At 47.7% G+C, this 60,948-nt stretch overlaps 1 protein-coding gene across 1 annotated transcript; it reads right to left on the bottom strand.

Moving 5' to 3' along the window:
• Positions 1-421: 421 nt before the first annotated feature.
• Positions 422-16,502, bottom strand: LOC136455489 (probable methyltransferase At1g29790). The gene is made up of 2 exons (XM_066455493.1): positions 16,403-16,502; positions 422-1,732 (listed from the first exon to the last, which is right to left on the bottom strand). Exons 1-2 carry the CDS (start codon positions 16,500-16,502, stop codon positions 471-473), a joined length of 1,362 nt encoding a protein of 453 aa, XP_066311590.1. The 3' UTR covers positions 422-470.
• Positions 16,503-60,948: the final 44,446 nt, after the last annotated feature.

Raw genomic sequence — 60,948 nt, 5'->3', positions numbered from 1 at the left:
GGCCTGAGCGCCAACATGTCAATGTAAACCAGCTTGGATTGCCATGTCAACAAAACCAGAAGTCAAAACCCCTAGGAGTTAGATAGGGTTTGAGAAAATTTAATGTGTTGAATACACAGTTTTATAGTTCGGGGGTAAAGAGGATAAAGGTCAGGGGTTATGTAGACTTTTTTTTCAAGAAATTACTACTAAGTAAATAAGGATTAAGTTCACTTTTGGTCCATCAACTATTGTGTTCGTCTAATTTTGATCCTTAACTATAAAACCGTCTAATGCTAGTACCCCAACTGTCAAAACCGTTCATTTTTAACACTGAACGCGGATAGGCTGTTTTGTCCGAGCGATTTTGGCATCAAATCACAGTTAAACATCAAAACACAGTTTCACATCAAATCACATCTACCATTATTACTTCTTCCCGTTAACACTATCATCACCGCACTGCTCCGTCTCCGGATCTCTTGGCACTCTCACATCATGGGCCTCTCGAGCAGAGCCGAGATGTACCACTCGTCGGCGTTGGGCTCCTTGTCCAGCTTCTTGCCGGTGTTCCACCGGAGCTTCCGGAACCCCACACCCTCGATGATAGGCACGTACACCTCGGTCAGCTCCTTCCCGGTGCAGAAGAAGTGGTCCAGCCAGAATATCCCGCCCGGCCGGAGCACGCGGTAGATGTCGTACAGCTCGGCCTCCAGCACCGCGCCGGGGACCCAGTTGCCGAGCACGTGCATCGAGTGCACGATGTCCAGGGTAACGTCGAAGAACGGGAGCCGCCCGGCGACGGCGCCGAGGTGGAGCGGGATGAGCCCGCGGGACGCCACGAACGAACTGAACGGCGCGCCGAGGTCCAGTGTCGTGGTCACCACGGTGACCCCGCGCTCCGCCATGCGCGCCGCGAACGTGCCCGTGCCCCCGCCGATGTCGAGGCCGATCCGGATCGTGCCCCGCGGCTTGGACGCTAGCACGGTGTCGATGTCGTAGTCGAGGTCCCCGCCCTGCCCGACCCACCGCCGCTGCTCCTTGCCGGCGAGGTCGAAGCACGCCTTGCAGTCGAGGTCGTTGCTCCCCGGGCGGCGGGCGCGGTCCACGAGGCACGAGTAGTTCTTGCACGCGTAGGGCGCCCACGAGACGGACTTGTCCGGCGGGATCACCCACAGGCTCTCCGGGAACGGCGTCGGGTCCGGGAACCCGGATGGCCCGCGCGCGCGGCACCGGCGCCTCGGCAGCGGCTCGCATCCCTTCAGCATCAGCCGCTCCGCGAACGCCGCGTCGGACCGGCAGTCGCCGCTCACGTTGTACCGCATGTATTTTTTGAGCTCGTCGCGGTGGTGGTGGCACGCGGCGCCTACCGCCGGGTACAGCTTGTCGGAGTCGAGGTTCGGGTTGTAGCCGAACGGGAGAGTGTGCGGACCGAGCGCGACCGTGAGCTCCTCGTCCGGCGTCAGCTTTGGCGGCGGCGCGTCCCGTTTCATCTTGCCGGAATTGGAGATGAGCCGCTTGATGATCGCGTCCGTGGCCTCGATGCGGTTGTGGAGGTCGACGGCGAGGCTCTGGCTGGAAGAGAGAACGCTGAACGCGAAGTCGAGCGCGGAGTCGCCCCCGCCGTCGCCGCCGCTCCCAAGGCCGGTGACGTGCGAGAAGGAGACGGACAGGAGGATGGAGATGGAGTTGGTGACGACGAATAGGAGGATGATCTTGGTGCGGCCAGAGTGGTGCCTTCCATGATGCCCATCTGCAGTTCATGCAATGCAAGAGTGCGTGTTGGTTGTCATTTTCATCTATATATATCGCACTAAAAGTTCTTCCGGTTTCTTTCTGTTTTACAGGCATTTGGGACTAGAAAACTCAGTATTCAACCATGTCATGTTAGTGTTGCGTAAACAGAAGTGATATGTGAACAGCGTTGGAGCATTATTATTGTTGCTACATTTGGATATAAAATTGCCTGTTAGTATCAACGATCCGGATGGCAGTGGATGGTTTGTGTTTGAGAGTTGAAATGAGTGGAGAAAGGATGGACAACCCTGCACTCATGCAGGAGAGTCTTGGGGTGTCCTTTGCGTATCTCCTCAGCCATATGCGTGGACTTCGCGGTTGCCATAGCATTTTATCTCCCAATTTGCAGTTTACTATTGTCCCTCTTGAGCTATTGTCCGGTAAAACACAGATTACCGTAGCATTTTATCCTTCAACCAGCTCCATTTTTTTCCGAGCTGCTGCTTTTGTGTGAGTTAACATAACCTCAAGGCCTTGTTTTGTTTGGTAAACTGGTGAAGACGATTCACTAGAGAATGGACTCAATACGGGATCTCCGACTCCACTAATTAGCGATACTATGTTAAAAACCAGCAAACCATCACACTTTTGAATTTTTTTTTTGCAACTTTCTATTTAGAAAGTTACAATGTTATAATTTTTGTGCATAATATTTTTCAGGATAGAACTTATCACCATAACTTTTTATCATAACCTTTTCAATATAGTTTTTTTACATAAATTTGTAGAAAAGTTTTCTACATGACCTTTGCAACCCTATTTTTGTCCATAGCTGTTTGAATGTGCAAAGAACGAGAACCAAAAAAATGAACGAAGTGCGAGTTTTCATTGATCACTACTCCACTTTCTCTACTAGGATCAGATCTGTGTCATAGTGTTTCTAACCCGCATTATGCACAAACTTTTAGCTCCATATTCTAAACATTTGTATGACATCACAATAATGTTGTTTATATACAATAATCTGATCATTTTCCACTTTGATTTTCTTTTTTTGCCCATGTTGATTATTCGTAGAGATTAGGCTAAAGGAGAAGAATATAAAACCGTAGAAGGGCCCAAGACTACTTGGGCTGACTAGCTTAAAGGTTTTAGTAGGCTCGTCCAAGATCCATCTTGGGCTTGTAGTGTCAAAATTAATGAGACTTGAAGTGGGATTGCTTATAGAACCCAAACTGGAGAAGGAGGATCTCACCGCTTTTATATGCCAAATAGAAACGCCGGACACAAGAGTTTGGTTAGCAGAGATGATGGCGACGCTCAAGCATGAAGAGGTCACACGGGTGGTTGTCCGTCTTTGGGCCATCTGGTACGCGTGACGTCAGACACTTTTCGAGAACAACTTTCAGAGTCCGTTCTCGATGAATAGTTTTGTGGAGCGGTTCATTAGCGAATTGGAGATGATCAAGCCAAGCACCAAGCAGTAGTGAGTAGTGGACGATCCAGCACCGCAATAGATCAAGCCACCAAGGGGTTTTGCGAAGGTTAATGTGAATGCAGCTATCGAAAATAGATGCTCGGTAGTCCACCGAGGGATATCCCACAATGGTAGATTTGTCGTAGAGGTGAGCGAGATCAGAAGCGAGATGGTAATACAAGCACCAAGACACAAGATTTAGACATGTTCGGCCGTCAGTATGACGTAATACCTACATCCTGTGTTCTGATGTATTGCATTGAGATGTATGGATCGTTGAAAGGATCAAGATGCCCAAGAGGGGGGTGAATTGGGCTAATTCTAAATTTCTTTGCAATAATTAAATCCTATTGTTTGCCCAATTAACCCCTTGTGCCTAGAAAGTGTTTCTAAAGTTCTATCACACAAAAAGCCTTGCAACCTAAGTTCCAATCCTACTCTAGCATGATAATTCTATGAATATAAAGACAAGTATTGAATTGCTCAAAGTAAATGCTCAAAGTAACGAGAGAAGGAGGAACGCGGTGATGTTTTGCTGAGGTATCAGAGAGTCGCCACTCTCCACTAGTCCTCGTTGGAGCACCCGTGCAAGGGCGTAGCTCCCCCTTGATCCTTGCAAGGATCAAGTGCTCTTTACGGGTTGATTCTTCGACACTCCGTCGCGGTGAATCACCCACAACCGCTCACAACTTGAGTTGGGTCATCCACAAGCTCCGCCGGATGATCATCAAGCTCCCAATCACCACCAAGCCATCTAGGTGATGGCGATTACCAAGAGTAATAAGCACGAACTCTCACTTGACTACGACAAGCCTAATGAGAAGGGTGGATGCACACTTTGCTACTCTTGATCTCACTAATGAGGGCTCTCTTTGGGATTCTCAAATCTCAATCACCTCACTAGGACTTGCTCTTCTTGACACTCTCAAAGGTGTTTCTCAGCTGATGAAATGAGCACAAGTACCCCCACAACGAATGGAGGAAGTATTTATAACATGGGCTGAAAAACGAACCGTTATGTGCCTCTACGGGGTGACCGGATGCTCCGGTCATGTTGATCGGACGCGCCGGTCAGTTCACCCCGAACTCCAGTGTTTAAAGTGTGACCAGACGCTGGCCAGCGTCCGGTCAGCATTGACTGTACGCATCTGGTTGAGATTTTCCCTCTCTGGAACCTTACTAGAGTCAACCAGACGCTGGTCCTCAGCGTCCGATCACTTGACCTCTCAGCGTCCGGTCACTTCCAGACGACTTCACTTTGATCAAATGAACTGACCGGACTCCGCGCCAGCATCCGGTCACACCGAAGCCAGCGTCCGGTCAGTATTTGACCCTCTATTCACTTCCAACTTTCGAACGTACGTGAATGAAGTTTGCTTCAATGGATCTAAGAGCTTTTTAGGAGCTGCCTAGTGCTAGGTTTAGCAAGTGTGCACCACACCTAACCCACTAGACTCACCTAGGTCAAGCTACCCGTCTATACCCCCCTTAATAGTACGACCAAAGGAAAAACAAAGTCCTAAACTACTCTAAGTGTCTCTTCAACACCAAACGACACTTAGAACTAGTCCATCCTTAACCTTGTAGTCCATCCTTTGAAAACCAAAATGATTTCTATCGTAGGAGCATGACCACCATGATAGCCCAATCGATCTCTATTACCATGACCTAACTTAATTGCCTCTGCAAAACACACGTTAGTCATAGTAATCATGTATTGTCATTAATCACCGAAACCCAACTAGGGGCCTAGATGCTTTCAATCTCCCCTTTTTTGGTGATTGATGATAATACCACCTCGAGTATGTGAAAGAGTTGAGGTTTTTAACATGCTTGGTTCATATAAGCTTTTGACAGTAAGAACAAAAGAGTTAGGCAAGCTTATATGACCCAAGCCAACATGATGTACTCAAAAGATATGAAATAAGCATGAGTACAAGTAATAAAGCTCATTTGCATTGGAGTGAAACGCGGAAGCAAAGCAAATGAGCATAGCACAAGTGATATGACATATAAATAATTCAAAGTAGAGAGCACACATGTCATATAGCATGATTACGTAGATATCACTATCACATAGATATAGTTTGATGCATAAAAGTAAACACACGAATGCATAATAGTGTATCACACATAAAAACCAAATATAATAGATAGTCTAATAGGCAAACTAAGCTCCCCCTAGATATGTCGCTCCCCATAAGACTAACATACTTGATCCCTCTCCCCCTTTGGCATCAAACATCAAAACCTAAGGGTCGGTCGGCGGGGCTACAGCGGACGAGTCGGGCGCTGAAGTACGAGGAGCAAGCTGGAACTGAGTGGCATCATCATCTGACCCAGAGCTCTGAGCTGTCTGACCCTCTATAGCTAGAAGCGATGCTGAAGTGATTTGGGTCAGATCAACAACTAGAGCTACTATAGACTGTGCAGGTATGACTGGAGCAGCCGGCTCTGATGTTGCCATTGAGGAAGGGAGCGTCTATGTAGTTTCGATAATAGGTGCAACTATAGAAGGACCTAGGACATGCAAATATGGCAGAGTAGGCTGCCCTATCAACTCACTGAAGGTTGCTCCAAGACTCCTAGAGACTGAAGTATCTGGCACTAGTAGCGAGGAAGTCTGAGCCAGTGTGAAACTTGTCTGGAGAGGTGTAAACTGCGGGGCTAACACGAGCGAAGCAAACCACTAGGACACTTGCTCTATAGGTGAAGCAAACTATACTGGTGGCTGTCCCAGACTCTGAAGGCCACTAGGCTGTAATGCTAGAGTCATAGAAGTGGTGGCAAGCTGACCAAGCTGGGGTGAAGGCTGTGGCGGTGGAACCCCAATAGCTGTCACTACATGCTGCATAAATCCAAGGAGCTACTGCTGCATGAGAAGCTGCTGTTGATGCATGGCCTGCTGCTGCTGCTGTATGGCCTGCTGCTATCACTGAAACTCATCCTGCCGAGTCTGAAACTATGCAAATGTAGCGGAGGTCTTTTGAGCCTGGCGAGCCTGATCCTGCCTCATCCGCCCAAGTATGGCAAGTAGAGCGGGGTCTGTCTGCGGTGTAGGTGGAGCTGAACTGGAGCTACCGGCCTCATGGTCATATCGACATGGAAGCATCTAAGGAATATCCTAGTAGTCCTCATCTGAGTTGTCACTGGGGTCGCTCTCGACCATTCCCTCCTTTTGAGTGTCAAGCTACTCCTCCTCTATAGCTGCTATGCCCCTAATAGTATCATCTTGCTGAGCTGTAGTCTCTAGCACCTTTGGACAATGACACGACTAGCTAGGTGCATTCAATGTACTATGGCAGATCATCTAAGCCAGGTTATATGCAGGAAACTCTGTAGTAGCACCACTGTACTCAGCTAGCATCTTAGGCGGCCTCACTATAACTGCCTTGTGAATAAGAAATGTGATCTAGTGAGCATAGGGCAACTGATGATGACCCCTGAACCCCTCTATAATAGTATCCTCCATCTCTGATGGAAGGAGATCCTAAATATCAAACACTGTCTACTACATCAGACAGTTCAGTAACCACAACTGTATGCGAGTCAAGCCCTCGCGATAACCCATTCTCAGAAGCAGTGTCCTCCTCATAATGGCATCAAGCACTCTAGCAGTGGGAGTGAGATCACGGGGTGTCCTGCTAGACCCCTCGCCGAATGGCTCTATGAAGCAGTGGCGGACTAGATCTGTAGGGGGCACCATACCACCATGAGGGCATCTAGGGGGCACTGTCTGTTCATAGCAAACCTCATGTAGCCAGACGGGCTGCTCCTGAAGCATGAGTATCTCTTTAACCCTAGTGCTCGTCAGCCTATAATCTCTGCCACTGAATGCAAAATATATGAATCTGTGCTGCGGGTCAATCCAGAGAGAAGCATAGAACTGACGGACCCAAGATGGAACATATAAGCTTGTTCATCCAAGTAAATCTATCAGCCCTGGCAAATAAGATAGGTAGGGGCGAATGTGCTCTCCAGCTGCTGCAACAATAGTCTCAATATTGCACACCCTTTGAGATCTGAATATAGCCCCACTGTTAAGATATGCATTATAGAAATCTTCCTGCAGAGGTGTGTAGAAACCCTCTGAAGCACGCTCATCACGCCTCAGTGGAAACCACTACTCAAAGTCCATGAATCTGAGCTGCTGAACCTACTTGGCCGTGGCGGCCCTCAAATCCAAGTGGGTCACTAGGGGAGGACCCTGTGGTCTAGGCGGTGGATGTGAACCCCTCCGCTGAGTCTCAGACCTTGGAGTGACTGGCACATGGGTACGTCCAGAGCGGCGAAGCTGTGGCTAAGATGCCTGCTCTGTCTCCATGGCCTGCTCTCCCTCCTGAGTCTGCGCTACTGGCTGTGGCTCCTGCTATGACCCCCCTAAGGCTGACTCTCATCCAAGACAACTCGCCGTCCTGCAACCATGATAGTCCCAGCTGGACCACCATGACGGCGCTCAACCTGCTCTAGTGCAGCTCTAGTAGAAGGAGAGAGCTGATCTACGATCTGGACTCCACTCCTAGCACCTCCTGCCTCTACACGCTCTGCTGCTACTGCAACTGTGGCTGCTCTAGTTGTGTTTGTATCTAGATACTTCTGCTTCTTTGTTGAAAGTTTCTTCGTTGCCTTGCCTTTTGGATATGCAGGCAAGCGATGCGGGTGTCTCGGATCCTCATCACTGGGACCACCTCCAACATTCTTAACCTAAACCATCCGATGGATCTAAAAAGAACACCTATCGCTGACGAAGATCAACTGCCACTTTTGAGGCTTGGCCTCGATAATCTTAATTATTCATCTAGGGATATGAAACCCTAGGAAGCAAGCAATTAGGTATGAAATTGGAAATGAGGGATTGCTACCTGATGAACCGGCGAAACGACGAGAAGAGAAGCAAATCAGGGAACCACCGGGTCAGCAACTGGAGATTAGGGTTCGTAATGCATAGTGAATCAATGGCTAGGGTGGAAGCTCGGCGGCGTGAAGCAAGACGGTGGCATAGCTAGGGCAAGCGTGATGGCGCACATGGTGACGCGGGCAGCGGCAGTGCGCGACACGGAGGCGTGGAGTAGCGCACGGCGGTGCGGTCGTGGCGCAGGGAGCAGCAGCACGGACGCAGCGGCGGTAGCGGCGATGCGGGCGTGGCACTGGGAGTAGCGCGCGCAGGCTCGGAGCTGTGAGCGGTGGCGTGGAGGACGAGCGTGGCATGACGCGGGCGCGTGAAGGCGCGGTGCGGTGGCGGTGGCAGGAGCGGCGACACGGGTAGAGCAGCGACGCAGGGAAGCAGCGGTGGCGCTGGTTAGGGCACGGGCTTGGCACGGCGCTGTGTTATATGGGGTCCCCCATGAAATAGAAAAGGAAATGAGATAAGAGTTTGAATTCTACATGTTTTCTTCTGACCAGATGCTCCGATGGCAACGACCGGACGTTGCCACCCAGCGTTCGGTCGATTCCAGAGAGGTCTAAATCCCCTAGAATCGTGACCAGACGTGTCCGGTGAACACCGACCGGACGCAGCCAGAGTCCGATGCAAGCTGCCTTCATCGTCTTCAATCGACCGGACGCTGGATCACCATCTGAGCGGACGCTGGGAGAACACTGTTTTAGCGTCCGGTCACTCCTTCGTAGCAGGTTCACCTCCTATGAACTGACCGGACGCTGGACATCAGAGTCCGATCACTCTTTTTTGCAGCAAATCTTCAAAGTCGTTCGTGATGCCTGTTCCCAATCAAGTCCCAACTCCAATAAGATTAAATAAACACCAATTGGGACTGATGTGAGTGACCTCTCTCAAACCCTCAAAATTTTCAAAATATTTTGCCTTAGGCTATAAATCTTTTTAAGAAAATAGGCAATTAGAGGGCAATTGAAGATAAACGATAAAGCAACATTCATGCATATGCAATGCAATACTTGAAGATAAATCTAGTTGCTTGTCAAGTTTGATCTAAGGTTAAGCTTCTTCACACTCTTTACGGCTGTTATCTTAACCATGTTAGATAAGCCCTATATGCATTACCAAAAAATTAAACATATATATTACAATGCAATGCAAGGGACAACACAAGCTCATTTTTTAGTGAAGTTACTAAAATCAAGAACATTGAGCTCATTACACAATCGACCAAAAGTCGCCTCATCTAGCGGTTTAGTGAAGATATCCACCAATTGATCCTCGGTCCTTACACCTTTTAATGATATATCATTTTTAGCAACATGATCTCTAAGAAAGTGATGGCAGATATCTATGTGCTTGGTGCGAGAGTATTGAACCGGATTATTTGCAAGTTTTATGGCGCTTTTATTGTCGCACAAAAGAGGTACTTTTTCTAGAACTACACCATAGTCTAGCAAAGTTTGCTTCATGTAAAGTATTTGTGCACAACAAGCACCTGCGGCAATATATTCCGCTTCGGCGGTGGACAAGGCCACACTATTTTGTTTCTTGGAGGACCAAGACACAAGTGATCTACCAAGCAAATGACACCCTTCGGATGTGCTTTTTCTATCAACTTTGCAACCGGCATAATCCGAATCAGAATAGCCAACTAGTTTAAATATAGCTCCTTTGGGATACCAAAGGCCAACGCTTGGTGTGTGCTTAAGATACCTAAGGATTCTTTTAACGGTAATCAAATGAGTTTCCTTAGGATTAGCTTGAAATCTTGCATACATGCACACACTAAACATGATGTTGAGCCTAGATGCGGTTAAATATAACAAGCTACCAATCATAGAGTGGTAGAGAGTTTGATCAACCGTGTTACCTCCCTTATCTAGATCAAGATGTCCATTAGTTGGCATTGGTGTCTTAATTGGCTTACATTCATCCATCTTGAATCTCTTGAGAAGATCATTTGTGTATTTCTTTTGAGAGATGAAAATCCCTTCTCTCATTTGCTTGACTTGAAAACCAAGAAAGAATGTAAGCTCTCCAATCATTGACATCTCGAACTCCTTTGACATCAATTCACCAAACTCTTTGCAAGAATCTTCATTTGATGATCCAAAGATGATATCATCAACATACACTTGACAAATGAAGATGTGCTCATCAAGCTTCTTGGTGAATAGTGTGGTGTCGACCTTCCCGATGGTGAAGCCCTTCTCAATGAGAAAGTCCCGAAGGCGCTCATACCAAGCTCTTGGGGGCTTGCTTAAGCCCATATAATGCCTTGGACAACCTATAAACATGATTAGGATGTCTAGGGTCTTCAAACCCGAGAGGTTGATCAACATAGACTAGTTCATTAATAAAGCCATTTAAGAATGCACTTTTCACATCCATTTGATATAGTTTCATTTCATGATGTGATGCATATGCAAGGAGGATATGAATGGCTTCTAGTCTTGCAACTAGTGTAAAGGTCTCTCCAAAATCCAATCCTTCAACTTGAGAGAACCCCTTTACAACTAGTCTTGCCTTGTTCCTCACAACTATGCCTTGATCATCTTGCTTGTTGCGGAATACCCACTTTGTTCCAATAACTTTTGCACCTTTTGGTCGCTCTTCAAGAGTCCAAACTTCATTGTGGATGAAGTTGTTCAACTCTTCATGCATGGCATTTATCCAATCCAGATCTTGAAGAGCTTCTTCTACCTTGGTAGGCTCATAGCAAGAGACAAAAGAGTGATGAGCAATAAATGAAGCAAGTTTTTGTGAGCGAGTCATTACACCATTTGATGGACTCCCTATGATGAGATCTTATGGATGATTTTGTAGTAGAGGTGTATTTCTTCTATTGACCACTTGAGGAGGAGGTTGTGGAGCATCAACATCTTGTGCTTGTACCACCATTTGATCATGGGAGATATGGGTATCTTTATTTTCTACTCTTCCATCTTTATCATCATCTTGTGGCACACTTGATGAAGAAGGTGGATCAATCACTTATACATCATCTTTATCATCTTTAGGCTTGATGTCTCCAATCGGAATGTTCTTCATAGCCTCCCTCAATGGTTCATCACCTACATCATTAAGATTCTCATGTGCTCCTTGGGAGCCGTTAGATTTATCAAATTCCACATCATATGTTTCTTCAACCAAACCAGTGGCATGATTAAATACTCTATATGCTTTGGACTTTGATGAGTAACCAATAAGAAAACCAATATCACAATGTCTTTAAAACTTCCCTAGGTGTTGTCGCTTCTTATAGATGTAGCATTTGCAACCAAACACCCTAAAGAAAGAGACGTCCGACTTTTTCTCATTGAGCAACTCATAAGGTGTCTTGCCAATGAACTTTTGAAGGAATAGGCGGTTGGATGCATAGCATGCGGTGTTGATAGCTTCCGCCCATAGAGCTTCGGGGGTGTTGTATTCATCTAGCATTGTTCTTGCAAGAGTGATCAATGTCCGGTTCTTTCTCTCAACTACACCATTTTGTTGAGGAGTATATGTTGCAGAGACCTCATGCTTGATCCCAACTTCATCATAATAGGCTTCTATGTTTGTGTTGTCAAATTCCTTCCCATTGTCACTTCTAATCTTCTTGAGCTTTACTTCAAATTTATTTTGTGCTCTCTTGGCAAACTTCTTGAAGCAAGATGCAACTTTGGATTTGTCATGAAGGAAGAATACCCATGTATATCTTAAATAGTCATCAACAATCATAAGACAATAAAGATTTCCTTCCAAACTCTTGTATGTTGTTGGTCCAAATAAATCCATATGAAGTAGTTCTAGCACTCTTGTGGTTGACATGAAAGCATTGGTTGAATAAGTATTTGCAACTTGCTTGCCAGCTTGACATGCACTACAAAAGTTTGTCCTTCTCAAACTTCACATCCTTCAACCCTCTCACCAAATCATTCTTCATTAGCTTCTTGAGTGAGCTCATCCCAACATGAGCAAGTCTTTTATGCCATAGCCACCCAAGTGTTGTTTTGGTGAATAGGCAAGTCTTCAAATTTGCATCTTCGGAGGTGAAATCCACTAGATATAGGTTGTTGTATCTAAATCCTTTCAATATCATCTGATCATCATTCTTCTTAGATACAACAACTTCATTCTCGATGAACAAGCATTGGAAGCCAAGATCACACAATTGTCCAACGGATAACAAGTTGAAGCTCAATGAAGCAACATATAGCACATTTGAGATAGAATGATCATTTGATATTGCCACTTTGCCCAATCCTTTAACCTTGCCCTTTGAATTATCTCCAAATGTGATTCTTTCTTGTCCATCTACTTCTTCATCTAGTGAGGTGAACATACAAGGATCACCGGTCATATGTTGTGTGCAACCACTATCAATAACCCAATGACTTTCACCGGTCTTGTAGTTCACCTACACATAAGAGATCAAGCTTTAGGAACCCAAACTTGTTGAGGGCCCTTCATCTTCTCAACAAGTGACTTTGCAACCCAAATTTTCTTAGGCCTATTCTTGTTGGGAGGTCCTAAGAACATGACTTTCATCTTTCCACTAGAATCCTTTCTAAGCATGTAGTGAGCATTGAAGGCAAAAGGTCTAGCATGCTTGGGCAAAGGTTGTGGTGGTGGAGTTTGGCACTCATGGGCAAAGTGACCTGTCTACACTCGAAGCATCTCTTTGGCTTTGGCTTTGACTTGTGTTGTTGTTTAGCTTGAGCCTTCTTTTCTTGGTTTGCCAAATACCCAATGCCACTTCTATCCATCTTCATGACGGTGTTCATAAGTAGCTCACTTTGTAGATACTTGCCTCTTGTGAACTTGCTCAATCCAATCTTGAGATGCTCTTTCTCCAATTTGAGCTTTTTGTTTTCTTCCTTGAGAGCATCATTGTTTTTCTCTTCCTTGAGCTTCTTGTTCTCTTCTTTGAGCTTTTCATTCTCAAGGATCAAACCATCATCATGAACAAGAGTTTCTAGCACTATAGACTTGGTGGTTTTGAGTTCTTTAAGATCTTTCTTGAGCTTTTCATTGTCATTCTTGAGCTTGACAAACTCATCATAATCATTGGCCTCCACCACTTGCTTGCCCTTGCTACTAGAACTTTGCTCAATGCTCTCAATGATAAAATCATCACATGATGTAGCTATATCAATCTTAACAACATTGTTAGTAGCATCATGTGGCTCATTGGATAAGAATTCTTGAGCAATAACAATATTATTATGATTGATCTTTAGAGTTGTATATTCTTCTTTTAGCTTGTTATGGCTAGTGATGAGCTCATTGTGTATCCTCTCAAGTTTATCATGTTTATCTCTAAGCTCTTTCTTAGAAGATTTGAGCTCCTTGAGTTTGGATGATATAGCATCATTTGCTTCTCTAAGCTCAATACTAGCCTTTTCGGCCATATCATATTTTGCTAAAAGTGAATCATTCTTAGCTTCTAGCTTTTCATTCTCAGCTCTAGTCTTTATAATGATCTTAGTGTATTGTTTTAGCAATCTAGCAAGATCATCATAAGAAGGTGATTCATATTCATCATCATCACTATCACTATTATCATTACTAGCATGTTCATCACCACTACTATCATCATCATTTGATACCTTGCGTTCACCCTTGGCCATGAGGCATAGGTGTGTAAAGGATGATGGCGGTGGTGGCGGTAAAGATGATGAAGAGTCAATAACAATTGCGGCCACCTTCTCATTGTCACTATCATCATCGGATGAGCCACTAGAAGAATCAATGTCCATGAGCCAATCACCGACGATGTATGCCTTTCCACTCTTCTTCTTCTTGTGGAAGTCTTTCTTCTTGCCATCTCTCTTCTTGTATGGCTTGTTTTTCTTCTTCTCATCTTCTTCTTCATTACTTGAGTCATCTTTCTTGCCCTTATACTTGTTCTTAAACTTATCTTTCTTAGGCTTGGTGCATTGGTGTGCTAGATGACCAAGTTCTCTACAATTGTAGCAATCCATCTCGAAGATTGGCTTTCTTCTAGAGCTAGTGAAGAACTTCTTCTTGCCATCGAACTTGATGCCACTCTTGTTGAGCTTCTTTAGCATCTTGGCAGTTTTTCTCACCATGAGAGCAAGACTTGCATCATCAACTTCATCATCACTTGAGCTCTCATACTTAAGTCTTGCTTTGCCCTTCTCTTGGCTAGCTTTGAATGCTAAGTCCTTTTCTTTCTTCTTTATAGAGGATGAGCCATCTTGAGGTGTGATGTGCATGTACATCTCATGAGCATTGATCTTTCCTAAGATTTGTGTTGGTGTAGCGGTGGAAAGATCACCTTGATGAAGCATGGTCACAATATGCCCATATTTGTCAATGGGGAGGACACTCAAGATCTTTCTTACAACATCGAATGGTTGTATTTGAGTGAGTCCAAGCCCATTGACTTCCTCTACAAGAACATTCAAGCGTGAATACATTTTATTAGCACATTCTTTAGAAAGCATCTCAAAAGAGTTAAGCTTTTTTATGACAAGATGATAGCGTTCCTCACGCTCACTCTTTGTTCCCTCATAGAGCGCACAAACGTCCGACCATAGTGCATGGGCGTCTTTGTGGTTCCTCACCCGGTTAAACACATCTTTGCAAAGGCCTCTAAAGATGGTGTTTTGAGCCTTTGCATTCCATTTCTCATAATTTACCTCATCACCTTATAGGTTAGTAGCATCCTGAGGTTATGGGAAGCCTTGTGAGGTGGCTCTAAGTATTCCAACATCTAGAGCTTCTAAGTACGCCTCCATGTGAATTTTCTAATATGGAAAATCACCCCCCTCAAAGATAAGAGGATGTCCATCCCCGTGACACATCTTTCTCTAGGCGGTTAACCCTAAATACGTGAGCACGATGCTCCGATACCAATTGAAAGGATCAAGATGCCCAAGAGGGGGGTTGAATTGGGCTAATTCTAAATTTCTTTGCAATAATTAAATCCTATTGTTTGCCCAATTAACCCCTTGTGCCTATAAAGTGTTTCTAAAGTTCTATCACACAAAAAGTCTTGCAACCTAAGTTCCAATCCTACTCTAGCATGACAATTCTATTAATGTAAAGACAAGTATTGAATTACTCAAAGTAAATGCTCAAAGTAACAAGAGAAGGAGGAACGCGATGATATTTTGCCGAGGTATCGAAGAGTCGCCACTCCCCACTAGTCCTTGTTGGAGCACCCACGTAAGGGTGTAGCTCCCCCTTGATCCTCGTAAGGATCAAGTGCTCTCAATGGGTTGATTCTTCGACACTTCGTCGCGGTGAATCACCTATAACTTCTCACAACTTCAGTTGGGTCATCCACAAGCTCCGCCGGATGATCACCAAGCTCCCAATCACCACCAAGCCGTCTAGGTGATGGTGATCACCAAGAGTAACAAGCATGAACTCTCACTTGACCACGACAAGCCTAATGAGAAGGATGGATGCACACTTTGCTACTCTTGATCTCACTAATGAGGGCTCTCTTTGGGATTCTCAAATCTCAATCACCTCACTAGGACCTTGCTCTTCTGTAACACCTCGGGCATTTTAAACCCTAAAATATGCCATGTCATCATATGCATTGCACATCATTTTGTGTTAGTGAAAATTTTGATATGCATTCACTAAAACAAGTTTATTTTTATGATGATATGTGTTGACTTGTATGGATGAATCAATTTCAAAACATTTGTGTCGAATTGGATTTCCGAAAACCCTAAATTTCAGCATTTAAATTCTACCCTGGAAACCTAATTCAAAATCTAAGCACATTTTGGGGTTGAGCCTAAAAGAGAAAGTGTAGAGTTTGTCAATGTGTACAAAGTTGGTTTTTAGAGTTTTCAAAGTTGTTATATAAAATTTGAAGTAATTTGAAAAGGGGTAAAATCTTTAAGTACCTTTTTGAATTTAAACTTGCATTTTAAAATGTAGACCGAATTAGAGTGTGGTTATTAAAGAAAAGTTGTAGAACTTTGAATTTGGAACAACTTTTATTTTTGGAGAATTTTGAGTTACCATACAAATTTGGGAGTAATTTGAGAAATTAGACGAGTGGCAATTTGGTAAATATTGGGAACAGTGCCAGCAGATCGACACCTCACCGTTGGTGATCTTCCACCGCGTTCCAGTCATGCCCGTGGCTATCTCTGGCTTTGTGCTGGCGTGGGAAGGCTGCTGTGTGGCTTCTCCTTGCTTCCTGGCCACGCTATAAAGCCTACGCCGTCGCCGTTCTTCTCCGTTTCTTCTCCTCTGCTTTTCCCGTCGTCACCGCCAGCTCCGACGAGCTCACGCCGTCGCCGTAGCGTCCACCCAGTCATAGCAAAGCCAGTCACAGCTCCGCCTGCTCCTTGCGAACCCAGCTGACCAGTCCTTGAAGCCAGATTCCACCGGGAAACGCTGCGCGTTGCCTTTCTTCCGCGCGGCCGGCAGCATCGCCGTCGAGTGCACGTCACCATGGCCAGCACTCTACGGTGCGTCTTTGCTCTTGCTCAGCGTAGTTCTAGCTTTGCCATGTTGCCGTGATGCTTTGTGCCTTGCTAATTGATCCTTTCATCCACCGCAGCCACCAGAACACCACCGTTGACACTAGCTGAGCCGCCGTACCTGCCTTGATCGACAACGAGCTCCTCTGTTGCTCCTCCAGTTCCTCTTCTAGCTTGGGCGTGTTTGGGGTGAGCTACTGAGTCCTCTCAAGAGCTTTATTTAACCACTACCAGCCTCACTTCGCTAGCGTAGCACAGTCGCACCGCCGTGTCTGCCATGGCCGGCGTCAAGCTCGAGTTGTGCAGCGATTGGTGCAATTAGTGCCACCACTAGGTGCGCCTTGTCGTAGGGATCACGCTAGTACCTTTGCCGTCACCGGAGACCTCGCCGTCAGCGAGAAATCACTGGTCAGCAAGCCTCACTGCCGTGGTCAGCGTGGGAATACTGTGCCAACATGTGGGGTCACTCTGTCAGTGACAGTTAGTTTGAAAATGAATTTTCTATTTTCAGAATTATTAAATAGTGCTATGTTTTGTTTATTTTGTGTAGAATTAAATAGAGCTCCAAAAATTATGAAAATTTTTGTGTGACCTCTCTGAGATGTAAAATATTTAGGAAAAATATTAAATATTATTTTCAGTACATTTTGAATATGATAAAAATTTCTCAAATTAATTAATAAATGTGTTTCCATAATTTTTCTAGGCTTCAATAATTATCTAAAAATTATGAAAATTGTTTTACCACTTAGTTATCATATGATGAGTCTTCACAAAAATTTTGAGCTCATTTGAAAGAAGTTGATTTCTTTCATAATTTTGAATTAAATAATTAATTCATAAAAGCAAATAGTAAACCTTAATGACTTAGGTTTTGTTTGAATTTTGGATTGAGTGATGACCTTGGGTCATTAGTATAAAATAATTCTTGGTACTTAAAGTAAGTGTTTGAGTCTATGAAAAGGTTTAGTTAGTTGTTGGTTTGCAACTGTACCGCGAATGAAAGTTGTATTCAAGTTATTAATTTTTGCATCCATTGTCAAGCATCATGTTTTATATCTCGCATCATATTAAACATAGCATTGTTACCTCGTGTAGTGAACGAAAGTGAGAACGTGGTAGTCAATCAAGTTGTTGAGGAAGTTAATCCGCCTGTTGAGGTCGGGTGTTATATCTGTGGAACATCTCCGGAACCTAACTTTTTCGACAATCAAGGCAAGCCCCAGATGCATTTAAACCTACCTTATGTTTTATAAATTTATATCGTTTTTGCTTTTCTATACTACATTAAGTGATTAGGAGTTGAGTGGAAACCTAATTGATGCATCACCAACCTTGTTTTTCCATATCAACCTTGTTACCAGTTCTAATTCGAGAAGGTCTAGTTATGCTTAGCCATGCTTAGACAGATAAAGGTCGGGTGATTACCTATCACCTACAAGGTATAAATGAATTTTTGGATACGACTGGTTATTTATGTTATCATGAGATATGAGCATGTGGAGTAATAAATCTAGACCGAGCGGACTCAGCGTATGAGAGCCACAAGACATGGAGGTCTTATGAGCGGGTTCTTTCCGCCTATGTCGATTAAGAATAGTTTGTTGTTGAATTGCATGAGGTGAGACTTTGTAGTACTAGCCACATACTCTGGTAAGCCTTAACTCAGCTATTCTATTACGAGAATGGCTACTCACGCACCGGGAGTGGAGAGATGGCGAGAGTAGCGTGTACCCACGTGGCAATGGGCTGGATTGGTGGAGTACTGTGTTCTTGGGTGGCGCGGACCCATTCTTGTTTTAGAGGATCTGAGGGTGGGTTGGTATATGTAGGTCAGGGACCTTCATATCTCGTGTGGTTGGGAATCCCCAACTGGGTTATAATCAGTTTGAATCGTCGTTGCTCCTCAGTTATGGAGACTCAACTCACTGTTCATCATCGTAGTTAATAAATAAAACTTGAGGAAGTTTTGAGAAAGGGTTTGATGTGGAGGTCATGATCTCATTACGGATCATGATAGGTTCATATATGATCTTGGTAAGGGTTATATGTTGAAAGAAAGAATCTTTTTAAAGAGCTTTTACGCAAAAGAACCTTGTTTATTGCTAAAGCCTTACCTTGAATCCCTGAGCCTGCATTCCGAAGTCTTATTAGTTTTTATTCCGGTTAAGTCTTGTTGAGTACTTTTGTACTCAGGGTTCGTTAACCCTTGTTGCAGGTGAGCCTCATGGGCAGGTCTGTCTTGGACCGTGCTACATGACGGTTGTTCAAATCGATGATGCTGAGTAAATGTGTGGCCCTTGGGCAGGGCACTTTCTTTGTGTGTTGTGTTTATGTTACTAATGCCACTCCACTACTATGGTTTGTAATAATAATCATACTTAGTTTGTGAAACAACTGTTTTGTAACTAAGTTATTGTAAGACTTCCGCTATTTCGCTCTGATGTATATTAATGAATAAACTATTGTAATACTACAATGACTCTGTAATGGGATCCTGCTCGGAAAATCGTGGATGATTCGGGGTTCCCCGAGGACACCCGACAGTCTTCTTAAGTTATTGGGAACATATGAATAGTCGCCAAAGATCATTGGACAGTGACAGGTGCATGTAGGCCCTATAATTTAGGCGGTTCTGCCACAGAATGGTATCAGAGCCACCATTACAAGGTTTTTGTAGTATTGTTTTACAAAACTTCAAAACGAATTGGGACAAATAAATTTAACCTGTTAATTTGGTCCAAATTGCTTCCGACTTATCTTAATTCATTCTCACCATTCCTTATTTGATTAAAAAGGCTTTGTATGGTGGAGTAGTAATCCTATTATGCCCTATATAACAAGAACTATTGTTTATGTACTATAGGAGCTTTGATGTTTAAGTTTCCTACGGACGATTCATGCATCATAATTAATTCACTTGTTACTTACTTCTCTCTTAGTCTGGGTTGAATAGTGTAATCCATCCTTGCTGCTCTTTAGACTTTTATTAGATCATCTTACTATTTTGAAATCTTGCTTTCTAGAGTATGGCTCGTACCAAGATAACGCCCCATAAGTCCGTTGGACCCAAAGGAGTTCCTCGTCACCAGCTTGCCCCTAGAAGTGACGGTGCTAGCAGTAGCAGCTTTAGGCCTGATCCCCAGGCTGAGATACTGAGGCTTTTAGCAGAATTAGCATAGGCTACTAGAGATAGGACCTTGGATGCCATCCAGGTGGGCAAGTTATAGGATCAATTGAGGTGTCGCACCACCGCTCATAAGAACTATGAGCGTATGTTAGTTCGTATGGTGGAAGGAAGAAATGAAGCTTGACATAGAGAAGATGTAGCTAGAGCCCGAGCTCATGAGTTAGAGTTCTATGTAGAAGACTTAGAAGAATATTATACCAATCTACATGAAGAAGTCCATAGGCTGAACAATCTCCTGAATCCAAATCAAGAGCCTCAGGCAGATGCAATGGACCCAGGTGTCATCATAGCAGATGATGATGAACCAAAAGAGGAAGAAGAAGATCCCAAAGAAGTAGTGATGGTTAATGAAAGTGATGAGGAAGATGGAAATGTTTCTAGAATGGATACCGATCATGAGATTTGAGGTGATCGAGGAGAAGAGTAGAGTTGTAATATAGTGAGTTCTAGTTTAGTTGGGTAGTCTAGCTTAAGTGAAGACTTGTGTATAAATAAGTGAGCCCAGTGTAATGTGTTTATAGCAAGCTCTTTAATAGTTCAATAAATGTTTGTGAATAAAATTTGGTTTGTCATGAACAGATAAGTCATACATGGGGTTTGACTATTCTAGGTTCTTCACAAGACGAGGATGGTATTCCTGATCCCCCACCAGTTCCACCAAATTTGGCTAATGCTATCGCGGCGCTGGTCAATGTAACAGTAGATAATGCTCAGTTGCTTTATGAGTTAGCTCAAAGCAATCAAAATTTGATGCAAGGGAACCTGGTCGTAATTATCAAAGGCAAGAAGCTACATATGTTGACTTCATGGATACACGACCACCAGTATTTACTAAGGCTGACGAACCACTTGAAGCTAATGATTAGCTTCGTACCATGGAGCAGAAGTTTGACCTCATTCCATGCACTGAGTTTCAGAAGCCTATTTTTGCTGCCCAACAGCTTAGAGGTGCAGCAGGTGCTTGGTGGGTGAACCTTGTGGCTATGCAACCAGCTGGTATTCAGTTAACCTAGGCTGAGTTTTGTACTGCTTTCCATGCCCATTATATTCCGGAGGGAGTTATGGCTATAAAGCTTGATGAGTTTCTTGCTTTAAAGCAAGGTGATCAAACAGTCATGCAGTATGTGGGCAAGTTCAATCACCTTTCGCAGTACGCACCTGAGCATGTTAACACCGATGCCAAGAAGAAGAAGTGGTTCATGCGTGGCCTTAATACCAAACTTCAGACAATGATGACTACCTACACCAATGTCATGTATCATGAGGCGGTTAATATTGCTATTGCTTTAGAGGAGAAATATTGGCAGCATAAGGAAATAAAGAAGAAGAAGAGTGTGTCATCTGGGTCTTTCAGTGGCAATCAAAAGAGACAGAAGATAATCTATCATCCAATGAATCACTATCGTCCTCCTTATCGCCCGCCGCAGTTCCAAGCCGGTCAACAACCAAATGTCCGTCCTGTCGTGACTTATCCAAACTCACAACAGTCAAATGTTCCTGGTGTTCATGCTCCAACACCCCAAGGCCACAATTACCCATGTTTCAATTGTGGAAGGTCAGGTTATTTCTCGAGGGAATGTCCATATCCTAAGCAGTATAATCCAAATTTCTAGAAGGCTCCTGGAAATCAACAATGGGGTCAAGCTCAGGACAAGAACAACAACCAAAATGCTCAGAAGGGCAAAAATGAAAAGAAGACGGGGCGGGTTTTCTATATTCAAGCTAGGGAGATTCCAGAAGGGGAACCCATGATGCTGGGTATGTTTCCTATTGCCGATCATCCTGTAGTTATGCCTTTTGATTCTGGTGCATCTCATACATTCATCAATAGAACCTTTGTCATAAAGCATGAAATTCCAATTGGGGAAACAAAGGAAAATTTCTATATACAGTCGCCTAGGGGACGTCTGTGTACTAAGGAAATGGTGTACCAGGTACCCATAAACCTGGGTGGACACATTTTTCCCACCACCATGATTATTCTAAAGGATGAGGATATAGATGTGATCTTGGGAATGAACTGAATGTATTAGCATAAAGCTATTGTAGATACTTTGAATAGGACAATAAGGGTGAGTTTGCCGGATAGTAATTCTCAGCTTCTTATCCAACTTCCAATCTTAAAGAGATCAGTAGAAAAAGTTTGTGCAACTTCTGTCAAGGAGATTAGAGATATCCCTGTAATTTGTGAATTCCTAGATGTTTTTCCTGAAGATTTACCTGGTCTACCACCTGATAGGGATATTTAGTTTAACATAGATCTAAAACCTGGAACAACTCCGATCTCTAGGAGAGCTTATAAGATGCCTCCGAAGGAATTAGCCGAGTTCAAGACTCGGTTGCAAGAGTTGATTAATAAAGGGTTTATCCTAGTTCATCACCTTGGGGATGTCCTGCAATTTTTGTGAAAAAGAAAGATAAGACCCTGAGATTGTGTGTTGACTATCGTCCATTGAATGAAGTGACAATTAAAAATAAATATCCCTTACCTTAGATAGATTTACTTTTTGATCAACTGGCTGGAGCCAAGGTTTTCTCTAAGATTGATTTGAGGTCAGGTTACCATCAAATCAAAATTAAGCCTGAAGATATTCCTAAAATGGCATTTACCACCAGATATGGATTATATGAATACCTGGTAATGTCTTTTGGTTTGACGAATCCCCTAGCTCATTTCATGTATCTGATGAATTCAGTATTCATGCCTGAGCTAGACAAGTTTGTTGTGGTATTTATTGATGACATCTTAGTATATTCCAAGAACAAGAAAGAACATGTGGAACATCTCAGAGTTGTTCTAACTCGCCTAAGAGAACATCAGTTATATGCCAAGTTCAGTAAGTGTGACTTTTGGTTAAAGGAAGTACAATTTTTAGGACATGTCTTGCCAGCTAAAGGAGTTGTAGTAGATCCAAGCAAAGCTAAAGATGTACTAGATTGGAAACCACCAACCACTATTCATCAGGTTAGGAGTTTTCTAGGAATGGTGGGTTATTACCGTCGTTTTATTCCAGTTTTCTCTAGAATATCCAAGTCCATCACGGGATTGTTGAAGAACCAAGTCAAGTTTGTCTGATCACCTGAATGTGAAGAAGCTTTCTAGATGTTGAAGAGATTATTAACCACTGCACCAGTGTTAGCACAGCCAGATATCGAAAAGCCGTTTGACGTTTATTGTGATGCTTCGGGTATTGGTATTGGGTGTGTACTGATGCAAGAAGGCCGAGTCATTGCCTATGCTTCTAGACAACTTAAGCAACATGAAGAACATTATCCAACTCACGATCTGGAGTTAGCAGCAGTTGTCCATGCTTTGAAGATTTGGCGGCATTACCCGCTTGGTAATACTTGCCATATTTATATAGATCACAAGAGTTTAAAGTATATCTTTACTCAATCAGAATTGAATATGTGGCAAAGAAGGTGGTTAGAATTGATTAAAGATTATGACTTGGAGGTGCATTACCATCCTGGTAAGGCAAATGTGGTTGCAGATGCACTCAGTCGTAAGAGTCATTGTAATTGCCTGGCAGTAAAAACAATAGATCTGACTTTATGTCAAGAGATGGAGAAGTTGAAAATAGAGATAATTCAACAAGGTAGTTTGACCAATATAATTATTGAATCAAAATATAATTGTTGAATCAACTATTCGAGATCAAATTATTGCCGCTCAGAAAGAAAACAAGGGTATAGCCCATATCAAAGAAAGAGTCATTAAGGGAAAAGCATCATGCTTCAGAATCGATGATGCAGGTGTGCTATGGTTCAAGAATCGTTTAGTGGTACCAAAGGTTCCTGAGTTGCGACAGTCAATTCTTGAAGAGGCACATACAACCAGGTTATCTATTCATCCGGGAAGTAATAAGATGTACCATGACTTGAAACAGAGATTTTGGTGGACCAAAATGAAGATAGAGATTGCTCGGTATATAGCCAAGTGTGATACTTGTCAAAGAGTAAAAGCTATACATTTGAGGTCCACTGGAGAGTTACAGCCATTGCCTATTCTAGCTTGGAAGTGGGAGGATATTAGTATGGACTTTATCGTCGGTTTACCCAAGACATCTAAAGGTTTTGACTCAATATGGGTTATTATAGATCGACTAACTAAGTCAACACATTTTCTTCCAGTCAAGAGTATATATCCTACTATCCAATATGCCAAGATGTATTTAGCGAGAATCATGAGCTTACATGGTATACCAAAGGCCATTGTGTCGGATAGAGGTACACAGTTTGTCTCTAACTTTTGGAAACAATTGCATGCTTCATTGGGTACCAAACTTCTGTATAGTATAGCTTATCATCCACAGACTGATGGTCAGACTAAAAGAGTAAATCAAGTACTTGAAGATTTGTTAAGGTGTTGTGTCCTTAACTATTCCAATAAGTGGGATGAATGTTTGCCTTTGGTTGAGTTCTCATACAACAATAGTTATCAAGAGAGCATTAAGATGGCTCTGTTTGAAGCACTCTATGGTCGTAGATGCAAAACGTCACTAAATTGGTCTGAACCCTGGGAAAGATGGTTCTTTGGAGTTCACCTTGTGAAAGAAACAGAAGAGAAGGTTAGACAGATACAAAGTAATTTGAAGATAGCTCAGTCCCGGCAAAAGAGTTATGGGGATAAACGACATAGACCATTGTTGTTTAACAAGGGAGATTATGTATATCTGAAGGTATCACCAATGAAGGGAGTTACCCATTTCGGTGTTAAAGGCAAGTTGGCACCTCGTTATATTAGACCATTTCAAATTCTGGAGAGGTGTGGGAAGGTGGCATATCACTTGAAGTTACCAGAACATCTCTCAGCTATACACAATGTGTTCCATGTTTCTCAATTAAAGAAATGTCTTCGAGTGCCTGATCAGAATGTTGAGGTTAAAGGAGTTGAACTTGAACCTGATTTGACATATTCCGAATATCCTATCCGAGTTCTGGATCAAAAAGATCGTGTCACTTGAAGGAGGACAATCAAGTTTTACAAGATACAGTGGAATCAATATTCCGAAGAAGAAGCTACTTGGGAATCTGAAGATTCCTTGCTAGAACAGTTTCTGGAGTTTCTTACGTCAATATAGAATAATGTTAGTTGTGTTTGTCCTTATGAACCATGTTTTGTAAAGGGACCTTAGCTATTTTATGGATAAGTTTTGAATGTTTTTGCTTGACATATTTCCTTTTCCAGTACTTACCCTTGGACTTTAAATCTCGGGACGAGATTTCTTTTAGGGGGAAGGATTGTAACACCTTGGGTGTTTTAAACCCTAAAATATGCCATGTCATCATATGCATTGCACATCATTTTTGTGTTAGTGAAAATTTTGATATGCATTCACTAAAACAAGTTTATTTTTATGATGATATGTGTTGACTTGTATGGATGAATCAATTTCAAAACATTTGTGTCGAATTGGATTTCCGAAAACCCTAAATTTTAGCATTTAAATTCTACCCTGGAAACCTAATTCAAAATCTAAGCACATTTTGGGGTTGAGCCTAAAAGAGAAAGTGTAGAGTTTGTCAATGTGTACAAAGTTGGTTTTTAGAGTTTTCAAAGTTGTTATATAAAAATTGAAGTAATTTGATGAAGCAGTAAAATCTTTAAGTGTACCTTTTTGAATTTAAACTTGCATTTTAAAATGTAGACTGAATTAGAGTGTGGTTATTAAAGCAAAGTTGTAGAACTTTGAATTTGGAACAACTTTTATTTTTGGAGAATTTTGAGTTACCATACAAATTTGAGAGTAATTTGAGAAATTAGACTAGTGGCAATTCATTAAATATTGGGAACAGTGCCAGCAGACCGACACCTCACCGTCGATGATCTTCCACCGTGTTCTAGTTGCACCTGTGGCCATCTCCGGCTTTGCGCTGGCGTGGGAAGGCTGCTGTGTGGCTTCTCCTTGCTTCCTAGCCACGCTATAAAGCCTACGCCGTCGCCGTTCTTCTCCGTTTCTTCTCCTCTGCTTTTTCCATCGTCACCGCCAGCTCCGATGAGCTCACGCCATCGCCGTAGCGTCCGCCCAGTCACAGCAAAGCCAGTCACAGCTCCGCCTGCTCCTTGCAAACCTAGCTAACCATTCCTTGAATCTAGATTCTGCTGGGAAATGCTGCGCATTGCCTTTCTTCCTCGCGGCCGGCAGCATTGCCGTCGAGTGCACATCACCGTGGCCAGCACTCTACGGTGTGTCTTTGCTCTTGCTCAGCGTAGTTCTAGCTTTGCCATGTTGTCATGATGCTTTGTGCCTTACTAATTGATCCTTTCATCCACTGCAGCCACCAGAACACCGCCATCGACACCAGCTGAGCCGCCGTACCTGCCTTGATCGACAACGAGCTCCTCTATTGCTCCTCCGGTTCCTCTTCTAGCTCGGGCGTGTTTGGGGTGAGCTACTGAGTCCTCCCAAGTGCTTTATTTAACCGCCACCGGCCTCACTTCCCTGGCGTAGTGCAGCCACACCGCCGTGTCCGCTATGGCCGGCGTCAAGCTCGAGTTGTGCAGCGATTGGTGCAATTAGTGCCACCACTAGGTGCGCCTTGTCGTAGGGATCATGCTGGTACCTTCGCCGTTGCCGGAGACCTCGCCGTCAGCGAGAAATCACTGGTCAGCAAGCCTCACCACCGTGGTCAGCGTGGGAATACTGTGCCAACATGTGGGGTCACTCTGCCAGTGACAGTTAGTTTGAAAATGAATTTTCTATTTTCAGAATTGTTAAATAGTGATGTGTTTTGTTTATTTTGTGTAGAATTAAATAAAGCTCCAAAAATTATGAAAATTTTTGTGTGACCTCTCTGAGATGTAAACTATTTAGGAAAAATATTAAATGTTATTTTTCAGAACATTTTGAATATGATAAAAATTGCTCAAATTAATTAATAAATGTGTTTCCATGATTTTTCTAGGCTTCAATAATTATCTAAAAATTATGAAAATTGTTTTGCCACTTAGTTATCGTATGATGAGTCTTCACAAAAATTTTGAGCTCATTTGAAAGAAGTTGATTTCTTTCATAATTTTGAATTAAATAATTAATTCATAAAAGCAAATAGTAAACCTTAATGACTTAGGTTTTGTTTGAATTTTGGATTGAGTGATGACCTTGGGTCATTAGTATAAAATAATTCTTGGTACTTAAAGTAAGTGTTTGAGTCTATGAAAATGTTTAGTTAGTTGTTGGTTTGCAACTATACCACGAATGAAAGTTGTATTCAAGTTATTAATTTTTACATCCATTATCAAGCATCATGTTTTATATCTCGCATCATATTAAACATAGCATTGTTACCTCGTGTAGTGAACGAAAGCGAGAACGTGGTAGTCAATCAAGTTGTTGAGGAAGTTAATCCGCCTATTGAGGTCGGGTTTGATATCTGTGGAACATCTCCGGAACCTGACTTTTCTGACAATCAAGGCAAGCCCCAGATGCATTTAAACCTACCTTGTGTTTTACAAATTTATATCGCTTTTGCTTTTCTATACTGCATTAAGTGATTAGGAGTTGAGTGGAAACCTAATTGATGCATCACCAACCTTGTTTTTCCATATCAACCTTGTTACCAGTTCTAATTCAAGAAGGTCTAGTTATGCTTAGCCATGCTTAGACAGATAAAGGTCGGGTGATTACCTGTCACCTGCGAGGTATAATTGAATTTTTGGATATGACTGGTTATTTATGTTATCATGAGATATGAGCATGTGGAGTAATAAATCTAGACCGGGCGGACTCGGCGTATGAGAGCCACAAGACATGGAGGTCTTATGAGCGGGTTCTTTCCGCCTGTGTCGATTAAGAATCATCCGTTGTTGAATTGCATGAGGTGAGACTTTGTAGTACTAGCCACATACTCTGGTATGCCTTAACTCGGCTATTCTATTACGAGAATGGCTACTCGCGCACTAGGAGTGGAGAGATGGCGAGAGTAGCGTGTAACCACGTGGCAATGGGCTGGATTGGTGGAGTACTGTATTCTCGGGTGGCGTGGACCCATTCTTGTTTTAGAGGATCTGAGGGTGGGTTGGTATATGTAGGTCAGGGACCTGCATATGTTGTGTGGTTGGGAATCCCCAGCTGGGTTATAATCGGTTTGAATCATCGTTGCTCCTCGGTTATAGAGACTCAACTCACTGTTCATCATCGTAGTTAATAAATGAAACTTGAGGAAGTTTTGAGAAAGGGTTTGATATGAAGGTCATGATCTCATTACGGATCATGACAGGTTCATATATGATCTTAGTAAGGGTTATATGTTGAAAGAAAGAATCTTTTTAAAGAGCTTTTACGCAAAAGAACCTTGTTTATTGCTAAAGCCTTACCTTGAATCCCTGAGCCCGCATTCCTGAGTCTTATTAGTTTTTATTCTGGTTAAATCTTGTTGAGTACTTTTGTACTCAGGGTTCGTTAACCCTTGTTGCAGGTGAGCCTCATGGGTAGGTCTGTCTTGGACCGTGCTGCATGACAGTTGTTCAAATCGATGATGCTGAGTAAATGTGTGGCCCTTGGGCAGGGCACTTTCTTTGTGTGTTATGTTTATGTTACTAATGCCACTCCACTACTATGGTTTGTAATAATAATCATACTTAGTTTGTGAAACAACTGTTTTGTAACTAAGTTATTGTAAGACTTCCGCTATTTTGCTCTGATGTATATTAATGAATAAACTGTTGTAATACTGCAATGACTCTGTAATGGGATCCTGCTCGGAAAATCATGGATGATTCGGGGTTCCCCGAGGACACCTGATAGTCTTCTTAAGTTACCGGAAACATATGCATAGTCGTCAAAGGTCATTGGACAGTGACAGGTGCATGTGGGCCCTATAATTTAGGAGGTTCTACCACATCTTCTTGGCACTCTTAAAGGTGTTTATCAGCTGATGAAATTAGAAAAAGTACCCCTACACATGAATGGAGGAAGTATTTATAACATGGGCTGAAAAAAAAACCGTTATGTGCCTCTGCGGGGTGAAAGGACGCTCCGGTCATGTTGACCGGACGCACCGGTCTGGTCACCCCAAACTCCAATGTTTAAAGTGTGACTGGACACTGGCCAGCGTCTGGTCAGCACTGACCGTACGTGTCTGATCAAGATTTTTCCTCTCTGGAACCTTACTGGAGTCAACCGGACGCTGGCCCTCAGCGTCTGGTCACTTGACCTTTTAGCGTCCGGTCACTTCCAGACGACTTCACTTTGATCAAATGAACTAACCAGACTCTGCGCCAGCGTCTGGTCACACCGAAGCCAGCATTCAGTCAGTATTTGACCCTCCATTCACTTCCAACTTTTGAACATATGTGAATGAAGTTTGCTCCAATGGATCTAAGAGCTTTTTAGGAGCTACCTAGTGCTAGGTTTAGCAAGTGTGCACCACACCTAACCCACTAGACTCACCTAGGTCAAGCTACCCATCCATACCCCCCTTAATAGTATGGCCAAAGGAAAAACAAAGTCCTAAACTACTCTAAGTGTGTCTTCAACATCAAACGACACTTAGAACTAGTCCATCCTTAACCTTGTAGTCCATCCTTTGAAAACCAAAACGATTTCCATCGTAGGGGCATGACCACCATGATAGCCCACTCGATCTCCATTACCATGACCTAACTTAATTGCCTCTGCAAAACACACGTTAGTCATAGTAATCATGTATTGTCATTAATCACCGAAACCCAACTAGGGGCCTAGATACTTTCAATCATGTCCACTAGGGGACCCCTACCTCTCCTTATATACTCTAGAGGGGTAGGGTTACAAGGAAAGTAGCCTATTTGGTACTATACAATATCTTGCGGTGCACACCGAGCAGCGTCGTGCATGCCTTGATCTTGTGGGCTAAGGCACCTCTGATGGTGCGGCCCATGTCTTGTCTTGTGGATACCGAGGGCCATACCCCCACAGCTAGTCCCCAAGCCTGACAGTAGGTGACATAGTCACATGGTGCTAGGGTTAGAAAGTAGAAGACCAGCCAAGCAGACAGCTGGTCCTCGGGTGTCGAGGACCTAATACCGGGGTACCCAATGAGGTGGGACTAATAACCATCGAATGTTGACACTTCCAGTCAGATAAAGAGCACTGCTATGCTTCTTGCCCGAACGACAAAAGACTAGTTTCGCCTCGCCCGATGGCTTAGGGCTAGCTCCGCCTCGCTCGATGTTTGAGGGTAGGCTCCGCCCTGCTTGACCCCTAAGGACTGGCCTCTGCCTCACCTAATGACTAAGGGCTAGCTCTGTCTTGTCCAACATCCGAGGGTGGGCTCTGCCTCGCCCGACCCCCGAGGGCTAGCCTCCGCCTCACTCAATGACTAAGGGCCGGCTTCGCCTCGCCCAATGTCTGAGGGCAGGCTCCGCCCTGCCTGACCCCCGAGGGCTGGCCTTTGCCTCGCCCAACGGCTAAGGGCTTGCTCCACCTTGCCTGATGTTCAAGGGTAGGCTCCGCCCCGCCCAACCCCTGAGGGCTAGCCTTCGCCTCGCCCAATGGCTAAGGGCTAGCTCTGTCTCACTCGACGTCCAAGGGTGGGCTCCGCCACGCCCGACGACCGAGGGCGGGCTCTGCCTCACCCAACGATTGCACCCTGCTCCTTCATGATGACAAGCACAGGGTATGACTGGGCATTCAAGTCAAACATAGTACCGAGGACCATGCCCTGCATGCCTGCAGGAAGGTACCATCAGGATACGATGGGACGGGCACTTTAGGTCCTTTCCAACGTAACAGTGCCCGAATAGTGTTGTAGGCGCCGACTTTTGTCCCACAGTGTAGTAGGCGCCGCCTTTAGTCCTCGGGCGCGGATACTAACACATGCATATGATAGCCATTGTGGTCCAAGATAGAAATCACATCATCTACAGTGACGGACATATGGTCACTTCCCCTGTTACTCCCTGAGGGGTCACAGCTTTGCTCTCCAGCGTGCCGCACCATCCGCTGGCGTAGGATGGGATGCGCCCACTTGGTAAAAGAGGCCGGGGCATGGCCTACGAGGATCAACGAACACGCCACCTCTAACATGGTCTGCCGTGTTAAGCAGGACAGGCATAGGGAAAAAGGAAGACCTGACTCCCTCAAAGGACCTTCTATACCTTTGGCATTTTCCTTCTTCTCCGATCTATAACCCCCTACTCCCCCCTTGGTCTATACAAGGGAGGGCTAGGCCCCCCACCAAAGGGACTGACTTTTGATGGATCTGTTCAACATACACAACACATCACGTATACAGCCAAGCAGCGATCGAGCTCTTGGCATCCCTTTCGACCATTCCATCAGAGACCTAGGACCTCTCCCTCTCTCGATCATTTGTACCCCCTACTACGAACCTTTTTTCGGCACAAATAACACGAGCAGCTACAGACTAGACGTAGGGACATTTAGCCTGAACCAGTATAAATCTTGTGTCCTTTAGAGCACCATCCGGGCCTAATGCGCAACAATCATAAATTCACTAGCCGGTGTTTGTTCAAAACACCGACAGTTGGCGCGTCAGGTAGGGGCCTTTGCGTGTTCCAAATCAGGCCTCGGATGGCTAACCACGCAATCAACTGGGTCATAGGCGCACACATGCATTTTAGTGACCTGGACTTCATCGTCACACTGGGAGGAGAGTTGGCGCTGGGGCATGTCGCCGCCTAGTCTCTCCCCTCTGTCAACTTCAACTACGGGAGGCTTGAGCGCCAGCCCGGTGTCTCTTTTGGACCACAACCGTCTAGGGAGGACCTACGCCACCTCACCCTCTCTCTAGAACACTCCGCACGGAGCGCCCCGATGGTGTTTCTATTTGGTCTCCGCAATGCCATGACAACCGTTAGCCACCTGGTGGCACAGCGCACGATCTTGTCCCCCTCAAACAAAGAGTTCATAGGGATGATCGAAAGCATTATGGAATCCCTCCATGGCCTCCTCGTGGAGGGGCCAGGGTCAAACTCTGGCTCTGACTCCGGCAGGGGGAGCCATCATCCCTCCCGAGAATGTTTCATGGCAGAAACCTCCAAGGGACACATCGAAAGCATCTCCGTGAAGGAGACTACCCTGGTGGCAACCTTGGCGGCGCAACCGAGAGGGGGATAGTGGACCCACCTCATGTAGGGGTGGAGCAGCTGAGAGCCCAAAAGCGAGAAATAGATGAAGCCAGACAATAGCTTGTTCGGGAGTACATGGAGGTCGATGAGGAGATTAGGCGCCATGAAGATGGTGGGCACGCATGCATCATGGCCCGTGACGTAAACCAAAGGATCATCGTCGTTGATGAAACCCTTCCCCACTTCGCTCGGGTGAGCCAGAACATCGTCGCCGTAACGGCCTTGCTCCATGGCCATCCAGAGGCCGCAACGCCCGAGGATTGCTAGGCCCACCGTGAAATCCGCACGCTACTTGAGTGTGCGGCAGCACAGCAGGCGAAGAGCTCGTTGTCTCAGCAATGCAAGCCCAACACCAGCCAGCGTACACCCTCGGTACGTCCCACCAGGGACGCATCGGTCCACCAAGCACCTCAAGGTGATGGGCAGTGCACTGCAATCCTGGTACATCAATGTCTCAGCCACAACCATGACGCATGCAGCACCCTCGATGTCCGCAGATGTGCCTACAGTGACCCAAGGGAAGGAGCTCGCCATGGCTATCATCCTCAACGCGGCGGATGCTACGACAGCGGCAAGGACCAGAGCCTGAGCCTTGGCCTCCTAGGGCTTCAGGACTTTAGCCGGCACATCCTCAACGCTACATTCCCGCCAAGGTATCGACCACCTACTAATATCCCTAAGTACTTCAGGGAGACAAACCCTGGGCTTTGGCTTAAAGACTATTGGCTTGCCTATCAAGCCAGTGGTGTGGATAACGATGACTTCATTATCCACAACCTTCCACTGTTCTTGGCTGATTCGGCTCAGGCATGGTTGGAACACCTGCCGTCCAACGCAATCCAAAGTTGGATGGATCTAAAGCAGATCTTTGTGGAAAACTTCTACGGCATGTACAAACACCCTAGGAACCCATGGGACCTCAAGAACTGCCGCCAGAAGGCCAATGAGACCTTCTGTGGGTACATCCAGCACTTCTCCTGGCACTGTAATGAGCTCCCTAACATCGTTGATGCTAACGTGATAGGAGCCTTCCTGTCCAGGATGACCTACGAGTCCTTGGTTCATAAGCTGGGACGCAAGGGCTCATAGACCACCAAGGAGCTCCTGGACATCACCACCAGTCATGCCTCGGGAGAAGAGGCGGTTGGAGCGATCTTTGATCACCTCGAGGGCAAGGCAAGGCGGGATGAGGGTGCCAGCGAAGGCACCTCCAATCGTCTTGCCAAAAGAAAAAAATAAGAAGCAACGGTGCGAGGACCCACTCGTGGCTGCTGCAGACCGCAAGGGTGGTTGGAAGCCCATGGAGGGCACTCCGAACCAATTCAAGAAAATGCTCGAGGGGCCATGCCCGAACCATGCCTTCCCCGTAAAGCATCCACTCAAGGACTGCAGCCTCATGCGGAAGTTCTTGTCCGGAGGCTCCAACAAAAGGGAGCAGGGGAAGGAACCTACCCTCGCTAAGGATGGCGTCGAGGAGAAGGACGATGGCTTTCCAACGCTAGATGGCTACCTCATGATATTTGGGGGATCAACGGCCTATGACTCCAAACATCATCAGAAGGTCGCACATCGCCAAGTCTACTCAGCCCAACCAGCCTCACCTCCCTTTCTCCGGTGGTCAGAGTCCACCATAACCTTCGATTGGACCGACCATCTAGATGTCATCCCATATCTAGGAAGGTATCCGCTTATGGTCAACCCGATTGTCGGCCCAAAATGCCTCACTAAAGTTCTGATGGACGGAGGTAGTGGCCTCAACATCATGTACGCAAAGACACTCGATGAGATGGGCATCGACCGAATGCACCTCCGCCTAATCCGAGCGCCTTTCCATGGTGTCATGCCTAGGAAGCAGGCCATGCCACTCGGATAGATCGATCTGCCCATTACCTTTGGGGATCAGTTCAATTACAGGACTGAGACCCTCACCTTCGAGGTGGTTGGGTTCCCCAGAACCTTCCACGCCATCCTGGGTCGTCCATGCTACGTGAAGTTCATGGCCATCCCCAACTACATGTACCTCCAGCTGAAGATGCTAGGCCCCTGCGGGGTCATCACTGTCGACACCTCCTTCCAGCGCGCCTATGAGTTCGAGGTCAAGTGCTGTGGCCACGCCACAACAATCATCGCCTCTAGGGAGCTCACCACCCTCAAGGAGGAGGTCACCGAAGGAGCGCCCGACGCAAAAAATTCGGCTAGGTCGTTCGAATCAGCCGAGGGCTCCAAAGAGGTCCTCATAGATCCCAGCAGCACCAAGGGTAAAATGGTATGCATTGGTACCACGCTCTCTGCCGAATAGGAAAGCACACTCATCGACTTCCTTCACGACAACAAAGACATATTTGTGTGGAAACCCTCGGATATGCTAGGCATTCTGAGGGAGGTCACCGAGCATACCTTGAAAATCCATCTAGGCTCCAAGCCGGTGAAGCAACGCCCATGCCGCTTCGACGAGGAAAAGCGCAGGGCCATCGGTGAGGAGATAGCAAAACTATAGGCCATCGGATTCATCAGGGAAGTACATTACCCAGAGTGGTTAGCCAATCCCATCCTTATACAAAAGAAAAGCGGGAAATGGAGAATGTGTGTTGACTATACGGGCCTCAACAACGCGTGCCCAAAGGATCTGTTTCCTTTACCATGCATAGACCAAATAGTCAACTCTACCTTAGGGTGCGAAACCCTCTGCTTCCTTGATGCGTACTCCGGCTACCATCAAATCGCGATGAAAGAGTCCGACCAACTCGTGACGTCTTTCATCACCCCCTTTGGATCGTTCTACTACATTTTGATGTCGTTCGGTCTAAAGAACGCTGGGGCAATATACCAGTGATGTATGCTCAGATGCTTCGGGGACCTCATTGGGCAGACTGTTGAGGCCTACGTTGATGACATCGTAGTTAAGTCCAAATGGGCTGACCACCACATTGCCGATCTTGAGCAAACCTTTGCGAAACTCTGGGCAAATGGCATCAAACTCAATCCCGAGAAATGTGTTTTCGGGGTCCCGAGGGGTATGCTACTCGACTTCATCATCTCCGAGCATGGCATCGAAGCCAACCCAGAGAAAATCTCGGCCATCACAAAGATGGGCCTGATTTAGAGGATAAAGGGGGTTCAGCGAATCGCAGGGTGCCTCGCTGCCCTCAGCCGATTCATCTCGCGCCTCGGCGAATGAGTACTCCCCCTTTATTGGCTCCTAAAGAAAGCCGACCGCTTCGAGTGGACATCCGAGGCCCAGGAGGCGCTTAACATGGTCAAACTACTTCTGACAAAGCCCCTGATCCTAGTTCCTTCGAGCGATGGAGAATCCCTCCTGCTATACATAGCGGTCACCATGCAAGTGGTCAGCTCCGCCCTGGTAGTAGAACAGGAGGAAGGACACGCCCTCAAAGTCTAGCGCCCTATGTACTTCATCAGTGAAGTACTATCCGACTCCAAAACTCGCTACTCCCAAATCTAGAAGCTCCTTTACACCATCCTCATCACCAAGAGGAAGCTGCGCCACTACTTCGAGTCACATCCTGTAACGGTTGTGATGTCGTTCTGCCTCGGTGAGGTCATCCAGAGCCAGGACGCCACAGGAAGAACCACAAAGTGGGCACTTGAGCTGATGGATCAAGGCATCACATATGCCTCCCGAACGGCGATCAAATCCCAGGTATTAGCTGACTTCATCGCCGAATGGACCGAGGTCCAAACACCACCGGTGGTCGTCGATCAAGAGTACTGGACGATGTACTTTGACGGATCACTGATGAAAAAGGGCGCCGATGCAAGGCTGGTCTTTGTATCACCCCTCGAGGTCCGCATGAGGTACATGGTTCAGCTCCATTTCCCCTCATCAAATAATGTGGCCGAATACGAAGCACTCATCAATGGCCTACGCATCGCCATCGAGTTGGGCATCCGATGCCTCAACATTCAGGGTGACTCTCAGCTGGTCATTAACCAAGTCATGAAGGAGTCAAGTTGCCATGATGCCAAGATGGCTGCGTTCTACCAAGAAGTCTAACGGCTGGAGGACAAGTTCGATGGCCTTGAACTCAATCACATCCCAAGACGCCTCAATGAGGCAGCCGACGCACTTGCGAAAGCAGCGTCCGGTCGAGAGCCAGTGCCGACGGGCGTCTTCGCCAGCGACTAGCACAAACCCTCGGTGCACTATGAGGGGTTAGAATAGGCCGACGATGGCCCATCTGATCCAGCCCCAAGGGTAGACCAACCGATCGCTTCGCCCGGCCCTGGTGTCATGGAGCTTGAAGAGGATCCAGCGATAGAGCCTGACCCTCTGGACGACTGGAGAACACTCTACCTTGACTACCTCCTTCGCGACACACTGCCAATGGACAAGACTAGGATCCTACAGCTCTGTATTCCCATCATGCCAAATCCTTCGTTCTTATAGATGGTGAACTCTATAAAAGGAGCCACACCGGGATCCTACAGCTCTGTATTCCCGTCGAACATGGGAAGCTTCTGCTAAGTGATATCCACGGTGGGGTCTGCGGTCACCATGCCACGCCTAGCCTAGAACCTTGGTTGGGAACGCATTCCGATAAGGCTTCTACTGGCCCACTGCAGTAGCTGACGCTGAGCAAATCATATGCACCTGCGAAGGGTGCCAGTACTATGCTCGGCAAACTCACCTTCTGGCCCAGGCACTCTAGATGATTTCCATCACGTGGCCCTTCATGGTCTGGGGGCTCGATCTAGTTGGGCCTCTCAAAAAGGCTCCTGGGGGGTACACCCACTTGCTTGTCACCATTGACAAGTTCACAAAATGGATCGAAGCTTGGCCGATCTCCGTGATCAAATCCAAGCAAGCTGTGCTGTTCTTCCTTGACATCATCCATCGCTTTGGAGTACCAAACTCCATCATCATAGATAACAACACACAGTTCACCAGCAAGAAATTCATTCAATTCTACGATGAACAACACATCCGAGTCGATTGGGCTGCCATCACGCACCCCCAAACGAATGGGTAGGTCGAGTGTGCAAACGACATGCTCCTATAGGGCCTCAAACCCAGGATCTTCAACCGGTTGAACAAGTTTAGCGCACGCTAGGTCGCCGAGCTCCCTGTGGTGCTCTAGAGCCTAAGGACAACTCCCTATCGGGCCACCGGCTACACGCCTTTCTTCATGGTTTATGGTTCTGAGGTCATCCTCCCGACGGACCTCGACTATAGAGCACCAAGAATCAGAGCATACGACAAATAGGGAGCCAAGGCATCCCACAAAGACACCATGGACCAACTAGATGAAGCCCGCAACATCGCCCTCCTCCGTTCAGCCAAATACCAGTAGGCGTTGCGTCGGTACCACAGCCAATGGGTGCGGGACTGAGCCTTCAATGTCGGGGACCTAGTTCTCTGTCTCGTATAGAGCAACAAGAACCGCCACAAGCTCTCCCCACCTTGGGAGGGGCCATACGTCATCACAGAAGTACTCTGGCCAGGCGCCTACAAGTTGAAAACCATCGACGGTGAGGTCTTCACCAACGCCTGGAACATTAAGCAGCTACGTCATTTTTTCCCTTAATAAACACATACTTTCCCTTATCAGTTTCTATCTTTAGAAATCCCTGATCTTTAGTGACATCCGACCCCTGCAAACGGTGAGGGGTCGGACCTCACTCGGGGGCTGATATAAGTGATATAAGTACGTTTATCTTACAAACACTTCCTATGTGTTACCTCTACAAATGTTCTCTAAGTTTTCCATTCTTCTCATAACAAGTCCTAAGGACTAAGATTTTAGGAACAAATTCTGAGTACAACTGGTAGAACTACGGGAAACCCATGCCCCAGCGGCTATGACCTCCTTGCTCACCAGCGTGATCAGAATTGATTCACTCGCACTCCTAGTTTTTGCGACCTGAACCATGGGGAGGGTCGGAAGGCACCGAAACCTCTTCTACAAAAAAGGGAATATGAAAACTGTTTGCCGTAACAAAAGATGAAAATTTGTTCATTCTTGCACAAATCCACCTCTTATAAAGTGATCCCAACATGAAAAGGACTAATGTATTCATAAATACAAAAGACTGTTCACTCGAGGGCTCCCCCACAAACTTATTCGATTACAGTTTCTGACTATCCCTACTACGAGTACTGCTACGGTCACTGCGCCATGCTCTCCATCAGCGATGCCCTACCCCTCCACGGGATCCTCGAGGGCACCATCATCTGTAATGTCGAGCACCATGTTGGTGACTGTGGTGCCCTCCCTGCGGCATCCAGGGACTATGCCATCGTCATTAGCCGCAACCCTGACAACGGCACCTCCATCGGGGCGTCTAGGGACTACGCCATCGTCATCAGCTGCAACCCTGACAATGGCACCTGGGCGGGGGGTGTCTCCCGCTGAGGAAAGGCCACAACGAATGACGCCAAGGCCGACGATGCTCAGCACCCTCCAATGCCCCTCCTCCTTCGGCAGCAGTGGCCCCTTCTCATCAAAGGCGGCCTGCACCACCTCATCTATGTTGGATGACCTCTAGCTCGACATCGCGCTCCGGATTCACGAGTGGATCTGTGAGTTTTTCTCTCCCTGGCATTACCCTCTCACTTAGGACCCGCCACGACGCAGGAATGCATTCGGTGGAAAATAAAGAGAAGAAGGTAGCGGCCCAAGAACAGGCGAGAGAATGGGATGAGAACTCCCCTCCCACTCCCTATTTAAGGAAGAGGCGCAGCAACTGAGGAAAGGCGAAAGGTTGGGACAAAAAACTCTCTGCTTTCCCCTATTCAATGTAGGTGGGAAATCAATACTGACGAGAATCCGAGGGGACGCGCCTAAACTAACAGGACATGCTCTGGTCGATGAGACGTCGCCTAGTCAAACAGGACATTGCCTACGAGTGGCCCACCACTAATGTGCGCCGGGCGCGAGAACCAGGGCACACCCGCATGCGGGCAACTCTTCGCTTCCCTAGGCAGGACCATGGAATGACCCGATGATGGAACCCCCATCCAGCAGGGGCCTAATGAGCCTCCTGGGTCGATCGGACGGCCCAGGCAAAACGACAAACGAACGGCCGTAGAAAGATAAGTACCTCTATTTTCTTACTTTGCGCGTTAATTTCATTACAAAGTTTCTGACCCCAGCAACGGTAGGGGCACGGACATCGCTCGGGGGCTATCGAGAGTGTCTATCTATTTTACACATCCTCCTCGCCAGACCCCTCCTTTTGTTTAAAACCAGAAGCACGGCGTGTGGGTATAAAACTTTGAATACAACTGGACGAACCGCCAGACCCTACGCCCCGACGGCTACGGTGTTTTTGTTCACCAGCATAATCGAATTCACAGTTCCCCGCACCACAAGCTTTAGCTCCCGCCTTCCCAAGAAGGGTCTAGGGCAGTCCTCTTGCCGAATCTCCTCCGAGGAGAAGCTGTCAGGTCAGGTCGCCTAAATCAATCGAACGGCTCGAATCGCCGTCGAGTGACAGAAACAAAAAATGGCAATGCTTATGTAGGTTGCACCGACCTCGTCGTAAACGTCAGACCCGAACCCCGCACTGACATATTTGGTAAGAGCTTCCTGTCGCTCACGCCACCAAAGTAATGTTACCGACCCCTGCTTTCGTTTCAATTAAAATATACATTGAAACCATACAACCAAACGTTGCATATGCAAATCGCTGCATCTCAACGCTTCGTGTCGTGTCACGAAGCGACAACCGCATCATTCAATATGAGCGGTGACTGACTGAGGTTCGAAGGCCAGCCCACAATGGGCTCAAGGCCATCTCGCATCAAATAGAGGCAGGGGAGAAAAACTGAGATGAGCCCCAGCGGCCTTGCCCGACTCCGCTCAGAAGCAGATAGGGACATCTCGACCTTTCTCATTTGATTCTAACTCCGAGCCAAACCCATAGAATCTCCATTGAGGAGAGGCCAATGGGCCACCTGAGCCTATCGAATGGCTCGGGTATCTATCGGGAGGTGGGTTAAGAAGTAGTGAAATACCACATGAGGGCTCTACCAACCCCGTCAGCGAATGATAGACCTGGATTTCACACGAACATACCCGTTAGTGAGCTCATTGAGCACGACACTCGAGCCGTCATGTCAAGTGTCATCAACTCAGCCCCTCTAGTTGCAGAAACCGAGGGCAGGGTAACGTGCGAAACACGGCCGACCCCTAATAGACCCTAATGGGCTCGAGGGCTCGAGCCGCTTGATCCATGATCGAGAGACTAGGGTTCAAAGGCTGACCCACAAAGGGTCTAAGGCTGCCTCACGTCCAACAAGAGCTAGGGGAGAAAAACACAGATGAGCCTCAGTGGCCTTTGCCCAACCCGTATTAAGGCGGGAAGGGTCATCTCAACCTTCTAGTTCAATCCAGCCTCTAGCCGAGCCCATAGAATTCCCATTGAGGGGAAATCTGTTGGAAGGCAGGACAAGGAGCAATGGAATGCCACCCGAGGGCTTTGCCGACCCTATCGCAAAGCAAATAGGATCAGATTTCGTTTGAACATCCCCATTAATGAGCTCATGAAGCACGCCACTCGAGCCGTTGAGGCAAGTGACATCGCCTTAACCCCTCCATTTACGAAAATCGTGGACGGGGCGACAGTCACAAAACAAGCTGGCCCTTGACTGAATCCCCACCATGCGCAGGGGCTCGAGGAAGGCTAGGCCAGTAATAAGACCAAACGTACGGTCACGCAGTGATCGCCAAAATCCTAGGTAAGGGGTACGTGCAACACTAAGTTCGCTACCCTCGCTCCGGTCTCCAGTAACATCCGACCCCAGCAACCGCAAGGGGTCAGATCTCACTCGGGGGCTGGCAAAGGTACGACCACCTCCTTTCCTTTTTTGAAAGTCATTAGATCAGACCTTTTTCCTCGCATCGAGACTGGTGGCAAGGTTCGAGGGAACAGATAGGTAAGACTGCAAAAAGCCCACGTCCAGACGGCTACATTAATTTTGCTCACCAGCACAAACAAAATTTCCCCTAAAACACCTTGGGCCCTACAGACTTAATGAGCGGAAGGGTCAAATCGCATAAATCTCTTTCTTTGCAAAAAGGGAAGAAGGTAAGATCAAACAAATGAAATGAAATTGCAAAACAAAGCCACGAATTTGTTTTCGACATGAAAGTACCGACACTCATCCACATATTACAGACAAATATTTATTTCAACTAACTAACTACCCCTCCGAGGGAGAACCATGTCTTCAATTTTGCTCGCCAGGCTTTCCACGAGAGGAGTCACCGCCGCTTCTATTTCATCTAGCTCGGAGAGCTCATAGCTAGGCACAAAACCCAGGCTCATTGCCCTCAGGTTGATGTTATCATCATAATTCAAGCGGACGATGGCGAAGGCTTGGATAACCCCTAGGCAAAAAGCTTCCTTCTCTAGCTGGCGCACCCGTGCTGTGATATCCACGGCATGGGCGACGAGCGAGCTGGTCCCTTCTGCCTGCACCACCCACAGGTCATCATAGACAACGCTTAGGCCAACCTTCAAGAGTTCGAGCTCGTCGCTCTCCACCTGAAGAACACTCCTCGCTTCGATGAGATCCCTGGCAAGTCCGGCAGCGACGCCCTCAGCCTCAAGCTTCTGAGCCTTCGCAGTATCAAGCTCGGCCTAGAGGGAGCTGATCCTCTATTGTGCCTCGTCATGCTCCCGCATGGCCTGGTCGCGCTCCCCGTAGATAATACCGCGATCTGAGTGAAGCCTCTATGAGGTCTAGGATTGCTCTAGGGCCACAGACCTCTCCTCGGCTCATAGCCTGAGCTCTCGCTCCTTCTCCACCTCACCCAGGAGGTCAATGATCTGCTGGCGGGCCTCGACATCCCACTAGAGCAGCTCGTCCTGCTGCTTCTGCACCCTGGCAGCCTCCTCCATGCCATGCCATGCCCTCGCCGTCAGATCCTAGAGCATCCCCATGGCATCCTCCGCGTGCTGGCAAGACTCGGCATCGCGCCGCCGAAGATCATCCGCCTCCACCACAAGGGGAGTCAGCTCGGCCACCCTCTGGTGGAGCTGGGCGGTCATGTTCCTATGCAGCCATGCCTCATCGATGAGGCAGTCCCACTCTTCCTTGTGTTCATGCAGGAACTAGGATTTCTCCTGGCTACAAGTAGTAAGAGACTGGAAAAAAGATAGGTGATCAGAAAATAAAAATAGACGAAGAAAGGAAAAATCAAGAGGCAAGACCAAGCAAATACCTGGCCGACAGGAACGATGATGTCTCAAAGGGAGCCCTGGGCATGGTTCAGAGCATCCAACATGGCCGTGATCCTGTTACCAAGGCTTTCCCTATCCATGTCCTCGGTGCCATCGTCGAGGGTGAAGATCACCGATGACGTATCCTATGGACTCCCCCACCGAAGTGGGTGCTCATCCCACACGGGCGGGTGGCTGCCCCCCGATGTTAGGGATAGGGACAACTCCCTGCCGGTCAACTCAGTGACCACTGCGGCGTCCGAGGGTCCCTCACCAGAGACCTCCTTCGTCCTGCCTAGGACAGGCATCGCCTCAAAGGCCACCGGAGGCGCAGGACGCGCCGCTGCCTCGAGCGCCGCCACCATAGCTTCTGGCTGTGGTCCATCCATCGTAGCCACCGTCACCTCCACCCCCATTGGTAGGACCTCATCTGGCTGCTCCTCGACCACCATAGCTGACGCAATGGGTGCAGCTAACAGCTTCACCTGCTCCGGCGCCGAAGGCGGGATCACTTCCGTCGCCAGTCACGTGACAACCTCCGAGGGTGATCCCTCGGCTACGCCGATTGCTTGACCCATCGAGGGTGTGGGCACCATCGTGGGCGGCGCTAGACCCACCGGCGAGGCTGTGGCACCGGCTTCGCTCTCGCCCGGAATAGGAGCAACGTCAGACGGTGGCCCCCGCCTTGCCTGAAGGGCGAGGGTTTTCTTGGGCGCCAGCGCTATAGGAATGCCCTGTCTAACCACCCCCCTGGCGCCGTAGAAGAAACGAAAGTCGTGAGTCACCGCGAAAAATAGAGATAACAGAGGAATCGGCAAACTACGTTGACGCTATTAGACGACGTTTGGGGGATGAACCCCTAGCTTCCGGCTCCACCTCATCAAGGCAGGGCCGCTTCAAGCCTGCCCCTGCTCCTAGGCAAAGAGGCTCACCTCCCTTATCTCCGAGGGCACGGCGGCAGAACCGTCCCTCTCTGTCGTTACCTCGAGCGTGGCGGTAGATCTGCCCACCCCTGTCAGCTCATGGGGAGCGGCATCGGTGCAACCCCCCTCCGCTGGCACCCTGGGTGTGGTGGAAGGCCCACCCACTTCCATCGGTCCTGAGGATGGGCCGACGGTTAGGCCCATCTCTGCCGGTCTCGAGGGCTCGCTTCCCCCCGCGTGGAACGGGAAGGGTCCCTACATGGATGGGTGGGCACCTGTCCACGAATCCTCACCCTCCAGGACACCCCAATCCACACTGGCGGCTGCCTCATTAAACTCATCGTCGTCACTACCTGTCTCCTCTCCTCGATCTCGTGCTTGCTGCTTCCGAAGCAGCTTCTTATTTTTGAGCTCCCTCGTCCTTTTGTCCCACTCGGTCGCAATACGGTTCGCTCTCACCAGGGTTTGATCCTTCGGCAATGGAGCCAGGCTTTCCTTGAAGAATAGTGCCCTCGGTGGGTCCTGCCATCCCAAGGTTAGCTTTAAGGGGTCGAAAATTCAAGTAAAAAGGAGTACGAAGAAAGAAAACTTACAAAGTCGATGAACCCTGGTTCTGGCCGCATTAGGGGATGCCCTGGCACCAGAAACACAAAATCGAGGATGACTCCAGCGGTGTCCTTTGAAGGCTCCATCGCCTCTTTGATGCGCTGCGCCACTTCAGAGGGAGGGAGCGCTTCGTCGACAAGCACCGTCCCTTCAAGCGACGCTCTGGGCACCATCTGGTGTAGGGGAGCGCATGCACCATGAGCGGCGCCACCCTCCTCGCATGGTAGGCACCAATGATCCCCAATCCCTTCACGCCCCTGTCCCTTAGAGTTCGGATGGCAGCACGAAGGTCGTTGATGTGCTTCTTTTCCTTGGTTGGGACACCCCACTTCCACGACCCCGGGGCCTCCATGATGAAGCGCCCGGAGAAAATTGGCAAGGGGGCGGTAGCATCATCCTTGATATAGAACCATTGTGAATGCCACCCCTTGATGGAGGTTGATAGCTGCATTAACGGGTACTCTTCTGCCTGGTTGTTGCAGAGGTGGATGTCGGCGCATCCCACCGGCGTGTGTAGATCTTGCTTCCCTACCCGCTTCTTCAGAAGATTGACGCGGAGAGATACCGCCATAGGTCAAAGTGGGGACTAATCTCCAAGAACCCCTCACATAGGGCGACGAACGCCGCAATGTGCTAGATCCTATTGGGGGCAAGGTGCTGCAGTTCCACTTGGTAGTAATCCAATAGCCCCCAAAGGAACTGATGAGCGGGTATGGCGAATCCCCGCTCGTGGAAGTGAGCAAAGGACACGACATACCCTTCGAGCGACAATGGCTAGGCAGCTGCCACTCCTCGGTGGTAGTCAGTGGGCAAAGGAGGCCATGGCGAACGAGGCCCTCCAGGCATTGAGGGGTGATGTTGGACCTACACCATGGCTCCATTGCACAAATTGGGAGGGGGTGGCTGCAGGTTCAGCAGCAGATGCGAGCTTGACGGTGGCCACGATGCGAATACGGGAGGCTCTGGCAATTGGCGACAGAGGTTGACGATGCAAAGGCGAAAAGGCGAAGTACGGAACCCTAGGGGCGAACCCTGTGGTTTTATAGGGGGGACAAATGTAAGAAGGGCAACCATTCGCCTCGATCTCCGAGCCTGCCATGACACACCACTACATCACATCATGAGATACGTGCCCACGATCCCTATCCTTTCCTACCAAAGTTGTGCCAGACAGTTCGCCTTCCCCAAGCGTACCGAGACTCTTTTCCCATCGAGGGAGTATGGGTCAAAGGACCCTTTCTCTGGCCCACCTAGGCCTAGAAGTCCAAAGGCTAGCCCAATAGTCTCAATGGCCGTCCCAACAAGGGATGGGCCCACAAGCGACCAGGATTCAGGGACACGAGCATCGGTAGGACCTCGACCCCTAGTTGAGCCCCAGCTAGGCTGACCCTAGATGAGATCCCCACAAACAGGATACCAGGGTTCCCCTAAAAAACTACCCAGTTGACAAAAATTGAATCTCACAGCCTTACCCATGAAGGGTCCGAAATTACCCCCTAGACGATTCTATCCGAATCACCTAGGGGCTCGAGGGCTACACCCGACAGGTGTGCTCGTGCGCACCCTCTGGTGAATCAAAATACCCTCTGGGCGATTCTATCCGAATCACCCATGGGCTCAGGGCTACTGTCGAGGACTAATACCGGGGTACCCAATGAGGTGGGACTAATGACCATCGAATGTTGATGCTTCTAGTCGGACAAAGAGCACTACTACACTTCTTGCCCGAACGACGGAAGACTGGTTCCACCTCGCCCGACGGCTAAGGGCTAGCTCCGCCTCACCCGATGTCCGAGGGTAGCCTCCGCCCCGCCCAACCCCCGAGGGCTGGCCTCTGCCTCACCCAATGACTAAGGGCTGGCTCCGTCTCGTCCGACGTCCGAGGGTGGGCTCCGACTCGCCCGACCCCCGAGGGCTGGCCTTCGCCTCGCCCAATGGCTAAGGGTCGGCTCCACCTCGCCCGATGTCCGAGCGTAGGCTCCGCCCCACCCGACCCCCGAGGGCTGGCCTCCGCCTCACCCGACGACTAAGGGCTGGCTCCGCCTTGCCCAACATCCGAGGGCAGGCTATGCCCCGCCTGACCCCTGAGGGCTAGCCTTCGCCTCACCCAATGGCTAAGGGCTAGCTCTGTCTCGCCCGACGTCCGAGGGTGGGCTCTGCCTCACCCAACGATTGCACCCTGCTCCATCATGATGACAAGCATATGGTACGACTGGACATTTGAGTCAAACGCAGTACCGAGGACCATGCCCTGCACGCCTGTAGGAAGGTACCATTAGGATACGATGGGACAGGCGCTTTAGGTCCTTTCTGATGTAACAGTGCCCGAAAAGTGTTGTAGGCACCGACTTTTGTCCCACAGTGTAGTAGGCGCCGCCTTCAGTCCTCAGGCGTGGATACTAACATAGGCATACGACAGCCATTACGGTCCAAGACAGAAATCACATCATCTACAGTGACGGACGTATGGTCACTTCCCCTGTTACTCCCCAAGGGGTCATAGCTCTGCTCTCCAGCGTGCCGCACCGTCCGCTGGCGTAGGATGGGACGCGCCCACTTGCTAAAAGAGGCCAGGGCATGGCCTACGAGAATCAGCAAGCATGCCACCTCTGACATGGCCTGCCATGTTAAGCAGGGTAGGCACAGGGAAAAAGGAAGACCCGGCTCCCTCAAAGGACCTTCTATACCTTTGGCATTTTCCTTCTTCTCCGATCTGTAACCCCTGCTCCCCCCTTGGTCTATAAAAGGGAGGGCAAGGCCCCCACCAAAGGGACCGACTTTTGATGGATCAGTTCAACATACACAACACATCACGCATACAGCCAAGCAGCGACCGAGCTCTTGGCATCCCTTTTGACCATTCCATCATAGACCTGGGACCTCTCCCTCTCTCGACCGTTTGTACCCCCTACTACGAACCTTTTTTCGGCACTAATAACACGAGCAGCTGTAGACTAGACGTAGGGACATTCAGCCCAAACCAGTATAAATCTTGTGTCCTTTAGAGCACCATCCAGGCCTAACGCGCAACAATCATAAATTCACTAGCTGGTGTTTGTTCAAAACATCAACACCGGGCGTAGCCTCAAGATGAGAACAAGCACATTCACCGCAAGGTGAAGTGTGCCCACTTAGTCCCCGAGCCTGCTGAAAGATGAAGAATGAATCTTGTAGCAGGGTCAAAGAAAAAGAAGTCTGAAAGCTTGCCGACATCGTCTGACATGCGCGTATCAAGACCCCAGACATGCTGCCCAAGATTAGCACCCTGATCCAAACAACATGGAGCAGCTTGATAGCACACCGATGAGACATAGCAAGATCCAAGCACCAAGGAGTCCTCGGTGTCGCTGGCGATGACCGAGCACCGAGGAGCGAGGAGTCCCCGGCGTTGATGACGACGACCGAGCACCGAGGAGCGAGGAGTCCCCGGCGTCACTGGCGATGACCGAGCACCGAGGAGCGAGGAGTCCCTGGCGTCACTGGCGATGACCGAGCACCGAGGAGCGAGGAGTCCTCGATGTCGCTGGTGATGACCGAGAACCGAGGAGCGAGGAGTCCCCGACGTCGCTGGCGATGTTCGAGCACCGAGGAGGGAGGACTCCCCGACGTCATTGGCAATGATCGAGCACTGAGGAGTAAGGAGTCCTCGGCATCACTGGCGATGACCGAGCACCGAAGAGCAAGGAATCCCCAGCGTCGCTGGCGATGACCGAGCACCAAGGAGCGAGGAGTCCCTAGCGTCGCTGGCGATGACAAAGCACCGAGGAGTGAGGAGTCCCCGGCGTCGCTGGTGATATCCAAGCACTGAGGAGCGAGGAGTTCCTGGCGTCGCTGGCGATGATCGAGCACCATGGAGCGAGGAGCCCCCGGCGTCGCTGGCGATGTCCGAGCACCGAGGAGTCCCCGCGCGTCGCTGGCGATGTCCAAGCACCGAGGAATGAGGAGTCGGTGATGTCCGAGCATCGAGGAGTTCCCGACGAAGCTGGCGAGGTCCAAGCACCAGTGTAGCTGGCGACGTTCGTGCGGTGAAGTGTGCCCACTTAGTCCTCAAGCATGAAGAAACCGAGCACTGAGGAGTCCCCGGCGTAGCTGGCGATGAAGCATGAGCGACGAACAGTCTGGTCAACTGATCGGTGGTGAAGTGAGCATTGAGCAGAAGCGACCGACGAACAGTCCGATCAACTGGTCGATGACGAAGTCGATGATCCTAGCAGTCCGACTAGTTGATCGGTGGTGAAGTCCGAGCACCAGGTGATTCGATCACCTGGACGATGATCCTGCAATAGAAATATGTAGAACGGGTAGTACATGATGTACAAATATATGAACTCCGGAGAAAAATCAGCAATGGTGATGAAATAGCATAAGTAGCTCGGCGATTAGTTGGTGTGAAGATGTATTTAATATAAACCGCTCAAACAATTAGTGTGTAGCTGAGTCTCTAGCCCTAGCTAGCCCATAGTCCATAACGTCAAGCGCGGAGCCCATGCACGTGTAGGAGGAATAGGCGTGACCAAGGAGCCGCTGCCGACCACCCATAACGCAGAGCGCGGAGCCCGTAGCACGTGTAGGGAGGAGCCAGAGACAGGGCCGTCTCTAGAGGCGTTCGACAATCAACGCGACTGTTTAGGGGTTCAGAAAATCGTTTGGAGAGCAAACATGGAGAAAACAACTCGGAGAAATATCATGGCGATTAACGAAGATTGGAGAATATTTAGAAAAATATTAAAACATGACTTAGCTTTAGACAGAATGACTGGTCGACGGCGTATGGTGCTATCTGGTCGGCGAGAGGTTGGACGTCTTCAACCTGGTCGACGAATCTGCCCCTCAGGGCATGTTGGTAAGCGGTGGCAGCGTTGGTGAACCCGAAGGGTAGGGCCATAACCCCTGGAGTTTCTCGAGCAGCCTCCGATAGATCTGGATCAGAGGGTGGTCGACGCTGAACCAGAGTGTCCAGAGCCAATTCGGAGATGGAGAGGCAATCGACGAGCTTCAGACCGACCCGATCAATGGATACGATCAGATCGTCGTTGTTGATCTGCCTCCTCTGGTAGCGAGGAAGCGGGCGGCGAGTTGTTGATGAAGGTGACCTCGAAGGTGGTTCCGAGATCGGATCTACTGTCGTGGGGGCTAATGTAGCCAGCGATGAATCATCGTCGTGGACCGGCATGGATCTCCATGAGATTGATGACGAGAACGCACTGTTGATTTGAGGCCTATCTGGCTCACCATGGATCAAGCGCACACCCCTACCTGGTGCGCCAACTATCGACAAAAGATGTTCGGTAGTCCACCGAGGGATATCCCACGATGGTAGATTTGTCGTAGAGGTGAGTGAGATCAGGAGCGAGATGGTAATACAAGCACCAAGACACAAGATTTAGACAGGTTTGGTCGTCAGTATGATGTAATACCTGCATACTGTGTTCTGACGTATTGCATTGAGATGTATGGATCGTGTCCACTAGGGGACCTCTGCCTCTCCTTATATACTCTGGAGGGGTAGGATTACAAGGAACGTAGCCTATTTGGTACTATACAATATCTTGCGGTGCACTCCGAGCAGCGCCGTGCACGCCTTGATCTTATGGGCTGGGCCACCTCTGATGGTGTGGCCCATGTCTTGTCTTGTGGATACCGGGGGCCATACCCCCACAGCGCTGATCTCCAAAAATTCAAGCAAGGCCTCAGAAGTGGCCGTGGCTAGGGACGAGGATGGTAATTTTCTGGATGCCTCGGCGTTGGTCCTAGAGTGTTGCGCTGACCTAGAAACAACTGAGGTGGTGGCATGCCGCGAGGGCTTGGCTCTGGCCAGTGACTTAGGCCTCCAAACCCTTCGGGTGGCAAGCGATTGTGTCAATGCAGTTGCAAGAATTCATGGTGAGGGTTTCGGGAGGTACGAGCCAATCGTACTGAAAATCTAAGACCTAGACGGGAAGCTTCACAAGGGTGGAGTTTGTTCATGAAGGCAGACACTCCAATGTTAATGCTCATTGTTTAACTAGGAGTTCTGTAAACTTTTTGGTAGGAAGACATGTTTGGTCTATTGCTCCTGCTGATAGAGTTTGTTCTAGTTATCCTGATGAATAAAGAAGGGTGACGCTTTGCTCAAAAACATGTGAGCACACCATAGGGAGCACTAGAAAACTAAAATCAATGATCCGTTCACCAGAACTCAATTTATTGAGGGAGACACAACATACGGAGCACTAGAAAATTAAATAGACAAATAAATATGTGAATAGTTATATTTCGTGAACTTAAACATGCACCTACAACATACTTATTTCTTTTTTAATTCCTTTATTGCACAAGTTTTTATTAATTAACATTTGTGTGATGATAAGCTCTTGTATGCTATGCAATCTTTCCATCCATGTATTTTGGATGGGTTTATGATGCGCTGTGTGCGGGTGCGTTGTCTCTGGCGACCGTAGCGTCCATGCTTATGTCGTTGACATTTGTACCGCCGTCATTTGTGACATGCATGATCAAGCACAAAAGCGGAGGAGATGGCCAACAAATTGAGCCGACAACGACGACCAGGCGCGCCGGTGCTGAGACGAACCATGGCCCATCTCCGCCCAGATTTCGACGTGGTAGAATACTATATCTGGTAAATGGCTGGTGTGAAAAGAAGTTAAGTGCTGCAGGTAGAGAAATTCTTATCAAGGCTGTAGCACAATCAATACCTACATATTCGATGAGTTGTTTTCAACCATCAAAGACTACTTGCAAGGAAATTACTTTAGCTATATCTCGGTTCTAGTGGGGGTGGAGATGAGGAAAAAAAGGAGAATGCATTGGTGGAAATGGACTGACATAGCTTACACTAAACAAGGAGGTGGAATGGGCTTCAAAGACCTTCACCTCTTCAATTTGGCTATGTTAGGCAAACAAGGCTGGAGATTACTAACTAGACTAGAATCCATTTGTGCAAGAATACCACGTGGAAAGTATTTTCATAATGGCTCTTTCATGACAACAAGGAAGAAAAGAGGAAGCTCTCACACATGGCAGTCAATTTTAAAAGAAAGGGAAGTTTTAGAAGAAAAAAAAGCCTCATCAAAAGAGTTGGAGATGGAAATACAGTTAATATATGGAATGATCAATGGATTCCCAACAATCCAGGCTTTAAAGCCTATTTATAGAAAGATGGAATCACAATCCGAAAAGGCTCATGAGCTCTTATCTTCGGATGGAATGTCCTGGAACACAGAAGCTCTTCGGGATAACTTCGTTATTCATGATGAAAATGCAGTGAGTAGAATTCCTCTTGGAAGACTTGACAAAGATACATGGGCTTGGAGTGCAGAAAAGCACGGTATGTATACTGTAAGGTCAGCCTATCATTTATTGTTTTCTAATTCAAGAATGGTTGACCTTCTTAAAAACAACATTGCTTGTAGTTCAGGAAGTGAAAACAACCCAATTTGGCGAAACCTTTGGAAACTAAAAATTCCCTCAAAGGTTAAAGTTTTTTGGTGACGTGTTATCAATAATTATATTCCTGTCCATGCAAACCTGGCCAAGAGACATATAGATGTCTAAAGTTTTTGCCTAGACTGTGCAACTGAAGAGGATACAACTTACCATGCTTTAACTCAATGCACTTTGGGTCGAGCTTTCTGGAAGTCTATCAAAAATATGTATGGCATTAAATTACCACTACTGCAACCAACTTCTTGGAGTCAGGACCTTCTTGATTCTGTAATTTATTTTTTTTATTAGTAACCGAACACCCCATGCGATACCTCCATATGACACCCGATGTGACATCTAAAAACTTTACCTCCTAGATTTAAACAAGTCCTTAACCTCTTCCCATTTTTCTTGACAGAGAAGTCCACCCAGTTTCCTGTGAACGCACAGCAAAGAAGCTGCTGCATGAGTGGTGTTTGCGTTGCGTCTGCATTCACACAACATGTACCGGCAGCTGCAGAGCTGGTAGCTGTGCTGAAACCATGATGAGAAGTAGTAGTTGTGTGTGCAGCACATATGCACTCTCTGTCAGTTAAGTTTTCCATGACGAGAAAACGATCGATATCCAGCAAATCGGACAACGGAGTCACAATAGAATGGCACAACTAACAAGTGGCAAGAAGTCCATTACATGCATGCCCCACGGGATCTCATTTCATATTGTTTCTCTTACTCATGATCTGCATGCAGTCGTCTAATTAATTTTATTGCATAATAGGAGTATATATGAATGAATCCATTAGTTCTCTATCACATCAGGCTTCTCTGCTCCTGGTGCCGTCTGAAGAATTGTTCGCCCACTGATTAAAGATTCTTCTTTGGACCACCAGACACATCGGCCGTCGTCGCCGTAGTTTTCATGCCGGGACACGCAAATGCACCTTCATCCCCTTCTTCCACGCAAATAATGGACTCTGCTGTATACATACGCGGGTACACGTACGTGTACGTGCCGGGACACGCCAATGCACCTTCACACACGCAGGTGGTCCATGGAGGAATCCACGTATATACTACGCAGAGTGCATGCATCCACGGGAGACGCGCGTCTCTTAGAGCCTGCAGGCTGCAGTTGTGTATGTACGAATCGAGTAGCTAGCGACGTGCGGTAGATCTATAGAAGACCTAGAAGCATGTACATGCTACGCCCGTACTGTGTATATATGCATGCATGTGCAACTGTGACAGCCTGAGCGTCCGATGCCAAAGGCTAAGCTGGGCTGACCTATTTCTGATTTGTACGACTAATTTGTTGGAAGAACAAAAATGAGCTACTGCACCGAGATCACATGCATGACCATACAAAGACAGCACTGTTGGAAGGCTCAGTACATTCTGGCTGAGGTTTTCGCTACAGCAGCAGAGACGACATGCCCGGATCGGAAGAATAACCACTGTCACACAGCATCAGATGCTCTGTTTTTAACCATCATATCAGATTTGTCTCTCTACTCCTCTACTAGTAGCTAGCAGCTTTGTTGTTTCTTCTTTCACGAGGAGCTACATAGTACACCGTACGTGCAATAATACAATCGAGGCCGGGCCCCCATGCTGTGCATGCCCTAAGTGTATATGCACATCGTCGACACTGAACAGAGCTATGGATGATGGAATCTCTGACAGTGATGCGTCAGTTAATTAATTATTAGTTTAGGGGGGCTTCTTTAATTGCTTCATCCCTGCAGTACGTAATTTGTCAGTACGCGAGTGTCTTTTGCCTGCCACCATGTCTCTGTTCTTGGACTGATCTTTAATTTGACTGCAGTGCATAGTGCCAGTACCCGTCGAAATTAAATGGAATTACTGCTTTTACCCCTTACTGCATATCGATGTTTGTCTCATCAAAAGTGGCCACAACCACAATTTTAGATGCTCAAGAAGCTCGTGTGTGTGTGTGTAAATTAAGCTCAGCAAAGATTAGGTCGGTGCTCGTCACCATCAAATATATATAACTCTTGACTTTTTCATCGGCCACTACTGTACCAGCAGCAAGATATTTTTCTTCGCCTCCGGTTTTCTTTTTTTACACAAGTATGTATATAGTTTTCCAGCGCAGACAAAATGAAAGAATCGCTAACGAGACAATAGGATCTTTATTAATTAACTGAGAAAACACAATCCAAAAGAAAATGGACGAATAGCCACTGGACTCGCATGCTCTGGCCCTCGGCAAAGGACTAGAAACCCTCGGCAAAGGCTTTGCCGAGGGCTGCCCTCGGCAAAGACCCCTCGGGGAATTTTTAGACGGCGAAGGGGTCTTTGCCGAGGGCCCTTTATCGAGCACTCGGCAAAGCCTTTGCCGAGGGCCAGGACGACCATTGGCAAAGAAAAGAAGCCGTCACGCGCCGGCGCTGTTGGCGGTTTCTTTGCCGAGGGCCGACCCTCGGCAAAGAAATGGTTTTTTTTTTGAATTTTTTTTGCCGAGGGCTGGCCCTCGGCAAATAATTTTTTTTATTTTTTTTAAAAAACCTTTGCCGAGGGCCTCCTCCCTGGCCCTCGGCAAAGAAATTTTCAGGATTTTTCCCAAAAAAATATTTGCCGAGGGCTATTGCCAGGGCCCTCGGCAAAGGTTTTTTTTTTAAAAAAAAATTTGTTTGCTGAGGGCCGGCCCTCGGCAAAGAAATAGTTTTTTTATTTTTATTTTTTTAAAAAAACCTTTGCCGAGGGCCTGCTCCCTGGCCCTCGGCAAAGAAATCTTCAGGATTTTTCCAAAAAAATCTTTGCCGAGGGCTATTGCTAGGGCCCTCGGCAAAGGACTCTTCTTTGCCGAGGGCCTTGGTCATTGCCCTCGGCAAAGAGGCAGAAATTTAAATTTTTTTTTGTTTTTTGCATTCCATCGACACAAGCATTTCATATATATATATATATATATATATATATATATATATATATATATATATATATATATATATATATATATCACACAGAACCCATTTTCTCACAATATATCACAACCATAATTGTGAACCACAAATCACAATATATTACAACGACAAGTCACATGTTCATCATCATTCACATGTTTATTACGACAAGTTAATGAAATCCAAGCACAAGTCACAACCATAAATCACAAATCACGCTAAAGTCCAACCACATCACCTAGCACGAGTCCTCATCAAGCTAGCCTATGAGACGATGGTGAAGGAAAAGCAGGATCACCCGGTGACGCACTAGCGGGTTGATTGGAACCCGCGGACGGAAGCTGCACAAAGGAGTAGAGATTGCATGTGTGAGTAATCCGGGAAAACAGTTTTGGAACTTAGAGATTGCATCTAGTAATCTAGGAATACAAAAAGATTAGACTCAATTGAAAATTTCGGCAGCACCTTCCTTGCACGGGGAGGTTTCCAAAACCTGCAAGAAACGACGGCACGAACGCCGACATCCACAACGGCACGAACGCCGACATCCACAACGGCACGAAGGCCGACATACATGCAAAGCACAAGCGAAAAGTGAACTTTCATACTTACAGGAGTAGCTGCAGGAGTAGGAGGTGGAGGAGCTGAAAACTACATAGGTACACCCGATGCTTGCCCAAGACTTTGCATGATCACCATCATCTCCGCCATCTGCTTCTGCGCGGCCTCGAACGCGACCTTCTGGGCCTGCAGCTGTGCGGTCAGCTCCGCATTCTGCTCTTGACTTTGCCTTCTTGTTTCTTGTATCTCGGCCTACAATATTTCACTCCAATGTATCAGTAATGCAAATCTAATTTAGGTGTGTAAATATCTACGTACGATGAGTAAAACAGGAATTACCTGGAGTGCTTGGACCTGCTGCAGTGCTGGAGAAGGCCGTGGACGTATGGGCTGGCTGGAGCTCGTGCTCCATGCTCGGATAGCGTCGAGGGAGGGAACAGTGGTGGAGTCGATGGCGCCGTCTGCAATCCACAGTCGCCCGTGCTTCTTGCCTCCTCCGAGCCTCATGATCGCCTCTGCATCAATGGGCTCAGTGCGCACATTGTAATCTTCCCCATAGATCTCCCTTACCGTTAACGTGTACTCTTGGACTTTAGTGTACACGTTCGGGTCGGAGTACGCCTGGGGCGGGGCAGCCGGGTCGAAGGAGACAGAGGACGACGCCCTGCCCATGTGGGACATAGCCCACGCAGAGAACTCTGAGACCTCCTCGCCCGGGTGCGCAGCCTCCTGCGAGAAAGACGGGAAGATGGTGAGAAATCAAGCAGAATTGAGCGTCAAAATAAATGAAAGAAATCACTTACGTATGCTTGTTTGTATCCAAGGAGGCTACGACTGCCTTGATGGTGAGTTGGACCTTGCCTCATCAGACGCTGTTCCCGCTGCCTCTCGTGCATGTCAACAAAGTCCTGTGATAACCACTTGTCCACGATCATGGCCCAGCACTCGGGATACGATCGGCACCACCAGTGAATCACCTACAAGTCATCGAGTATTTGACATATAAGAAGATAAAATTGAACCTACTTAATATCAAAATGAATCATTATGAATGTTATTCGCCTACCTCAAGGTACTGGTCCCGGGTCAGCGTAATCCGTCTTGCTAGAGGCTTGGGGAGGGACTGCCTAAGTACCGACCTATAGTAGTCTATGTGGGCCTGGACGCGCCCATGGTGGTGCATCTCGGTGACTTACTTCCTACAAGCTACGGCAGCCGCCCGATCCGCCTGGGCCTCAAGTTCTTCTTCGGCCTTGAAATATTTCTGCATACAAAACCGATGTATCCATTCATTATTTCAATAAAAGATTTAACCAATGAATGCGATGTATTAAGCAATGTTGTGCGAGAGAGACTTACCCAAAACTCCACCAATACTCGCTCCTGCTTGTTACGGTAAGTATTATCCGTGACCTGCGCGTACCTGTCCCAGTTGGAGGCCAGCTCCCGCACCACCAGCTCTTCGGACAGTTGCACAATGCCGGGGTACCATTTCCTGCACAAAACACCAAGGATGCTCGCGGGGGTGCGTGCTGGAGTACCCGACAAAACCAACCAGGCCCTGCACAAGTGATTAAGAAAATTTATCAGTTTCTCTTAAGATTTCCAACATATCTTATGAAGTAGTTGTGATAACATCCATAGTTACTTACCTCTTTGCCATAGGCCGAATCACTAGGCGGTTGTGAGGAAGCGGAACCGAAGGGAGGCTCGTGGGACCTCGCTCGTAGAGAGTCTAGGTAGCGGTACCCTCTCCCTCGCCCTCGAGCGCCTCGCCTCCCTCATCCTTGAGCGCCTCGTCTCCCTCGCCCTTCTGCTGACCCCTCTCGTCCTCCGACGAGGACGTGGCCGTGGCCGTGGCTGTCACGTGCTCCTCCTCCAACACCTCATCACGTGTCGAGGGAGGAGACTGCTGCCTCCTGCGGTGGCTGCCCCTGGTCCTCCTCTCGTCACCTCCTGCGGACGCTGCCCCGGACGACGACCCCTCACCTCGAAGGAGAGGGCGGTCTCTCCTGTAAACCGAGGGCGTGTCACGGCGTGGACGTCTGCTCGCCATCTTTGTCCAATCACCTGCAATCACAAAGAATAAACAAGACTAATTAGTACATATATTAGAAATAGATTCAAAATATATAAACAAAACACAAATTAAAAAACCATAGTATTACATGTATTAGGAATAATCTTCATGATTGGGATCATAGGTCTCATCATCACTGTCAAAATTGTCCAAATGGGCAACACTATCCGAAGGTTCTATGTTGTCATCGTCGTCATTGCCTAGAAGTAATCGCTCAAGCATTGCTATGTCCTTGGCATTTACCACCACATCTCCATCGACCTCGTCATCAACCGTTTCATTGTCTACTTCCATTTCGATTGCTTCGGGTAAGACTATCTCAAACGTGCCTGGTAGCCCATCTTCTTGATAGAACTGTCCATCATATGTGTTTCCGTTGAAGTTGTAATCATCATCGTTTGGGGCAGGTAGTTTACCATGTGGAGATACCTGGTGCACAATAGCCCAACCCTTAAGATCTTCTTTGTCTTGGTTGGCGTATCGAGTATAATACACCTACACGGCCTGTTGAGCCACAATGTAGACATCTTTTCCAGGATAGATGGAATCTTCTCGAATCTCGACTAGCCCAAGATGAGGGGTTCGTCTCGTTGATCGAGGATTAAACCAGTGGCATTTGAACATGACAGGTTTAAGAGGTTTGTCTCCATGAAATGAGAGTTCATAGATTTCCTTAACTCTACCATGATAGTCGAGGCCATCAATGTCGGGCGTACAAACTCCGCTATTTGTTGTTTTTCGTTTGGGCTGAATCTGCTCGTAACTTGTTGTGTGGAAGCGATATCCGTTCACGTCATAGCCGGTAAATGACTTCACCCTAACGTCACAAAAACAGGCTAGCATGTGTATGGGGCAGCCATCATTCCATAAGGATTAAACCCATCTGTTGCCAGCGCGACACGTACATTACGGGCCTCAGCTGCTTTGTCACAATGTTTGTCATTGAAATACGTCCATGCTTCAGCATTAGACGGATGTACCATCTTCCCAGGATTGTACCGTTTGCCATCTTTGTGCCATGTCATCTGTTTCGCGGATTCCTCAGTCATGAATAGCCGTTGGATCCTCGGTAGGAAAGGAAGGTGCCGTAGCACTCTTGCGGGGATCGAAAACTGCTTCTTCTGACCATCACCAGAGTCTACCTCCAGGTACCTAGAGGATTTACACGTCGGACAGTAATTTGCATCCTTGTGTTCTTTCCTAAATAGGACGCACCCCTTCGGACAAACATGTATCTTGTCATACGACATCTTAAGCATACGAAGGAGTTTCTCTGCCTCGTACAAGTTCGTCGGCAAAGTGTGCTTCTCCGGTAGCATGGTGCCAAACACGGCCAACATCTTATTGAAGCCTTCTCGACTCAGGTTTAACTCGGCCTTCAACCCCATTACGCGTCCAATCGCATCCAGCTGAGAAATCATTGTACGCTCGTGAAGGGGTTTCTGTGCCGAGTCCAACATTTTGTAGAAGTCCTTTGCGGATTCCTCCATCTCCTCCTTCTCACGTCATTCAGCGAAGTGAGCTTAGTGGGCGTCATCTAGCATGTCTGCTAGCCCGGCATCATCATCAAAAGCCTCGAGGCGTGGTCTCACCACCTCCGCTCTTATACGATCTGCTTCACCATGGTAGATCCACTGCTGGTAGCCAGGCGTATAACCATTGAACACAAGATGTCTACCCATGGTCTTCTCATCTACTTTTCTCCTATTGTCACATTTGCTGCAGGGACACCAAACTAGAGAATGTCCTCCTGCTCCTAGGCCAAATGCATGTTTCAAGAAACCATCTGTCCCCTTCACCCATTCATAGTCATAGTCACTCCCGCTTCTCCAGCCCGTGTACATCCACTGACGGTCCTCCATCCTTTAACATTTACAGCATAGAGTATTGTGACCATCAATTGCATCTACGCGGTGTTCCTACTGTCTAATAGGTGAGGATAGGTCCTAATCCCACCTGCAGATGCGTAGATGAGGTCAGTTTCCATGCTCCGCTCCTCTCCGAGATAGAATTTCGGCAGCACCTCCCCGCTGTTCTCCCGATACACGTCCTGCAAGGGAGAGTGTGTATCCGGAGAACAACAGAGAGGTGTTGCCGAAACTCCTCGGACCGGAGCGGACCATGGAAACTAACCCATCTACGCATCCACGGGCTGTCCAAAAAACGTGGACAATCCGAAACAGATACGGTCGCAGATACGCAAAGATCCGCATACCTACGACCGTATCTCTTTCGGACGGGAGATGCCTAACTGGGTTACGCGTCGGCTACGATAGACATGCGGAAAAAGAGGTTATTTATACCTAGGGTGTCGGTGAAGTAAGACTAGCGGGGCAGTGGCGAATCAACGCAGTGGCGAGGCGACGCAGTGCAGGCAGAACCGCGACGTCGACGAAGACGATCGGGGTCCCCTCCGACGTACTCTTCTCCTGCATAAAAAGACAATAGGTTATTGTTTGTTCAAAATTTCGGCAGCACCTCCCCTGCACGGGGAGGTTTCCAAAACGTGCAAAAAAAACAACATGATGGCCGACATTCACAACGGCACGAAGGCCGACAACCACAATGGCACGAAGGCCCTCATATCAACTTACGACACGAAGGCCCACACAACCACATACGGCACGAAGGCCGACAACGAGAGTTTTACCTAGGGTTGCGGTGGAGTCGGGCGTCGCGGTGCGGGGGTCACTTTCTTCTTCAGCAAGGTCGAGCGGCGTTGGAGTACTCCTCTCCCCCTCTTCCCTTTCTTCTCTCCTTTTCCTCTTCTTCTCCTTCTCTTCCCCTTCCTCCTTCTCCTCTTCTTCTCCTTTTCTTCCCCTTCCTCCTTCTCTTCTTCCTCCAACTTCACCCTCTGCCTTCTCCCCTCCAATAGTAGCCGACGACGGGGGCGGCCTGGGGGCTAGGGTCGGGGCGGGAAGGCCGGCGAGGGGGGGCCGCCGAAGGGCTGGCCGGGGCGGCCGACCTCTCCTTGCTCGATGGAGACGGGGAAGGGAGGCAGGGCGCGACCTCGGCCGCCACTGGGTGTGGTGGGGCGGCGGGGCACGCTGGGTGGCCGAGCGCGGGGCGGTGGGGCGCGTGGGGTGGCTAGGCGCGCAGCGACGGGTGCGCGGCAGCGGGGTGCGCGACAGCGGTGGTGGAGGTGCGGGGCGACCGGGGTGCACGCGCGGCGGTGGGGCGCGTGGGGCGGCCGAGCTCGGGGCGGCCGGGCACGCAGCGGCGGTGGTGGAGGCGCGGGGCGGCTGGGGCACGCGTGCGGCGGTGGGGCGCGCGGGGCGGCCGGGCTCGGGGCAGCCGGCGCGCGCAGCAGCGGGCGCGCGGCGGCGAGGTGCGCGGCGGCGGTGGTGGACGCGCGGGGGCTGGCCGCGAGCGGGCGCGTGGGGAGGGATCAGGAATTTTTTTTGACAAGATTTCGATCGAATTTGGGCTGGCGGCCCGATTTAGGTTTGGGACCTTTGCCGAGGGGCCAGATCCAGGGCCCTCGGCAAAGATTTTTTTATTTTTTTAAAAAAAAATTCTTTGCCGAGGGCCACGGGCCAGGCCCTCGGCAATTTTTTTTGGTTTTTTAGCCCAGTTTTTTTGTGGTGCTACAATACATTGTTTTGAACTCAATTTTAAAATTTGGGCTAATTTTGACTTTTTTTTGTATATTTCCTTAATTTATTTCGATTCTTTGATTTTTTTTGAATATGTCAAATTTGAACTGCAGGTGCATGGAATACTGCAATGTAGTGTTTCAAAAAATATTATTCATGTTAATTGGTGCATGTTGAGTCCCTATTCATGAACTCTGCATCAAATTTCGCTCATCTTCTTCACGTAACATGACGACCGACTTGTCGGAAAAGTGTTTTAAAATTATATAAAATCCATACGAAGTCCGAAAATCACGAAACTTGGCGAGATGTCATGTTATCGCATGTGTAGGCTATGGTAAAAAATTGAGAAGGTTTCCAGCGAGTTGCGACGTCGGATGCCACATGTGAGATGTCTGGGTTTCAGGCATCCGACGTCACAACTCGCTGGAAACCTTCTCAATTTTTTACCACAGCCTACACATATGATAACATGACATCTCGCCAAGTTTCGTGATTTTCGGACTTCATATGGATTTTATATAATTTTAAAACACTTTTTCGGCAAGTCGGTCGTCATGTTACGCAAAGAAGATGCGCGAAATTTGATGCGAGTTCGTGGATAGGGACTCAACATGCACCAATTAACATGAATAATATTTTTCGAAACACTACATTGCAATATTCCATGCACCTGCAGTTCAAATTTGACATATTCGAAAAAAATCAAAGAATCGAAATAAATTAAGGAAATATACAAAAAAAGTCAAAATTGGCCCAAATTTTAAAATTGAGTTCAAAACAATGTATTGTAGCACCACAAAAAAACTAGGCTAAAAAAACCAAAA

The sequence above is a fragment of the Miscanthus floridulus genome, chromosome 5, assembly GCF_019320115.1.
Source record: "Miscanthus floridulus cultivar M001 chromosome 5, ASM1932011v1, whole genome shotgun sequence".
NCBI classification, from domain to species: Eukaryota; Viridiplantae; Streptophyta; class Magnoliopsida; order Poales; family Poaceae; genus Miscanthus; species Miscanthus floridulus.
This window is presented reverse-complemented; position numbering and strand designations above follow the sequence as displayed.

Coding starts and splice junctions, on each gene's coding strand:
- LOC136455489 (XM_066455493.1), bottom strand. CDS start 16,502: ATGCTGCCGGCCGCGCGGAAGAAAGGCAACGCGCAGCGTTTCCCGGTG. Junction 1,733..16,402: donor CGCAAGGAGCAGGCGGAGCT/GTGACTGGCTTT, acceptor CATGAACTGCAG/ATGGGCATCATGGAAGGCAC.